This window comes from Salvia splendens, chromosome 9, assembly GCF_004379255.2.
Source record: "Salvia splendens isolate huo1 chromosome 9, SspV2, whole genome shotgun sequence".
NCBI classification, from domain to species: domain Eukaryota; kingdom Viridiplantae; phylum Streptophyta; class Magnoliopsida; order Lamiales; family Lamiaceae; genus Salvia; species Salvia splendens.
The window spans coordinates 15859706-15930415 of NC_056040.1; the positions used below are offsets into that span (position 1 = coordinate 15859706).

The 70710-nt window shown below is 38.9% G+C and overlaps 7 protein-coding genes and 1 pseudogene across 11 annotated transcripts in view; 5 read left to right on the top strand and 3 right to left on the bottom strand.

Moving 5' to 3' along the window:
- Positions 1 to 1752: 1752 nt before the first annotated feature.
- LOC121747368 (indole-3-acetic acid-induced protein ARG7-like) lies at positions 1753 to 2450 on the bottom strand. Its single transcript, XM_042141401.1, has one exon. It carries the CDS (start codon positions 2381 to 2383, stop codon positions 1985 to 1987), a length of 399 nt encoding a protein of 132 aa, XP_041997335.1. The 5' UTR covers positions 2384 to 2450; the 3' UTR covers positions 1753 to 1984.
- A 9646-nt stretch (positions 2451 to 12096) lies between these two features.
- On the top strand, positions 12097 to 14303 carry LOC121746981 (probable ribosome-binding factor A, chloroplastic). The gene is made up of 4 exons (XM_042140953.1): positions 12097 to 12493; positions 13180 to 13353; positions 13860 to 14080; positions 14163 to 14303. The coding sequence occupies exons 1-3, from the start codon at positions 12137 to 12139 to the stop codon at positions 14013 to 14015; spliced, it is 687 nt and encodes a 228-aa protein (XP_041996887.1). The 5' UTR covers positions 12097 to 12136; the 3' UTR covers positions 14016 to 14080; positions 14163 to 14303.
- Positions 14304 to 17859: 3556 nt separating this feature from the next.
- Positions 17860 to 20245, top strand: LOC121749648 (peptidyl-prolyl cis-trans isomerase Pin1-like). Its single transcript, XM_042144231.1, has 2 exons — positions 17860 to 18175; positions 19832 to 20245. The coding sequence occupies exons 1-2, from the start codon at positions 17941 to 17943 to the stop codon at positions 19954 to 19956; spliced, it is 360 nt and encodes a 119-aa protein (XP_042000165.1). The 5' UTR covers positions 17860 to 17940; the 3' UTR covers positions 19957 to 20245.
- Positions 20246 to 28918: 8673 nt separating this feature from the next.
- Positions 28919 to 30977, top strand: LOC121747973 (amidophosphoribosyltransferase, chloroplastic-like). The gene has a single exon (XM_042142166.1). The coding sequence runs from the start codon at positions 29099 to 29101 to the stop codon at positions 30812 to 30814; it is 1716 nt and encodes a 571-aa protein (XP_041998100.1). The 5' UTR covers positions 28919 to 29098; the 3' UTR covers positions 30815 to 30977.
- A 63-nt stretch (positions 30978 to 31040) lies between these two features.
- Positions 31041 to 34736, bottom strand: LOC121747972 (tRNA-dihydrouridine(47) synthase [NAD(P)(+)]-like). 2 transcript variants are annotated; one of them, XM_042142165.1, is made up of 10 exons: positions 34321 to 34736; positions 34127 to 34243; positions 33794 to 34036; positions 33485 to 33686; positions 33145 to 33401; positions 32449 to 32721; positions 32014 to 32295; positions 31775 to 31895; positions 31437 to 31606; positions 31041 to 31291 (listed from the first exon to the last, which is right to left on the bottom strand). In XM_042142165.1, the coding sequence occupies exons 1-10, from the start codon at positions 34594 to 34596 to the stop codon at positions 31193 to 31195; spliced, it is 2040 nt and encodes a 679-aa protein (XP_041998099.1). In that variant the 5' UTR covers positions 34597 to 34736; the 3' UTR covers positions 31041 to 31192. The 2 variants fall into 2 exon arrangements, with proteins under 2 accessions (XP_041998099.1, XP_041998098.1); XM_042142164.1 differs by having other exon boundaries at positions 33485 to 33692; positions 34321 to 34733.
- A 14292-nt stretch (positions 34737 to 49028) lies between these two features.
- Positions 49029 to 50935, top strand: LOC121749211 (annotated as a pseudogene).
- Positions 50936 to 51616: 681 nt separating this feature from the next.
- On the bottom strand, positions 51617 to 54750 carry LOC121748923 (bZIP transcription factor 29-like). Of its 3 annotated transcripts, none has more exons than XM_042143504.1 (5): positions 54542 to 54750; positions 53001 to 54335; positions 52792 to 52924; positions 52618 to 52702; positions 51617 to 52167 (listed from the first exon to the last, which is right to left on the bottom strand). In XM_042143504.1, exons 2-5 carry the CDS (start codon positions 54269 to 54271, stop codon positions 51944 to 51946), a joined length of 1713 nt encoding a protein of 570 aa, XP_041999438.1. In that variant the 5' UTR covers positions 54272 to 54335; positions 54542 to 54750; the 3' UTR covers positions 51617 to 51943. The 3 variants fall into 3 exon arrangements, with proteins under 3 accessions (XP_041999438.1, XP_041999436.1, XP_041999437.1); XM_042143502.1 differs by having other exon boundaries at positions 54530 to 54750; XM_042143503.1 differs by having other exon boundaries at positions 54443 to 54750.
- A 9914-nt stretch (positions 54751 to 64664) lies between these two features.
- LOC121747315 overlaps positions 64665 to 70710 on the top strand; it is a 14928-nt gene continuing 8882 nt past the window's right edge. Inside the window, exons 1-15 of one of the 2 annotated variants that reach the window (XM_042141332.1) lie at positions 64665 to 64987; positions 65118 to 65291; positions 65441 to 65536; positions 66071 to 66140; positions 66795 to 66928; positions 67013 to 67153; positions 67231 to 67388; positions 67732 to 67900; positions 67999 to 68097; positions 68229 to 68306; positions 68384 to 68443; positions 68524 to 68681; positions 68998 to 69199; positions 69636 to 69755; positions 70560 to 70642. In XM_042141332.1, coding sequence (XP_041997266.1) covers positions 64862 to 64987; positions 65118 to 65291; positions 65441 to 65536; positions 66071 to 66140; positions 66795 to 66928; positions 67013 to 67153; positions 67231 to 67388; positions 67732 to 67900; positions 67999 to 68097; positions 68229 to 68306; positions 68384 to 68443; positions 68524 to 68681; positions 68998 to 69199; positions 69636 to 69755; positions 70560 to 70642 — 1868 coding nt within the window. In that variant the 5' untranslated portion in view covers positions 64665 to 64861. Of the gene's footprint in view, positions 64988 to 65117; positions 65292 to 65440; positions 65537 to 66070; positions 66141 to 66794; positions 66929 to 67012; positions 67154 to 67230; positions 67389 to 67731; positions 67901 to 67998; positions 68098 to 68228; positions 68307 to 68383; positions 68444 to 68523; positions 68682 to 68997; positions 69200 to 69635; positions 69756 to 70559; positions 70643 to 70710 lie in introns of those variants that run through there. The other variant, XM_042141333.1, reaches the window with a different exon arrangement.

Here is a 70710-nt window from a genome sequence, read left to right on the forward strand (position 1 = left end):
CGGGTCATTTCAGAAAGTTGTCCTTGAGCAATGTTTGCTACTGTATATCTGGCCTTTCTTCCTTTCCAGTCCAGAGAGTATCTCTGTGGAGGTACTCCTCGTGTACTTCTGGGCGGTAATTCATATGATTGCCCTGTGTTTCCGTCTCCATTACTGGTTTGGTTGTCATCTCCGTCGTCCCTGTCATCATTAGTACTTTCTAACCATATATTATCCGGATCAGGATTGTTTACCTCTGGATTCAAAGACGGGGTTGACGGCTGAGCAATGTCACCTAACTCCTCGTCCTGTTCAATGGGATTCGACTGCCCGGCGGTACCACTACTTTCCCTTGTTAGACCGACTTCTGTGACAGGACTTGACTTAGGCTCGTCCTCTGCCCCTGACTGGCTTCTCCCCTGGTTAGGCATAGGTGTAGGAAGCCAATTTAGTAGGTCACTAGCAGGACTATTATCAGGTTCAATCTCCCCCTGACTACTAGATTGGCTATAGAAGTATTCTCCTTCAACAAAGTCACAATTCATAGTTGTGTGCATACGACTTGTGGCCGGATCATAGCACCTATAACCTTTTTTATTTTTTCCATACCCTAAGAAAACACATTTGAGGGCACAAGGTGAAAACTTATTACGCTCATGTTTCGGAATATGGACAAAGATTGAGCAGCCGAAAACTCTAGGTTCAAGTGACAGTGAAGAAGGTAATTCAAAATGTTTGGAGAAAGTGTCTAGGGCTAGGGGAGTTTTGAATTGTAGGATTCCAGTAGGTAGGCGGTTCATGAGATAGACAGTGGTGGCTATGGCTTCGGGCCAGAAAGTTTTAGGTATTTTGGACTCGATTAAGAGAGCTCTGGTGACTTCAAGGATGTATCTGTTTTTTCGTTCTGCTACCCCATTTTGTTCTAGAGTATTTGCACAAGAAGTTTGGTGGACTAAACCCTTTGTAGGATTCAAAATGTAATTCAAAATGTTTGGAGAAAGTGTCTAAGGGAGTTTTGAATTGTAGGATTCCAGTAGGTAGGCGGTTCATGAGATAGACAGCGGTGGCTACGGCTTCGGGCCAGAAAGTTTTAGGTATTTTGGACTCGATTAAGAGAGCTCTGGTGACTTCAAGGATGTATCTGTTTTTTCGTTCTGCTACCCCATTTTGTTCTAGAGTATATGCACAAGAAGTTTGATGGACTAAACCCTTTTCTCGAAAAAGTCTTGCATTTTTCCATTCACAAATTCTCCCTCATTATCTGACCTAAGGATTTCTTCTTCATTTTGGTTTATTTCCATATCTAATATTTTACGTATTAAGTGGAGTAAAAGTTAAAAATGATTTTCTTAACACGGTCTCTAACTTTACATTTTGTTATCTATTCCGAATGAATCGGATCCTATACTATGCTAGAATGTGATCAAATGCAAACTCTAAATATTGGTTGATGCTGGGTTGACATTGTGTTGATACTATGTTGAAAAGTTTGAATTTTATACAATAAATGAGTTTGCATTTTATTACTACTCATACTAGGCATAAAAAATGTATGTAACCGCAACCATACATTTAAAAATATGTAAAATGGTGAGATACAACATTTTAATGGTCACATATTGGAATATGACAGATCAAAGAAATTCCATTGTTAAGGCAAAGATATGTTTTCGTTTATTTGAATGATTTCCAAATTTCATATACACTACTAGTCACAATGAAATATAGCAAATTAAACCACATAATAATTTAAAATTTTCAAAAACATCTCCGTAAATAATATTTCAGATATAATTATTCATTGCTACTAATAACATTTCGCAATTTTCAAAATATATCTTATCTAGAAAAAGACATTTATAATATCAGTCTTTTGTCAATCGATCAACTAAAGGGGATGGCACAATTTTGCCCCTCTCCACCTTCCTAGCAAACAATATTCCCCCAAAAAAGTGGGAAATTCTAAAAAAAATCAAGGTTAAAATCGTCCAGTTGAGTGTAAATCTCAGTTGCTGAAACCGTACAGCAACGGCCGAGTTTCGCCGGCGAGAAAATCGGATCCCTCATTCCGGCATCTCTTCAAATCCGAGTCGCCGGGCGACACAAACCGCAGGATCTCCTCGAACAGCGTCTCGTCGCACGGAATCGCCAACGGCCCCGAGTAATTGGCGAAGCCGTACTCCTCCTCGGCCTGGCTGAGCAGGCGTTGGAAGATCGGGTGGTTAAGGTGTGTTGCGCGGACTACGAATCTCCGGCAGCTGGCGCCGACGGAGAGCGCTAGGTGCCCCGCCGGAACATCCGGTGGCAGGCGGTGTACAGGAGCTGGAGATGTTGCCTTCTTCTTCCACGACCTTAGCATTTGACGAATTCTCACAATGTGTCGGATTTTGTTGCATTTCGCCATAGATGCGGTGCGGTGGTGAGAGAGAAAGTGACGAGAGAGAATCGGTGTTAGCTGTTTGAAGATTTGAAGTTTCGCATAACGGTGTGATTTTATAGGATTTTATTAGGTTTTGCGAGACGGAAATACCCCTTGATTTTTCAACTATTTACGAGATTTAGGGTTATCTTAGGGTGAGGCGGACACGCCCAATAGCCCTGCCCCAGTTTTTGTCCATAGCCCAATTTTGTTGTCCATAGCCCTAAAATTCTATTTCCGTCACTATAGTGGACACCTCCAATAGCCCTCAAATTTTATAATCAATTTTCATTTTTAAATATTTTTTAGTTTCAATCAAGTGTAATTTAAATAATCGCTGTGTAAATAACTAGAATACGAGGTAATTAGGGCCGAATATTGGTTGTATTGCAAACCGGTAAAATTATACAACGAATAATTAAAATAAAATACAACTATAAAACTCCGCCACCGTCTACTCGGTGTCGGAGTCGGCTTCCTCGTCTTCCTCTTCTTCTTCTATAGTGGTTTGATGGATTGTTGCGAAGGATAGCCCGAGGGGTTTGATGGATTGCTGCCATATCCCGATTCCTGAGAGTCGGGTGATTCGTCGTCTCCTCGGTGCATTTTTTAAAGAGTGGTTGTGTAGATAGTGAGTGGATGGATTTTGTGAAAAATAGGTGGTGGAGAGTGGTATTTATAGAGGAAAAAAACAAAAAAATTAAAATTAAAATCACGCCGCAGCGGATATTCACACTATAGTCGCCGCGCCATAGGCGCGGCTATGTCCCACCCCCGCCGCGTCCTCGCCCCTCACACGGCGATCGCCCGTCCGCCCCCCCGCCCACGTCCGCCGCGTCCGCCCCCGGGGCGGACAACTCCCCCACTATAATTCGCCCGCCTACCACCCCAACCCGCGGTTATAGCCGCGGGCGTCCCATAGTGGACACTCTTAGAGCATTAGCAATGGGGCGCCCTTAGGCGCGCCCTATGCACCGCCACATCATCTTTTTTATCCTCCTACTCTTTCACCTGCAGTGGGGCGCCTTATGGGACGCCCTAAGGGGCGCCCTATAGGTTTTACTATTGTTTAATTAATTAATTTAAATGTTTTCAAAATATATAATGCAAACTAATTAAAAAACGCAACGATTAAATAAAAACCGGCGAAGACTGCATTGATTAAACAAAAGTTACACTATTCAAGTTGGCTAATATACGAAATTCCCAACTTCCAGCGCAGCTCATCGATCAACCCCCCAGAGGTATTCGGCTTTGGCGGGGTCCGTACACTTCTCGAGGGCCTTGTGCGTCTGCAACAACGTCCGCGCCATCGAGGTTGTTGCCAACTCCACATACGCGGTGGCCGACGGGCTCGGGGTCGGGATCGGGACCGGGATCGGCGATGGGGCGGCGGCGGTCGAGGATGATGTCGACATCGCCTTCCCCTTGTTCTTCGCAGCCTTGACGCCTATGGGACGCCGGGAGGACATCGGTGTGCCGGAACTCTCATCCTCCGCGTACGTCCGGTTGAGGTCCACCGGACGAGTTCCGCTTTCGCTGCTCGTGTAACCACCAGTTTCGGTGGTCTTCGTCCTCTTTGTCGCACCGGTGTGCAGAATCCCGCCTTGGAATTTCTGCTTGTCCCTCAAGAGCGCCCAGATGTTGAAATGCTTGAAGTCGCCGTACATGGACTGGTACGACAACAGCACTCTACCGCGCACATCGCTCAAGCTCTCGCCGCTTCCCTGCTCCCTAGAACACTTCTCGTACTCCGCCGCGAACAGGTTGACTTGCTTTTTCACCTGGTCCCAGTACTTGCGGAATAGCTCCATATGACGCTTGTACGCGCTCGACGGCTTCGCCTCATTATAGCGCTCGGCGATGCGCTCCCAGTACGCAAGTTGCTTCTGGTTGTTACCGCGTCCTCCGAAATATCCACCCAACACCTCGCAAAGACGAGGGTTTCATCCGGTTGGTAGTTCGTCCTCCCGGGGGCGTACTCTTCATTCGTTTCCGAAGGTGGCACCTTGTACGCCCGGTGCCGGATCCGCTTCTTTATGGCGGCGGCGGGAGGGGGCGACGGGTCGGGTTGGAGACGGCTCCATGTCAGACAAACCGTACGAATCCGTACTGAATTCGGGATTGTACTGTGCGTTGGCGTCGAACGACCGATATTCGTCGGGTTCTGTACCCGGCCAACGCGCATCACCCCTAAACATCGGACTATTGGGACTTCTTCATGGCCGTAACCGAAGTGTGAGCTCAAATGGCCTTGTTGCACTCCATAGACATCACATTCACATGTCTCCCACATCTCACACTTTCATATCTCTGGATGCCTACAAAAATAGAACATCTCTGCAAACTAGAACACAATCCAAGCAGAAAAATACCAAGCACAACACAACAATATAAATTAAAGCAAGTAAGGGGTTAAGTTGGCACGATGTCACCCATCTACCGAAAGCGAGAACTTCAACAACTCCGGGATTAGTCCTAATAATCGTGTGTGAGGTAAAGAAAGTGTTCTAGCCTAAAATCCTAAAAGTGGGAGTCAAGCCATCAATTACCAAACCGTTGAGAAACAGACAACCTCTTCAGGACTTGATGACCACTAATCACACGCTTTCCACACAAGTTCCGTCCTCCTTCCAAAATATAATATATGCACAAGAAACACATAGATTACGGGCACCCTGAGGAAAACAAAATAAAAACTAAAGAAATTAACTAAGCTAAACTACCTATAAAGTACACAAAACAAGTAATAAATCCCTAAAAATACTACCTTTGTAAGTATACAGACATGCAATGCAGTATAAAAGGTGTCGAACCCACATGGAGGAGATTAATTGCTAAAATTAGTAAACCTAACTAAAACGTAGTAAAATAGTTTAATTTTGGATTTTTGATCAATGGGCGAGTGAAGGACGAAACGAGGAGGAAAAATACAAGGGAATCACGATAAAGAGGGAAGAATACTCCTAGCTTGTTTCGGGTTGCTTGTTCACATGAATCCTAAAGTCTAATTACTTTCTAATATTTATCGGGATCGTGTGGATTTTACGCTCTCACGCAGCTGATCACTGATAGTGGAATTTTACACCTAGGATAAGCTGATCACGTCTCCTAGACTCTATTCACCAACACTTCACTCCTACAGTCACATAGTAAGCTCGGGATTGGCTTCTACGAACGTTCAACACATAAGATCCACCCCGGACTATCCCCTGATCAGTTTTAGCCTATGGTTTCTTATCTATGTTAGCTCCATACTCCAAGTTAAAGAGACATTGAAGTTAAGGCCTTTACCGGATTAAGTTTGCTAGCAAAACCCAATACGGATAGAAATAAACACATAGACAAGAACCAAAAGACGGAAATCAATCAAAACACAATCATAGATTCATATTTACAAGCTTCCCTAACTAACTAGGAGTAATCCCTAAAATCTAACCACTCATAGTGGGCAACAATACAAGAAAACAAGTAAATGCTACCATATGGGCAAGATTAGGGAAGAATTAGCCTCAAGCTTCTTCTTCTTCCTCCCAAAAATGGACTCCAAGCCTCTTTCTCTCTTTAAAAATCGCCTCCAGCCGCCAAAAAATGTCTTGGAATTCGTGCCCTAACTATTTAAATAGTTAGGGCTTAAAAAACAGGCCCGGTACCATTTTCCCGGTCGGGCGATCTGCGCAGTGAAAAAGGCCCGGTCGGGCATTTTGTCTAATTCTCGAACAGATCGGGCGTTTTGAACGTCTGGTCGCGCGTTTTGCACTGCATTGCGCAGTCTTCGTAAAACAGCCGTATCTTCTTCTACTGGGCTCTGATTGAAGCGGGCGAGGTATCCAAGCGAAGCTATTTCGAAGGTGAATGCAATGGTGGACTTGTAGAAGCATTTTAAATTAATCTTGAAGGGTTGATTACTGATCAGATTCAGACCTTTTTCCTTTCTCCTCTCTCTCTCTCTCTCTCTCTCTCTTTTAGCTTGATCTTTTGTCCTACAGTATATCAAAATGTGTCCATTTTTCACCTAAAAATATGAGTTAAAATAATACAATAAAGGGCTACAATTTGATTCACACCAGACATCTTGAATGAGACTGGCCGGGGGAGTAGAAATTCAAAGTTTGCGTCATAATGAGTTTGAATCGAAGACCTTTAGCTTCAAACATTAATGTACTCTATTATGGACTCCTACCTTACATTCAAAATGTCTACATTCTTGAATGACACAAGATTTTAGATGGAGTAATTGAGTATGATAAAGTAGAGTGAAAAATGTGATTGAATATTTTAATGAGGAGATAGTAGAGATGAATTTATTTCCAAATATAAAAAATGGACATCTTAAATAGAACAAACTAAAAAGGAAGGTGAACATTTTGAGTGAAACGGATGGAGTATTAAATTACTACCCATTCCCCTATGTCCACCAATAAGTGTCTCATTTTGTCATTTTTGTTCGTACACCAATAAATGTCTCATTTGCTTTTTTTACTACTTTTGGTAATGGACTCCATATTCCACTAACTTTATTTCATTCGCAATTCACTATAAAACTAATACAGTAGTACTATGTATAAAAGTAGGACCTACCTCTTTCACTAACATTTTCCACTCACTTTCTAGTTTCTAGTACTACATTTCTTAAAACGCGTGTCCGGTTAAATTGGCCTCGTGTTGGTGGACGGAGAAAGTATATATTCCAACACACATTCTGATATATTGTGTAAATTTTGATGTTAAGATGTTAAAGATTTTCTTGGTATAACGAAATGTAATGAAGGTAAAATAAAATTATGGTACAAGTGGAATGAAATGAGAACGAGATAATAACTCATCCATTCCATCATGTGAGTATTCCGTTTTATTACCGAGCAAAGAATTATAGTAGTACTCCCCAATTAATTAGTACTCCTAACCTACAATCTCATTAGCCATTATACTGTCTTGACTTTTGATCCATAATACTTATTTGAGTGTCAACTATTAGAAATACATTATTAAACGTATCGTGAGATTACAGCTCATTCATTCAATCTTTTGTAAATGTAAAAAGACGAAGTATCATAAATTTTACCTTAAGTGGAGTACTACGTAACCAACTAGTGTCACACCCGTGTGATGCACGGACTATTATTTTAGTTTGGGATATTGGCACCTAATATCATGAAACTTTCAAAAAATTGGATTTTTTTTCCATGAACTTTTAAATTGGCAAATAATATCACGAACTTTACCCCGAATTTGTTATTTCCCCGAGTTTGTTATTTTGACGAAGTTAGTGACGAATGTGCAAACATTAGCTTTAATTAGTACAATATTATATTATAGATAGTAGCTTTCATAATTTATTTATTTGTAAAGACGAAAAAACTAAAGAAAATAAAATAAACTAACATTATAAATATGAACCCTTGTTTTAGTTCATTGTTTATTGGTCGTGAATAAATAATATTTCTGCATGCATACTGATTAAAGAGAATTATAAGTACTTAAATTAGGGGCCAAATGATAAGATGATACATCTAATTTTAGTAATTAATTTGTTTTTTTAATTGTCATATTCGAGGTATATAAGAAAGCTTATTTTGGAAGTCAGAATTGTCAGCCACTTAAATTGAAATCAAATAAAAACCAGGACTATATGTTAATTCAAAGGTGTTTGTGCAAAACAAACAAAATTTTTGTTTCAAATTGATTATGTTACTATATACAAATAGTGTGATTTTGTTCCCACTTTTTAGAAAATGAAACGATGTCATTCTGATTGCGGTATAAGAAATTTAATTTAAACCAAGTAGATGATTTAACTAAAAAATAGAAGTAGAAACAATGTTAATAAGCAAATAATAATAATAGTAATAAATTATCAAAAAGTGTCACCTATCAACATTTCCAATCTATTTTATTAGCTCAATTGTCTTGAATCACAACATAAATTCCGAGAATGTATGGTCGGTGAGTAGATATTTGTGTCTAGGAGAACATGTTAATTGTAAATTCATGATTTGTAATAAGAGTGAGCTATTGTAAAAAAAAATGAAAATTAATAGTTTTAGATAAATAACTATAAAAATGTAGTAATAATAATAATAATAATAATAATAATAATAATAATAATAATAATAATAATAATAATAATAATAATAATAATAATAATAATAATAATAATAATAATAATAATAATAATAATAATAATAATAATAATAATAATAATAATAATAATAATAATAATAATAATAATAATAATAATAATAATAATAATAATAATAATAATAATAATAATAATAATAATAATAATAATAATAATAATAATAATAATAATAATAATAATAATAATAATAATAATAATAATAATAATAATAATAATAATAATAATAATAATAATAATAATATAATAATAATAATAATAATAATAATAATAATAATAATAATAATAATAATAATAATAATAATAATAATAATAATAATAATAATAATAATAATAATAATAATAATAATAATAATAATAATAATAATAATAATAATAATAATAATAATAATAATAATAATAATAATAATAATAAACAACAACGACATCAGTACCATTCGATAATGGAAAATACATTCCAAGGAATTGACATTTGATTTGTCTCCATACCCAGTCACATATCAGACTCTCGTGACTAATTTAGCATTGTTAGGCTTTAGGTCATTAAGGGATGTGAATTCCATGGTTTGAAATGTTTTCCTGATAAGATCATAATGTTAGGAACATAAGAGCATCCACAACTGTGCTCTTTGGTTGAAATGTTTTTCTGATAAGATCATAATGTTAGGAACATAAGAGCATCCACAACTGTACCATAATGTTTTTCTTATTAAGTAATTACTTAATAAGTAGTGTTTGATTTTATTTTAGTTCATTAATTTTGCTAACGAAAGACTGTATAAATGTAATTAAGGCGTGGCTAAGCTTACACGTGACTTTTGTTCCGTGTCAATCGTAATTTGTGATACAATACTAATAATAGCGATTAATTTTAAATGATGTCATGCATAATCTTAAACATTTCGGAATTAATTGAATTTCGTTTGGATTCTGGCATATTAAGTCAAAATCTGATCCAAAAATTACAATTCAGTGATATTTTCAAAAAAATACGTCTTCAATTATAAATATTATTTTTATAAAAAACACAATATCTTAATTAGGGCCTTAGGATAAAAATTAGCTCATACTTTAATATGAGGGCAAACAAAAGCCGTTTTTTAAAGCATCTTATATTGTGATTTTATTGAAAATAAAACATTTATTAATATTGTGATTAAATGTATATGCCCCAAAAGTTTAAAAATATTAAATTATAATTAATGCACAAACTTTCCCACATCCGCAATTCAAATGTGATTTTGAAAATTTTACATTCATATTATAAGTTAAATTTTGTTTGAAAACATAGTCATACACAATGATCGAAAAATTAGGGACACTACTAATTCATAACGAATTACAAAAGTGTAACATCATTGCAACGTTTTAGTTAGGTTAAAAACTTAAAATGGAGTATAAAATATATAGATCAAAGTTCTAAGTTCTAAAATATCCCCTAAATCAGTGTGGAATATTTCCAAAATAAAATAATGTAATTAATGTGGAATAACTAAATAACTGATTAAGTGCGTTAAGATCGCAGATTTTGCTGCTTCAGTTTTGAATCTTTTGATTCATTGTCTCACCATATCTAATTATGGCAGTAATGTTGATTAAATTAATTAATCTGTGTAAAGATTTGGGGAATATATGCGGGGCCCTGTTTTTCGAACTTAATCACGACTATTAGTGAAAATAGAATTATTTAAGGGGCCCTGTCACATGGCTTTTGAAAATTCCACCATTATCATCTACTACTCCCTTATTTTGCTCCTTTTATGTTAAATCATTTATTTCTCCATTTAATGTGATTACAGTTTTTCAAAAACACCATAATACATTGACGTGGCCAGTATATTAACCTTATTTCCCTCTACTTCTATTATACAATTGACGTGTCCAATATTCTAAGTTCTTAACCTTATTTCCTATACGGTAATATGGAAAATGTCAATTAATATTTCTATATATTAAATTAATTTCGCTAATGATAATAATCCATACTAGGAACCATGTGTTACTCACGTGGACAGCCTCTCTGAAATATCTTATCATTATAGCTATCAAATAAAATAGTTATTGCGGTGGTTTATTTATGCTACCGTTCAATCATTTATTTTTTGTTTTTTAAGTAACAATAGAAATTAATGTGGTATGCTTTCGTTGTACGTCGCTTACTATCTTTAAAAGAGTAATATTAAATCCAAAGTTCAAAACAAATTGTGCTAATTTATAGTACTTGACTTCATTTGAAATAGAAAATTATTATGAGTCGCTTTTACATTCATGATTTAACAGGATCATTAAAGTATCTAATCGAATAAATTCATTAATCACAAATCACGTTGAGATTAACAACATTACGAATAAAATGAAATGTTTATTCCTCTTGAAATTCGAAACGTTGACTAAGATGTATGCATCCATTAAAATTTTTCGTGATCAAATGACTGAAATTAGTTATCTAGATCTACATTCTCACACCAAAAAACTCTGATAAGCTGATTAAACTCGTCCAACTAGATTTATAAATAATACTTATGCAAATGAATAAAAAAAATAGTGGAAACACAAAAAATATTGTTATACACCAACATTAGCGTCTTTGAACGTTACGGTTTTCAAACTTATTGAATCTCAGGCACGTTCATTTACAATATATAATTTGCATATTAATTATTAAATCAAATGTCATGCCGTTGTGCAGCTGAAATTAATATTATTAAATGCTAATAATACCCAATTATTGCACCGCTTTGCTTCATACGTACATATTTTAATATCGATTGAGCCTTCATATTGCAACCTCCAATATTTTATGATTGCAATTTGCAACCTCACCTTTTGTTTTTAATATTACAAAATTTACTTTGTCACGAAAAAGTATAATAATACTGTTTTATAAGATTATTATGATACAAACTTAGTTAAACTTGCACTATTTCAAGGGTTAATTGTTGAATAATATAGTACTACTATTTCAAGGGTGAATTGTGGAATAATACAATTTTCAATCTAATTTCTAATTTTAACTTGACGTTAACATTTAAATACCGTTCTAGTTAAACTTGACATTAACATACTACTATTAAACACCTATGATACATATAGAAAGACATGAAGATTATTGAAAGGTTGGAAAATTAGGTTAAATTAGCAAATTTGATCAAAGGTTGATACTATTTAATAATTTACCAATTTTTTAGTAGAAGAGGACGATCTAATTACCCGTTTGTGGAGAGTCATTTTCTTGCAGATGCTCTAAGGACCCGATTGTGTTGGATCACAATTCAATATAATCACAAATCATAGTTATATTAAATCCTGTATATATACATTACAATAAAGTTTTAATTTCAATTCTTTTCGAGATATTGAAGAATGCAAATGGAAATATAAAAATATTTTTGAAGCAATTACCTTTTATATAAAAAGAACGGCCCAATGGCACCATAGGATTGAGCATATTTTCTTTGGGCTAAAAGCCCATAAATTAAGCCCAACGGTTTGCTCTTCCAAAATTTGTATACCCAAAATACCCTCCACGGTGAGAGATATTATCCGGGAATTTCTGGTTTTCTTCCCTCCCAAATCTCTCATATCGACAATACTCTCAAATGCCGCACCTTCTAGCTCAACCTTCCACAATCTCTCTACCAAATCCAGCATCACATTCGACGCCATCGTCTTGCCCGGTCGCGTACGTCGGTCTCCGCCGTCCCCCGCCGCGCCGGCTGGTTTCCACCGCCAGCTGTAGCGGTGGAGGTAGATGCGGAAAGAGCACAATTGTGTGCATGGCGAACCCTAGGAGGGTGAAAATGGTGGCGAAGCAGATTAGGAGAGAGATCTCCGATATGTTGCTTACCGATAAGGTTTTGCAATACGCGGTGTTGCCGGAAGCTGCTTTGGGGGCGGATAGATATCTTTCGTCGCTGACGACGATCAGTGATGTCGAAGTTTCTGCTGATTTGCAGGTAAATTGGTTTGATTTGGTTGATTTACCACTACTGAGGCGAATTGTACTAGTGCTTCTTTAGCAGTTTAGCTGTAAAATTGGATTTGTGGAGACATAGCGAGGAGTTTTCTGCTATCACATTATATTAGTATATGCAAATCATGATGTGTTTCCTTTTGTTGATTCTAATTTATGTACAGTTTTAGGTTAAAATCTGGGCTAATTTCTGTTGTTTTCGAGCTAAGAGTATCATACATTGCTCGAACTTAAATCGTCTAAACAAAGGAAATAAATCAACTTTGATGCTCAAAGCAAAATCGCTAAGAAGTTGTGGTCTTTGATAGCTATGAATTTTATGTACACATGAGCTAGGGCTCAAAGCACATAGGCATTATAGGTTTTGTGAGTAATTAAATTGTGCAATGTCTCCATCATTTTGCATGCTGATCAACAATTGAGCTGTCTGATCTTGAAAAGTGCGTTGCACCATATGAAAACACAGGATTATTTCTGTATATTTATAATTTTCTAGCACTAGGTTGCCTGTTGTTTCACCTTTGAGGAGGTCCCTAGCTTGCTAGTCTTGATCTCAAACTTTACTAAGAGTGTTAAGTTTGTCTATTTAGACTAGTATCAGTGTATCTCGAGTCGTTGTGTGATCTTTATTTTAAAATGTTTAAGGCATATCATTTTCATCCCGTTTAGGTTGTTAAAGTATATGTATCCGTTTTTGGAGATGAAAGGGGAAAAGAAGTTGCTCTAGCAGGATTGAAGGCAAAAGCAAAATATGTCCGCAGTGAGTTGGGCAAGCGTATGAAGTTGCGGCTTACCCCTGAGGTCCGGTTCCTAGAAGATGAGTCTCTAGAACGTGGAAGCAGGGTAAGATATTCAGTGGTTTTTAACTACCAATTACATGTGTACTCTCATGATGAAACATTACTGCATCGTGTGTTCATTTAGTTCCTCATAATTGATGTGTTCCACACTTACATATAGATACTTCTGATGTTGGTATATTCGACATGGCTTGATCTGTAACCAAAATACCGTTGTCAAAGGCATCCAACTCTGTCGTCCTTAACTTATCACCTATGGCTATCAGCCTATCATGCTACTGTTTTGCAAAATGGAGAACGTAAACGCAATGGTGGTGTATTGAATGACTTACTGAAATAATTATACATGCTGACTTGCATAGAATGAAATTAAAATGTGGCTTCAACTTCAGTTTATTAAGTATATATGAACATGATTGTTTCTGAGGTACTTATTATATACTACATGTGAACCATGCAATGGTGGATCTCATCTATTGCTTTGTTGAATGAGAGACTTTTCTTTTCTCATCTATGAATTCTTAACTGTTCAGTGTTTTCCATTGGCAGGTTATTGCTATATTAGATAAACTGAAGGATGAGAATGAGAAAAAAGGAACTATTGATGAAGATGATGATCGCGAAGAGTTTGCAGGTAGGAAGGATAATGATGTGGAGTGGGAGGGTGATGACATTGATGACGAGGGCATTATTTATGTGAAGTAGTTTATCCGACACATGAAAAAAACAACGGAGTCTCCAATATAGGCAGAGAATTCCTTTCATAACTGGTTAGTTCACTCTACTCTGAAAATCATGTTCAGATAGATTGCTCATAACTAATGAGTCACAACTTTGTTGTTTGTTTTTCAGGGCTCATTTGGTTGTCTAGAATCTGGCTTGGAAAAGTAATTTATTTCCTTATTTCAGGTCTTCGTGTTTGGTTCAATTTTTTGTTGTAATAGATGTGTAAAAAGAACCTTAAGGTAGTAAATACAAAGTATAATTTCTTTATTTGTGCTTTATTTTCTATTTTGTACATTTATTAACAGTATTACACAAGTTCGTACTTTTCAATATAACATTTCATCTGATGGGCAATAGTAAAAACTAATCAATTTCTATTTAAGAAACATTTTATCTGATAGATGTAATAGCCAAGTTATCCATCATGGTGGAATTATATAATGCTATAAACCAAACAATTTATTTTAGTTCGTACTAATTGATCATATTTTGTGGTTAAGTTTTCAGAAGTTTCCAATCTTGCTTTTACCAGCTAATCGTTTTCTAACATTAAATAGTTCAAAAATAAATCCTTAAGATTGTTTGATGATTCAAGATCATAATAAGATTGTTTGCACATAAAATACACATGAAAAAAGATATCAAAACAAGACAGAAGCAAAACCTGTTAATCGTGTTACAATAGTGATCAACCGAATTTCAAGGAAACTTTGAGCACAGAGCACATCCAAAACAAAGAGATTAATGTAAATACTGCTCAAACCATTGTATGCCAACTGACCAATTCAAGTAGAGGTTTATGGTCCTGCACATCAGGCCATAATGAAAAACCGCTTTTTCTCATGACTTATTTTCATTCCGAAAAAAAAGTAAAAATGTAAAAAATCCTCTAGTGATGAGCTTTAGCTTCAGCCTTTTTATGAGACTTAGCCTGCATCTGGCGAAAACATAAAAAAAGAGTAGTAGCTGTGAGTCTTCGAAGGGCTCAATGATCGATGAAGCAAGTAGTGGCAAAATAATGCAGGTTGCCAGAAAATTCATACAAGAGATCACCGTATAAGAGCAATATAAGCAGAGTCGACTATTTCATTGCATTAAATATCTATTACTATTAGGCTGGAGGAGCCTTAGAGCAAGAAGATACCACAGATGTAGATGGGTGCACTGGTATTTATGTGAGAGTTTAGTTACAACGTTAGAAACAGCAGATTAGTTTTGGGGATAGTGGTGGAAAATCAGCAGCAAACCTAAAGAAGCTGGAAACTATTCTCATGCATCAAGAGCACAAAGAATTCCATAATTTTAAATACAAATGCACCCAACTATCCATATAAAAACACTATGATTAAATGACAATTTATAGCATAAATTTGACACTTCTTAAACATAACTAACCCGTCTATGTGCACACAGCCAATTTCAACCAAGCACTAAAGACACTGTTTCTCCTATTGAACACAATGTCACAATTCATGTTCATACAAGATGCACTGGATAGGCAATGGCTAAATATTCCAATTGCAAGGAAATGAGTGGTCACACATAGCAAGTTAGCTTACAAAAAACTCTTCTGAGCTAATATAGAAGTGGCTCGGAACTTCTACAAGAAAAGACTCAGCAAAAGCACAACATTTCATTTCTAGTCATCGTCGTCAAAAAAAAAATCACCACCTATCTTCATAAAATTTTAATTAAATCCAACATAAGAAAACTTAATTCATTTCATCATGCTTAATCTGATTGCCAATTTGAACTCTAAATTGTCTATTCTTCAAACTATCCAATCACAAGTCCAAGTTCAGAAACAATTGCAGAACATTCACAGATCAAGCAATCAAAAGAAGTCTTAGTTACAAAAAAAGTCAAAATAAAAAATGTAGATCTGAATAAAGTCAAGGCAAACCCTGCACCAAGCAGATCATAATTATAAACCATAACATAAAATCGCCACGAAACGCAACCAAGCAAATCAAAGTTCCAAAAAATCTTTCGAAACAAGCATATAAATCAAAATCTCCAGCCACCGCTGTGAGCCAAACGAAATTGAAAACATTTATGAAGGAGACAAACGAGACAATACCTTAAGAACCTTGAGTTTTAAACTGCCGTAGACAAGTCCAAAGGAAAAAGCAGAAACCCTAGCCACCTGTGGAATTCCAAATTCAGATAAAACCTCAATTAAATTTATAGATTACAGTGCGTGACTGATAATAGATCAAAGAAAATAAACGAAAATTACCATTGCGAGAGAGCTCTTGCCGGAGTAGGGTCCAGGAAGCGGCGCCATTGTTGCCAAATTTATCAAAGTAAGAGAGGAAACTCGGGAACAAATTCAGGTCGAATTTTCAGTTATCCTCTTCCTTGGTGTATTCCTATTTCTATTTTTATCGTCATATGTATATGGGCCTATTGGGCCTTGGACGAGTTATTTAACACTTTTTTTTCGTAGTAAAAAGAAAACAATGAAATCTAATGAATTTTAAATTTAATAAATGTCAAAATTGGTCCTAAATATATATCCAAAATACGAATTTGGTCCAAAACATTCATTTTTTGAAAATTGTGTCCAGAACATTTGAAATCATTATCGAAGTGGTCATAAACATTTGAAATCGTTATCGAAGTGGTCATTTTCCGTCAAAAACTAACGATCAACGCCTAATTAATGATTTTTTAAACTTAATTAATATACTAATGCATAATTAATTAAACAAAATTAAATATAAAATTAATAAAATGCTAAGAAATTTCAAAAGCGACCACAAATATCTCTACACCTACACGTAAGGCAGCACCACGGCGGAAATTTAAAGGTACAATGCAAACCGGCTTCCGGCACAATGCAAACCGGCCGCCGGGAACGATCGAGCGCAACGAGAGTATGGTGCGTAACTGCATCGGCCGAGCCAACGAAGAAATTGGCAAGTTCAATGGCTATTTCCTCCAGGAGTCGCGGAATGCCGGGAGCGGTCGGAGCGAGGTCGACATCATCACTGCCGCGCTGAGCACCTACCAATCCTTGAACGGTAAGTCGTTCAAGTACCTCAACGTTTGGCAGGAAACGCGGTTCCACCCGAGGTATATGGGAGGCGTAACATCCTCCTCTAGCGGATCCTCCAAACGGTCAAGGTCGGTATCCCTATCCGACTCCGGCTCCGAAGAAGTGGCTAGCCAACTCGCCGGAGCTAACTTGGGTAGCCCCGACGCCGGACCAAGCGGTTCCCAACGCCGACCGCAAGGAAGGAAGAAGGCGGCGGCCGACCGCCGGCGCTCCGCGACTCCATCGGCCCCCGCCCCCGAACCCGCACCCTATGTTCCACCTCCACCCCCGAACAACTCGTTGTGGACCCTTTTGGCCCAACTCAATATGGTCGATAGGTCAACTATGACCCCCACGCAACTTCAAACGCACGAGGACATGATATTGGGTCTCAAAAAACAATTGGGGTTGGTGCCGCCGGATGCGTAGTCTTCCTCTGGTAATATTAGCCAATAATCATGTAATTTTGTATTTTTAGGAGTTTAATTATGTAATTTTAAATTTTTAGGATTTTAATTATGTAATTTTTAATTTTTAGGATTTTAATTATTTCTTTTTTATTTTATTTGTAATTTGTAATATTTATTGTGGTTTTTTAATGAATTTTAGTATTATGAAAATGTTTTTGTATAATTGAATTTTAAATTAATTGTGCTCGTCCTTGCAGAATAGCACAGCTGTGGGTATTGTGCTCTTGTCCAGGTAGAAAAAGTGGGGTAGGGCCCACAACCGTGCCGCCGGCAAGAGCACGGTTGTGGATGCTCTAAAACCCTAGAGCTTTCACTGCAGTTCCACTATCGATCCATCCACACACACACTCTCTCATTCTCATATCGATCGCCACCACCGCGTAATCCGGCGGAGATGTCATCGAGCGAGCAGGTTCGCGCATCGCACATACTGATAAAGCACGAAGGATCTCGCCGGAAGTCCTCCTGGAGTGACCCCGAGGGCCGCCGCATTTCCGCTACCAAAAGAGACAGCGCCGTCGCTCAGCTTAAGACCATCCGAGACGATATCATCGCCGGAAAAACCAGATTCGATGATGTTGCATCCCGCCTTTCTGACTGCAGCTCCGCCAAGCGTGGCGGCGATCTCGGTATGAAATTTGATTTTGTTCTATTTCAATTCTTTCGAATAGTATATTTGGATTTAATCAGAATTTTCACTACTGCGGCCTTTGAGGTTCAAATTAGGTATTGTTTGAGGAAATTCGCTGAATTGATCGTGAGAGATCGTACGATTTGACAATTGTTTGCTGTAATGGTTTGGATTTTGTGATTTTGAAGATTATTTTGGATTGTGAAGTTCAGGATAATTGTCTAGATAATTTACATTTCAATTCTCATTTGTTAATTTGACTAATAAATTGTTTGCGCTTCAGCCAAGTCTTACTATTCATTTTCAGGTTACAATCAATACCGTATATAATCATTACGATGCTCTTACATAGAGAGTATATTAAACGTATTGCATCTTTTCAAATTAAAGGAGTTTTAAATTTGCAATTATAGGAAAGTATTTTGCAGAGCCATTATGAACGATATAAAGTTCAGAGTAATTTTGTGGAGTTTATCAACTGTAGGTTGTTTTCTGTAAGTTGAAAATTTGCTCTAGTGGGCGGCCGGACTCGTGTGCTAGGAGCCTAGGATGTTCTTGATCCTGGATTATATGATTTTCTTATGTTATGTTATGGACTCGTGTGCTAGGAGCCTAGGATGTTATGTTATGTTATTGACTGGAACTGAACGATGTAGATAAGAAAATACTTGGAAAATATTGATGTAAACAAGGATACATGAACAAGATACACTCTTACTTGTGAACCCGTCGGAGTTCTACAAATGCCGTCCAACTCTCAGAATGCAAAGATATTAAAATATACATTTACAAATTTTACACAGATAACCTAAGCTGTTTATCCTTCCTGCTTGAGTAGTTTCCACCGCAACTGCTCTCAACTGACCCAGCTAACATAATCGCTCGCAAACTGTAGTAACTGCTTCTTCTTTCTCTGTTCCGCCTTGCTTCCTTTCTTCTTTCTTTGTTCCTCCCTGCTTACTTTCTTCTTCTTTCACCTTTCATCTTCACTTCACCTATTGTGTGTGATAGTAAATGTTAGTATTTATTTGTATGAATAAACTCAATTTGAAGATGCTTGTTTCCTTGTAATGTACTCCTAGTTATGCATTCTATCCAGCTTTAGAAGTTTCTTATTCGGGGTTTGAACATATGAGATATGCTATCTTTTGTGAGGTCTCATTCTCCCTGCTACAATCTAGGTGTTTCTTAGCTGCCCAAAACCTATATGCTTATCCTTTTCACTCTCCTCGATTTTTTAAAGTTGCTTTGCTGAGTGCTTTGTTTCGAACAAGCTTAACATTGTGCTATTTATTATGAATCTTTTGCTGGGGTGGGCAAAATTATTATCATCTTTGTAGCTTAGTAATTGGTCATGTGGTTATCAACAACGAAGCAATAAGAAGCTGTTTCACCTCTGTAATGAATGAAATGAAGGTTGACCTCTTCTCAGCTATTATGATTGGTGATATGTTATTTTGGTTGCTGCAACCATTTCTTATTGTTAATATTTCTCTTATCTTGAACTGCGATACTCTGTTAACATCTTCAGTTCTTCCAGCTTTCAGCTACTACTAATATTACATGTTCCTTGAAGGATGCGAGTCCTTTGATGATGTTGTATAACATAATAACAATTACCATAACTATAACCTGTGCCATATACTCTTTGTAGGTCCCTTTGGCCGAGGTCAGATGCAGAAACCTTTTGAAGATGTCACATTCAGTTTGAAGGTTGGGGAAATCAGTGAAATTGTTGACACTGATAGCGGCTCCCACATAATAATGAGAACGGGTTGATGCTGGCTCGTGGAAAAGGAAGCGCTGTTGCATATGCCACAACTACAACATGCTGAGTCAACACTAAAAATTATCATGCTATTAATCTCTCTTCCGGTCTTCTTCCCCATACCTATTACATAAACTTCGTGTATTTGGCAAGCTGTACGTTGTTTTCGGTGTGCACTATCATCAATAAGCTCCTTTTGTGAACCAAATTGCAAGACTCTAGATTGCTATATTCTGTTATGATCTTGGATTATTGATATTTTCTGTCGTGATAATTGCATGAAGATTAAGTTTGGGGTTATCTATCTTGTTTGTTAAGTATAGATTACTAGCAATTATCCAGTTGTGTGATTGTTTTCTCGTCGATCTAAATAAGTGAAACTGAAGGCCCTCGGTTGTTTTTGGTAATATGATTCATCTTTTTCCTTTTATGCCTTAAGAATAATTACTAATTTACTCTGTGTTTTTCAAAATGCAAAAAGAGAGATCTAAAAAATCGTACTATGTTAAAATATGGGCTAAGAAACCCCCATGGATTAAGAAAAGAGCCCACATTCTTCAGGGACCCTGGGAGTAGTGTTGCCCACGGTTCGGAACCGACGGTTCCGGTTTGGTCGAAGGTGGAACCGGAACCGGACCGTGAGGCTATTTCACGATTCCGGTTCTGGTTCGAAAACCGGCGGTTCCGGTTCCGGTTCGGAACCGGCGGTTTCGCGGTTCGATTATTTTATTTTTTTTAATTGAAATTTGGATTTATACAACAAATTGGAACAAGACAATGTATAATTCAAATAGAAATACGACGAATAAGGAGAAAATGATATCAATTTTATTGAGTTTGAGTTGTAAGTTGTAAGTTGTAACGGACAACGATACATTACAATTTACAATACATATACATCTACAACTACAACTACAAGTATACAACATACAACAATGTAATATAATTTACAAGTGTCGTCGGACTCGGAACTTAAATAAAAAAAAACATGAAATGGGGGGAAAAAAATTGAAAAGGGCTTGAGCTCAACTTAAACTTTCAAAGTTAAACTTTTCAAATTTAATTTGAGTTGCCTACGTATCCACAATTTTATTGAGGAATCAAAGCTCACGTAGTTCTCTTACCTTGCTTACCTATTTGGTCGGTCGTGCTCGCCGTTCACCGCCCCCCGTCATTGCTATTGTTGAGTGCTCTCGCTTCTGACCTCGTCATCGCCATCGGAGGAAAATTCTTCACCATCACTCTCTACACGGAAGTCGAAATCCGGCTCTTGTGCTCTCATGTCCGCCTTTGCCCAATCATCAAGTAGCATAGTGGCTTCCATGTTCTTGGCGGAGAGATTACTTCTTTTGTCGTCTAGGACACAACTGCCGACACTAAAAGCTTGCTCAACGGCGATCGGTGGAAGCGGGAACAGCGAAAATCTCCTTAGCCATGATGGATAGTATCGGAAACTCTTTGTCATGTGTTCCCCACCAATTAAGGACGACAATTTGTTGAGTAGGAGGACCTGCATCTTGAAAAATAGAGCGTGATTCCAAATATATATCTAACTCACTAGTCGCTCTAGTCCTATTGGTTGTAGTACCGTATAGATCTTGCAATTGTGATACTACGTCTGGATCAATCATGACATTGCTAAACTCCCCGCCACCAAAATCAAACGTGGAAGGACTAGGAGGAGCACGTCTGGATCAATCATGACATTGCTAAACTCCCCATATACGAATTTTTGCAAAAACAATCAGTCCACACATCAGAGCAAATAGAAACTTTATGCCCTAAGTTAATAATAAACGTACCTAATTGCGCCTTCTTTTCCATGCATTGTCGAACAACGTCTCGAGTCATTGAAGTTCGACTCAATTTTCTTGCAGCGGCATTATAAACTTGCCGCATACTCGACTCAAAAGCATCGTTATCAAAAGCATTGAATGGAAAATGTTTCATAACGGCAAATCTAGACATCACATTAAGAGCATTTTTGTTATCATATTTCAAAAGAGTATTGCTACACATACCTGATGTTTGGGATGAACCCGTCCCACTACAGGTCCCGACTCCATGTTGAAAGTTGAGTTGAGTTTGGGTTGGAGCGATACCAAACTCGACCGGATGCGCTTTCTCCATGTGACGGGTAAATGTACCGTATCCTCCACCCCTTCGGAATGTGTATACGTTTTCGCAATAGTTGCAATACACATTATAAGTGTCAGGATCGTTACCATCTTGTACCTTCTTGAAATGTTTCACCATGATGTTTGAGGTTAAAGCCCTTTCAGCTGGTCTAGGAGATTGAGGAGGGTGTCCACGACCACTACAACGGCCACGGCGACTCCTTGGTGGTGGTGGGGGTGGCATTTCTTGAACCTCTTCTACCTGGCATTTCTTGAACCTCTTCTACCTCCACCCCTCCTCCTCGTCGTCATCATCATCATCGTCGTCTTCATCAACATTCACAGGGGTTGGAATTTGTTGAGAATAGGCACCGCGACCGGGAGCACCACTACCGGTACCAACATAAGCATCGCCTTGGGATTGAGAGCGAGAGAGAGCAATAGCATGTGCCACATCTTGCTCTTCTCGAGTCTACAAAATAATATTTGTATTGTAAATTTCAAATAAAATTATGAACAATAATGTAATGTAATTCAAAATTAATTAAATTAGTAGATAATAAATATTAACCTGCCACGCATCCATGTTCATTTGAGAAATTTCATCAATAACGGATCGCCGAGATGGCCTCTTGGACTTTCCCTTTCCCTTATCAACACGACCTTCTCGGGATGAAGACATATTGCTATGTAGAAATGTAGAAATATGGAATAATATATATATTTTTTTGTTTTAGCAATTGAGAAAGAAAGACAACTTATAGAATTACGGGAACAAGTATAAGTATATAACAATGCGTAATAATAAGAGTAGCACTTGAGTAATTAAATGGAAGCACAATAGCACAAATGAGAAATTAGAGACAAAGAGAGAGAATTGAGAGATTGAAGAGAGAAACTCTTATTAACACAAGAGTGAGGTGAATGTAAATGAGGATAGAGCCGGTATTTATAGATAAAAATGGGGGGGAATGGAAGAATTCGAATTTGAAATTTGAAATTAAAAAAAAATTGAATTTTCAGAAAACCGGCGGTTTTGGCAGAAAACCGGCGGTTTTGGCGGAAAACCGCCGGAACCGCCGGTTTCTGGGACAAAACCACCGGTTCGGTCGACAAACCGTCTGCAAAAGCTGCGCCATGTCTCCTCGTTTCTCGCGCCGCCACCGAAAGCCACTGAACCGGCGGTTAACCGCCGGTTTTTACGGTTAACCGCCGGTTTTGCAGCTGAAAAGCTGCCACCGTCGGCTCCATCCCTAATGCCTTGATAAACGTGCCCGAACCGGCCGTTCCGCCGGTTAACCGGCCGTTCCGAACCGTCCCGAACCGCCGGTTCGGCGACGGTTCCGGTTCGAAATATCTTGAACCTGAACCGGACCGCGACCCGAATTGCGACGGTTCCGGTTCGGGAAAATTGCCACAGTTCCGGTTCGGAACCGGTGGGCATCTCTACCTGGGAGAGCCGCCAACTGCAACTACTGTCCATGTATGATCCATACTAGATCTAACCATCCATGTATGATCCATACTAGATCTGACCAACTGCCCATCCTACCTCCTCTACGTTCTTGACAGCCCATCTTTGTCTCAGTAGAGTCTTTCAAACCATTTCTATTAGCTCTTTTCAAATTTGATAATGTTGGTTTATCCTATATTTCATTATAGTTTTATGACTCACAGTATCCTTATGCCAAAAATTAGGATATATTTTGGGGAAAATCAAACTAGCAAATGAAAGGCTTTTATAAATATTCATGTAGAATCGAGAATGAAGTTTTCATTTTGTACATACTAGATCATGAATTAGTAACACCATTCAATTTCCAAAAAAAAATCTCAATTGTGTCGAACTTTCCATTTTTGGAATGGAATATGATCTCATGCACATAAATTTTTTTTATACAAGAGGGTGTTTTTTGATTGAAAAAGGAGATAGGAGATGTTATCAATTTTGAAAAAGAAGACCATATAATTCTCAGGAAAGACCCAGAGGATCAATTGAAACCCTTAAGTGGTTTTGCTAGACCAACATGTTTCTCATAGAACCAGTAAATACCTTAGGCAATTAACAATTGTTTATTTTCCTTCAAACTTAGAATTTTTTTTCTAGAAAAACGAATATTTTGTTGAGCTGCTCCAATACTATTAAATTATGATTTATTCAGAGGAAAAATAATTTCGTTAATCCTTCACATTTGAATATTCTATACAGTAAATTTTTATCCCGAATTTACAAATACTCAAAATAACCAAAGCCCTGGAGATGACATATGAGGTCAATTTCCATAATTGTTATTAATTGGCACAATAGCATTAATCTATGTAACGTAAGTCTAAATGATACTGTAAATTCTATATTTTGCTTCCGAATTAGTATTACTATTTTTAACAAAAGCTTCTCGCATGCCTAGAAGATAAGCATAAATTATGACGCTGATTTTTTTTGTAAGTTAAAGATCTCAATGTCTTAATATAAATATAGTAAATAGTACTAACTCCGTCCAAAAAAAATAAGTTTAATGGTAAACAATATGAATTTCAATACAAAATTGGTAAAATAGGATATAGAGATTAATTTAAGTGAACGGTCCTAAATGGAAAACAGGACTAATTTTTGTTAGCGTTTATGTAAAATTATTATCTTTATCCATCATGTATTGACCAATTTTGCTAGTATTATTTTATAGTAGCAAAACTAACTTATTTTCGTATTCTACTTTAACCATACCCTTGTTTAATTCACATAATGTTAACTCTCAATATCAACTTTAATTTATCATTATTGAGTACACACACAGTTATTATTACGAAATAAAAATAGAATATTTCTCACTTTCTTATTCATCCAAAGTAATACAGTAAATTGAGAGAATATTACAACAAACTCAAAATATTACAGTAACATAATGTTTAAAATGTATTGGATGAAGGAAGCATGTCAGTTGCGGGGATAGCTCAGTTGGGAGATCTGAAGGTCACGTGTTCGATCCACGTTCACCGCATTTGTTTTCTCTGTTAAATTTCCATTTTTAAATCTCTCTCTTCAAAATCAGGCCCATTTAATATCAGGCTCATTCACTATTTCTCTAAACCATTCTTACTTTTAGGCCAATTTTATTGCTGATTTATTATGATAAATTTAGTAAACATAATCACCGGCTTTTAGAAAAAATAATTAAATCGTTAATCCTTCACATTTCATAAATTTTAACCACTAAATTTGCTTCCTCATATTACAAATACTCAAAACAAACAAAGTCGTATTTTCGATATTTTTTAGATAAAAAAATAGCCAAAATCAAATGATATTTTTTTTTTCAAAGAAAATATGTGGATTAAGGTTGAGTTTAGTTAAGGTATGAAATTGGAGATTGATAGATGGTAACAGAATGGGTGTGGGATATTCATGATTCCCAATATCCATATGTTTGTTACCCAATTCCCTTGGCCCCTATCAACTCCCATCTCACCATCATAATTTTGCAACTGGGATTCTCAATTTCTCATCACTCTCGTCTTTTATCATATTTTATTCCTACAACTTGTTTTTAATTCTACATGTATTTCCTCATAGCTTCCTAAATTAAATCAGACTTTGGTATGTTTGATTATATGGTTTGCTCAAAAGAATTATCCGCCGGAAAGTCTGAGGAATTTACCATAACTCCCTAGTGAAGAAGAAGAAGATGAAATATTATTTGAGTGAACTAAAAAAATGTTTTTGGTCAATGTAGAATGAATTTTGGTGATACTTGTAAAGTGATTAATACACCTATCAATAAAGGCTATGGACAATGACTTTACTTGATCAATTGATCTGATTAATTTTTTCGCTTTTGGCCCAATTTTAGTCTCATTTTTGTTCTCTTGATCTTCAAGAGCAGTTCCATCAAATTCAAATGCAGCCACTTACCATTTAATTTTTCATATTGATCATTTAAGAGTAGTTCCATTAAGATAATAAGTACAAAATACAGATTATTATTATTTTATTCTTTTAATAGGTTTTAAACTTTTTTTACTATTTTACTATGTCACATTTTAATCTTAGCCTTGATAATGAGGCCATAAATTACCCTTCCACCTCCCTCCATTTTGAATTTATCACCTTAAAACTATATGGAATACTAGCTCATTTTAAAATGAGGCCATAATTTCCCAAACTATGCTAGCTCATTTTTTTTTCTGAAAGAATATTAAAATGAGGTAATGACAATATGGAATACTCCATTCGTCAACTGATATAGTGTAATTGCAAAACCCCCATTTTAATTATGTTACATTATTCCAAAAATCAATTATATTCTCGTATATTTTGAAATGGTGTTGCTTATACATTTTAATGCTCCGTAATATATTAGTGGAGAGTAGATAATAACTTAAGACTACTAATTAAATTTATTTAGATTCAGATACCATTATTATTATCACTAAGCTCAATAAAAATACAAATAAACTTGTGTATGGAATTCTTTCACTGTTCCCTAGTATTGTTAAAAGTTAGTTGAATTATTTACTAAATTAGAAGTGTATAACGAACAATTATATTTTCATGGAACCAAGATTAATTCAAATAAGAAATAATGGATGAGATAAGTTTAGATGTAAAATTAAACTCTTATTTATAATTTATAGTAATACAAAATCTCCCATACTCGTCGATATATTGAGCAATCAATTTTTATTTTGTATTTAGGTATTAATAATTTATTATTCTTCAATTATTTGTTAGTAGTTGTTTCGGCGTTATAAAATTTAATTATTTTATACTAATCTCTATTTATTATTCTTTTCACTTAGAAATTATTTCAGTAGAAAAAATTGGTCGCTAGTTAAGAACATCTCAAATAAAATAAAGTCTTTATCCATAAATTTATAGTGACACTAATTTTTGTGATATACCTACCGTAAACGTGCATCATGCAATGTTTACATACTCCAAGCATGGTTCGTTGCTGTGAAAATCATATTCTAAGGGGAACTGGATAATTTTACTTTTTTAATCCCTAATTATTAGTATTACCTTCGTTCATAGTTTGATAGTGGATGAAATAGATTCGTTGAAGTAATGTTAATGAAAATTAAACTCACTACATTAGAAAAAAAAACTTACAATAAATAAATGGAGAGTACTACTCCTCTTGAAAAAATAAGGTTATTTTTCCAGAGGTAGTGTTAAATAATCGAAAAGTAAAATAAATTGCAATGGAGACTTGATTTAGAAAATATAAGTAAGCCCCCGACAAGAGGGTTTGACTGATGTCGATGGTTAGGAATTTAGGATGGCTAGGATATTAGGGAAGCACTTTTTGATTAATAAAATTACAAAAAAAACGTATTCCACCCTTTTTTTCATGGAATTTTAGAGCATTTGGTCAAGTCGTATAAAATGAATAAAGCTTATGCTTTATCAATAAGCATTGAGCCCACAAAAACCTCAGCTGAAAATCAAACAGATTCCACTCACGTCTTATAATGTTGAATTCTACTTTTCTTATTCCTTTTGAATTCCGCTAAAAGCATTAGAATATGGACTACATTTTGAAGTGATCATCTCACCACTAAAAAACACAAAAATATTGGAATGGAATAATATAATCAACATGTTATAAAATTTTTGTTATACATTCTTTTACTGTATTGGATAATGCTCAATATGTCGTTTTTTATTTCAAAAAGAAAAAAAAAATACTCATGCAACTGTAATTGTGATAAATCTAAGAGTCCTCAATTCCAAAGCTAAAGCGATTACGATTTTTGATAGCTTTCAATAATTTTGATTGGATTTCATCATTGTCAAAACCACACATATGAAACACGTCAAATGAATCTGATTCATTTTATCATTGTCATAATCAAAGATATGAAACACATCAAAGTATTGATTCTGCCGTACTCAACGGAACAACTAAACTAACTTCTTCATCAGAAGTAAAAAAAAAAACAAAACCAAAAGTTACTACTAATAATTTTCTTAATCACCCACCAAATTGGGGTTACATTACAAATTTGTAGATTAATAAAATATTGGTATGCAAAATCTAGTCCTATTTTATAAATTTTATTTAATCAAGGATTTTTTTTCTAAGTAGGCAAGACTTTTCAAGTGATCTTACTTTTAAATTTTAACAATATACACAAAGATATGGGATAAACGAGCTCTGTGATTTTATATTAGTATGTTAGACCCAAAAAAGGAGCATTGTATTTGTAACTTCTTTTAACAATATACCAAAACAAAGATGATATAAATAAATTTAAAAAATTTATCTGATTCATTGAATGTGCTCAAGAAAAAAAATTCAAAACAAAAGGGAAAGAACATAACAAAACAAAATAGGAAAAAAAAACGGGCGAACCAAAATTATAGAAAACGATATAAGGAAACAAAAACACAAAATATAATGTAAAGTATTATGTATATACATCCTGTTGAAATTGATTCACTTTAAACTAATACTAGAATCAAGAAGATAATCTTTACGTAGCCTAAGATGATTACAAAATATTGTTGGTAATTTAAATATTTTGAGCCTAAAAATACGCAAATCTTTTTCATTCACTTTAAACTCTCAGAATCAAGAAGATTATCTTTACGTAGACTGAGATAATTACCAAATATTATTGGTAATTGAAACATTCTGAGCCTAAATATAAGAAAATCTTTTTTCAGTGAGAAAAATCTTGGTATTATCTATAATAATATTATTAAAAATAATAGAATACAATTATAAAACAAAAATCGACACAAAATACCAGTATATACATTTGTTAAAGCTGATTCAATCAAAACTTTCAGAATCAAGAAGATTATCTTAAGAGATAATTACAAAATATTATTGGTAATTTAATTATTCTGAACCTAAAAATAAGTAATCTTTTTTCTGTGTGAAAAATCTTGGTATTTTCTATAGTAATAGAATTAAAAATGTTAAGAATACAATTATAAAACAAAAATCGACTCAATAAAATCCCCTAAACCTATTCCACCACAGTTGGCTATTCAGCATAGCCACTCCCAATCTCCCGTGCTCCTCTCATGGCCGCCACCGCAGCTTCCGCTGCCACGCGGTCCTACTCCGCCTTCCCAACCCCCTCCCCCACCCGCCTCTCACCATGCTCCACTCCGCTCTTCCTCAAAACCAACCAGAAACCCCTCCACATCACCCACTCCAAGAACCCAATTGCAGATGTAATCTCAACCCACAAAAGTTCCACCGGTTCAGAAAACGTACCGTTTCTCGACGCAGATGACGACGATAAGCCGCGGGAGGAGTGCGGCGTGGTTGGAATCTACGGCGACCCGGAGGCCTCCCGCCTCTCCTACTTGGCCCTGCACGCGCTCCAGCACCGTGGTCAGGAGGGCGCCGGAATCGTCGCGGTTAACAACGGCGTTCTCCAATCCCTCACCGGAGTCGGTCTCGTCTCGGAGGTTTTTAATCAATCGAAACTGGATAAACTTCCCGGCGACATGGCGATAGGCCACGTCAGATACTCGACAGCTGGCTCCTCGATGCTAAAAAACGTTCAGCCGTTCGTCGCCGGCTACAGGTACGGCTCCGTCGGCGTGGCGCACAATGGCAATTTGGTGAATTACCAATCTCTGCGAGCGCAGCTGGAGGAGCACGGCTCAATTTTCAACACCAGCTCGGATACAGAGGCTGTTCTACACCTAATTGCGACTTCGAAGGCGAGGCCGTTTTTTCTGAGGATTGTGGATGCCTGCGAGAAGCTGGAGGGAGCTTACTCGATGGTGTTTGTGACGGAGGACAAATTGGTGGCGGTGCGCGATCCATACGGCTTCCGGCCGCTGGTCATGGGGCGGCGGAGCAACGGCGCGGTGGTTTTCGCCTCCGAAACGTGCGCGCTTGACCTGATCGACGCGACTTACGAGAGAGAGGTCTTCCCCGGCGAGGTTGTCGTCGTGGATAAGGACGGCGTGCAGTCGCTCTGCCTGATGCCGCATCCGCAGCCGAAATCGTGCATCTTCGAGCACATCTACTTCGCGCTCCCCAATTCCTTCGTATTCGGCCGATCGGTGTACGAATCGCGCCGCGCTTTCGGCGAGATCCTGGCGACGGAGGCGCCTGTCGATTGTGACGTCGTGATCGCGGTGCCTGATTCCGGCGTCGTGGCGGCGCTCGGATACGCGGAGAAGGCTGGAGTTCCGTTCCAGCAAGGGCTGATACGGTCACACTACGTCGGCCGGACGTTCATCGAGCCGTCGCAGAAAATTAGGGATTTCGGTGTGAAATTGAAGCTCTCGCCAGTGAGAGCAGTGCTGGAGGGAAAGCGTGTGGTGGTGGTGGACGATTCGATCGTGAGAGGTACCACCTCCTCTAAAATCGTGAGATTGCTGAAGGAGTCGGGGGCGAAGGAGGTGCACATGAGGATCGCCAGCCCTCCGATCATCGCTTCGTGCTATTACGGCGTCGACACGCCGAGCTCCGAGGAACTGATCTCGAATAGGATGGACGTGGAGGAGATCAGGCAGTTCATCGGATCGGATTCACTGGCGTTTCTACCGATGGAGAAATTGCAGAAGCAGATGGGAGGCGATGCGCCGTCGTACTGCTACGCGTGCTTCTCCGGCAATTATCCGGTGCAGCCGACGGGGAAGGTGAAGAGAGTTGGGGATTTCGTCGAGGATGGACTGAGCGGCAGCGTGAATGGCGGCTGGTTAAAGGAGAGTAGAACGGCGGCCGGAGTGGATGTATCGAAATTGGAGTGGAAGAAGGAGATCTTCAATTCCTAGAATACGGATTAGAAATCATAATCCTTCAATTCGTCACGAACAATACTTACCAACTGCTTTTTCCTTCTTTTTTACTTTACTACTACTATTTTTGAGTATTTGATATTGTTTAGATCATGTTTTGATTTATAATTAATTTTTGGATATGGGACTTCAGTTTGAACCAATATGCGAAAAGCAACTTCATTTATTCAGGGGCAACTTACTGAATTAATAAATGTGATTATTTAAAAAAACACATGTTTTACTATAAAACAATATTTTAAGTCGTATTTAATTCAACAGTTCACAACATGAGAGAAAACCAATTACTATAAAAACAGTAGACAACATGAGAAGAAACTGAAGCAATTCAGTGTCAAGGGAGCTCAGCTCGTATCAACCATTTTCTGCTTTATCATACGCATTGGATTTGTGTTTTGGAGCAAAAGTGAAGCCAGGAGGCACCTTGCCAAGCAACATCTCCGTTAACCTAATCTGCACAATAAATGTTGCTTACAAGTTATAATCCATCAAAAAACCCTAACATTCACATCCAAATTCGTGTTTAGATCCGAATCTTGACGTGACTCACTCAAATTTTGGAGTTAGAAGAAGATTAAGCCGGGTTGAAATAACGTACCCAGTCAGCAGCTGAATCGGAGCCCATTAATGTCTCAAGATCATCACGTCCGAAATATGATGGTGCCCGCCAGTTTATCTTTGGGGGGATAACATCTAAGAGACCGACTGGTATATATCTGCAAGTGTAGCTCAGCCACTCCAGCAAGAAATGCCTCGTTGTCTCCACTCCTGCCATTTCCAATGCCAAGGATGTTAATTCAAACCTATTCTTGAATAACGTCTCCAGGTTTTGTTGAAATGTTTTGGCATTATTGAGAAAATGGTAAAAAGTCTGAGATACTGGTCCAATGGAGTCGGTATTTGGCTTGGCTCGTTTACAGCCCCATTTGCACGTACCTTTTGAGTCAGAACCCCAATGTTCAAGGCCGAAACGTACATAATCCTTCAAAATGTTGAGCCGCTCTCCGGATGTAATGTCCCAGTGCCTCTGTTCCTTGATTTCGGTGAATATCCAAGGCTGTAGATATAGGGAGGCATTATTGAGAACAATTGAACAAAATATAAGCATAAGATTCTGAAACATGATGCTGAGATCTTAGATTGTGGGGATATAAAAAGAAAAGCTCACTACAAACCTTAACCAGTGCTCCTCGAGCAATCATACATGTAGACAGCTCAGGACAGTCGGACTTGTGAGCGTTCCAGTCCAAATATGAGAACACATCACCGTTTCCAAGGACTTGCATATTAGAAGGGGCTGCTCGTGCACACTGGTAGATGTATTCCCAATCAGCAAGCTTGTAGTAGCGCTGTTGCCGTGTCCGACCATGCACTGTTACTGCAGTGGTTCCCCAGTTTCCCATGTCTGCTATCAGAGAGTCAATACGATTCTTACCCTCAAAATAACCCGTCCGGACCTGGAGATTCAGATGTTACCATAGAGATAACCATGTAATCAGTGTTTACTTATATGCATAGATAACGCAAGCATGATAATAGAGACTATTGAGACTTGATTCCTCCAATCTATATCGAACGAAATAAATCTATGAGACCAGTATTGCAAGTACCTTGAGAGTCAGTGCTGTAGAGACTGCTTTAGAGGAAGCCTCTACCACACTTTTCATTCGCATTGGTTTCGTGAGAAGGGCAGATCCAGCACCCTTGTTGACAACAATATCAATTGGACATCCCATGTTAATATCGATGAAGTCCAGTGTGCAATTATCATCTATAAGTTCGACAGTTCTAGCAACAGTATCTGGAAACGCCCCACAGATCTGAACACCAAAGAAATCCTCTGAAGAATGCCGCCTCAGTAAAGCCCATTCCGAAGCTTGGCCCTGTATAATTTCCAAAATCACACTGTCAAAATGAGTATCAACTTCATCAGGTGTGCAAGAGTTCACCCCCACTGTCAATAATGCATCATAATAACGTAGTATCTCACAAAAACAACAAAACTTTTATATACTGAGAATTCGATTAAACGTGAAGCAGAACAAATTTCAAGTAATTTTACAAGAATTCAAGCTATGAATACTTACAAGTAAAATAAATTTTAAGAGAAACATGTAGGATAGAAACAAAGGGTATCACATGCGATCAAGTTCTGTATAGCACAGCACATAAAACATATTCCACACTAAAAGTAGCTCCCTGATAGGAACAAATTAGCTTATCAAAAGTGGATTAAAAAGGAGATGAAATTCTCCTATAATAGGAATAAATTAGCTTATCAGAAGTGAAACATAGCTATAACCAACCTGCAAAAGACTGGTGCACATTGCCATCTCGCCACATGTAATATCAACACCCAGGCCCTTGCAAACCCGGCGAAACGGCAGATTTCCAACTGTAGTCAGCGGAGCAAGATAAAGCTTATCCCTAAAGTCAATTATTTTCTTTTCCCGTGGGTGTAACTTTAGGCATTTATCATTGTCTTCCACTATGTTTTCGACAACGCTTTCAGGTTCACTCTGCTTGCAGCTCTCGCCCACATCTTTCTCGTGGATAATCACCCCTACCACAGCAAACCAAATAAACTAAAACATCTGAAACACAACACATAAAATAGGGAGCAGCATAAATCATTCTGTGACTAACCACCATCAGTTAGTGCATCACAAGCCTCATCAGTTGAGCATTTTGTCTTCTTCGACCTCCTAACCTCATCAGTCACGTCGGCCTTGTCGACAATATCTTCCAAAACTTCTGCAGAATCTTCTCTGCAACAACCATTTCCATTTACATTAGAGCCATTGGTTTCATCATCATTATCATTGCCACTGGGCTTTGCCTTTTTTCCCTGCACCTACAGTCAAAATTTCAAAATCAATCCATAAGCAAACATAGTGAAAACTGGAACACCAAAAACATCCACATTCATTCAGAGCAATAAAGTATTTTCCTCACCTGAAGGCCAAGAAGCTTGAGCGCAGCATCTGCCTTGGGAAATTTCATCCTATTTTTCCACAAAAGCCTCTGAACATCCTTGGTCAATACATTCATTTCACTGTTTTTCTTATCTACATTAGCAGAGGTGGCAACTTCGCCATTATCAGCCTTATGTGTGCCACCAAATCTACATGCCAGGCCGTAAGGGCACGGCCCGGTGTTGCTCAGGAAAGGGCAAACACCTTCCAAATCAGCAGGTTTCTGCATTCATAGCAATAAAATTTACTCCAATTACTATCCGCACACAGAAGCAAATATCGATATTAGCTCAATACAGATTCATCAATCCACCTGAGATTTGAATGCTTCCAAATCATGGCTGAAGCGGCAGTTTTCACCATACACGCACGAACTAACATTCCCGCTCTTGGCTACAGTAGGGCATATATGCAACACCGATTTTTGCTCCTACAATTCCATCAAACTTAGTTTGAATCAAACAAATTGAAGCAATTTCGTTTCATATAACCGAGTGATTAACTGACCTGACGGCGGTCACGTTTCATTTGGCGCTTCGATTTCTTGTCCTTGAGTATTGGAGGTGTGGCGGCCGCTTGCGGTGCTTCTTTATCGTCGGAATTATCATCGGCGCTCTTGTCGCAGTTTCTAACGGGAGGCGGGCGGAGGAATTCTCTCTTGACTGGAGCTATGGATTTAGCCACCAGCTCCGCGGCGGTCAATTGACAATGCGGCAGCGTCGGCGGGGCCTCAGTGGGCACGACGTCGTTTGACGTATCATCGCGAGGTGACGGGTCTTCCATATTGGAGTCGGGTTTGATGAGGAAAGAGTAGGGTTTTGGTGGTGGAGGTTTATGGACTATGGTTGGTTAACTTGAGCTTCCCCAATTCGTCAATCGTCAGTACCAATACGACGTCGTTGGGGCTTTACGTTATTTATTTGGGCGGGTTGGGATGGGAAGATAGCCCATTATTGTATATTCATATTCTCAGGGAGAGCCCGGAATTCTACCTGGGAGGGGCAAATGAATTACTTAGGTGGGGCAAATTTATAATACATGGAAAAATTAGAGTTATTGAGAGGGCACGTTTATAAGAAATATGTCATCAAACAAATTATAGTCATGTAAACGTTTGAGATGGGTTTGACACGGAGACCATGTGGTTCTACCATTGCATATTTCACCAACTCATTGTACTTCTATTTTATTTAAAATTGAAACTCTCTTTGTCTAAAAAAATATGCACTTTGGGTTTGACACGAATTTTAATGCAAAATTGATAAATTAAGAAAGAGGTAGAGAAAAAAATAATTAAAATATTTTTAATGGAGAATGAGTTCTCATTTAAGATAAAAGAGTTTTCAAAATTACAAAGTGCATATTCATGTGGGACGGACTGAAAATGAAAGAGTGCATATTCTTATCGAGAGAGGCAGTAATATATAAGTGAGTTTCTGAGGTGTGATCTGTTACTAACTTTCTTAAGTTGTTAATTCATCAACGCAATATATTGAAAATGTCAACACAATAACATTGAAATGTCAACACAAATTTACTAACCGTAGTGTATTAAAAATGTCAACACGATTTTTTTATCACCTATTTTCCTTTTAATATTTCTTTGAATATGTGCTACATAGATTGGGAATCCTAATGCTAGATGGAGGGAGTATGTTAACATTTCTTACTCACAATGTGCTTCCTTAGTTGCTCAACATTTATATAGTTTAGGATTAAATGTAAAGAAATACAGATGAAAAATTTAATCGAACTTGAATATTGAATATAGTAAAAATAGAATAAAATATGTAAAATAAGACATTTATTGGTTTAGGACTCAGGGCACCCACAATGGGGCGCCCGATAGCGTCCATCGTCCTCGGGCGCGGACGATGGCACCATTGTGGGTGCCTGCCATCGGGCATGCCCAATGCTCACGGCCGATACATCGTCCGCGGCGTATAGCGCGGACGATAGCCTATCGTCCGCGCCAATGTGGGAGCGGCGGACGATGTCGCGGACGATAGGCTATCGTCCGCCCCATTGTGGGCTCCGCGGACGATGACACGCGGTTTGTTTTTTTTATAAATATCCTTCATTTGTAACATTTCATTTCGCGATTCCACTCTCGAAACTCACATTTTTTATTACTACGAAATGGATTCATCAAGTCCCAATAGTCCGATGTTCAGTGGTGAGGCGAGTTGGCCGGGTACAGAACCCAACGAATATTGATCATTCGCCGCCAACACGCAGTACGATCCCGAATTCAGCACGGAATCGTACGATTTGTCTGACATGGAGCCATCACCAAACCGACCCGTCGCCCCCTCCCGCCGAGGCCTCCCCATCCGCCGCCCCCGCCAAAAGAAGCGGAACCGGCAGCGCGCGTACAAGTTGCCACCTCCGGAAGTATGTGAAGAGTACGCCCCCGGCCGTACAAACTACGCGCCAGATAAAACCCTCATATTGGCGAGGTGTTGGGTGGATATATCGGAGGACCCGATATTCGCGAACAACCAGAGGCAGATTGCGTACTGGGAGCGCATTGCCGAGCGCTATAATGAGGCAAAGCCGCCGAGAGCGTACAAGCGCCAACGGGAGCAGCTCCGCAAGCACTGGGACCAGTTGAAGAAGCAAATCAACATGTTCTCGGCGGAGTACGAGAAGTGCGCGCGGGGGCAGGGGAGCGGCGAGAGCTTGAGCGACGTACGCTCCAAAGCGTTGTTGTCGTACCAGTCCCTGTACGGCGAGTTCAAGCACGAGGCCATCTGGGCGCTCTTGAGGGACAAGCAAAAGTTCCAAGGCGGGATTGTGCACACCGGGGCGGTAAAGAGGACGAAGACCACCGAATCTGGTGGTTACACGAGCAGCGACAGCGGTAATCGTCCGGTTGACCTCAACCGGACGTACATGGAGGAAGAGAGTTCCGGCACACCGATGTCCTCCCGGCGTCCCATAGGCGTCAAGCCTGCGAAGGCCAAGGGGAAGGCGCCGGCGACATCATCCTCGACCGCCGCAACCCCATCGCCGTTCCCGGTCCCGACCCCGACCCCGACCCCGACGGCCGCCGCGTACGACCAGTTGGCAACAGCCTCGATGGCGAGAACGATGTTGCAGACGCACAAGGCCCGTAAGAAGTGTACGGACCCCAAAGAAGCCGAATATCTCCGGGCGTTGATCGATGACCTACGTCGGAAGTTGGGAATTGCGTAGATTATCCTGTTTTTTGTGTAAACTTGAATCGTGTAACTTGTTTTTTAATCAATCTTCGCCGGTTTTTAGTTACTTGTTCTTTTTTTTGTTAATTTTCGTTTGGACACTATATTTGAAAACATTTAAATTAATTAAACAAAACAATAGTACAATTGATGACGTGGCACGCCATAGGGCGCCCCACTGCAGGTGGGGGTAGGAGGATAAAACTGATGACGTGGCGCGCCATAGTGCGCTCCACTGCTAATGCTCTCAGGAGAGAGCAGTTAAGTTGGTTAGGGGTGGGTTTTCTACTTTTCTTACTGTATTCAAGGTGGGTTGTCCTACTGTATTCAGTTTTCAGCTGATACTATAGTTTTCTCTCCCGAAGCTAGCCAATCCAAGTATAAGTATGCATTCATAAAGATTATATCAGTGTCTCCCACCATTTCTTACTGTCATGGTGGAGATAGTGGAGTTGATGTGCTTGGAGAAAAGTCTGTCATCTATATTAACAATACTACTGCACTTGAGAGGGTTTACCATCGAAATATGAAGTTGGGGACTGCCTCGTTTGGCCATGATATGTTTGGGATATGGGCATCGATTCTTCAAGGAAATGGAAACAAGGCTAGTGATCTCGTTTGGAGCGTGTCAGTTGATGTGGGATTTAGGTATTTGGTCAGGGTTCATTTGTCTGAGATAGGAATTAAAATGGACTTTGTGGTTATGATTGAAAACATGGTTGCCTTGACTAGTGTTGATATGCTTCAACAATCGGGGAATCAAAGTGTTCTTTGGTATAACTATATAGTGATGGTGCAAGGGAAGAAAAGTGAGTCTAAGCATGGAATCTCGATTTCTCTGCATTCTCAACATGAATTAGTGGATAGACAAGACAATGCCCAATTGAAGGATTTGAAGTCTTCAAGTTAAGCAACCCTGACCTCAGTCTTGCTAGTCCCAGTCCTCTGCTTCCACCTGGAGACTCACCATCATACTCTATCCCTACTCTACTCAACTCTCTTCTTGGTCGAAAAAATGCTATTGCAACTGTGGTCTTTACTAAGATTTCTCTGGTAATCATCATTGTCCACCTGCTCCAAAAAATGTGGGCAACTGACTTTTTGGAAGAGGAAAACGAGCCATCTGCTGGGGCAAAGCAACCATGACGTCGTTTTTCACTAGCCGAGATTCAATCGGCAACAGACAACTTCCACAGCAGAAATTTCATTGGAAGGGGTAGATTTGGGAATGTCCACAAAGGGCTCTTAGATAATCGGCGAGAGATTGTAGCTGTAAAGCGATTAAAACAACACTCCAGTATTGGAGAGCAACAATTTTGGACAGAGGTTGAAATGCATGTGAATTTAGTTTCTCTCATCGGATACTGCAGTGAGCAAAAGGAAATGATTCTTGTTTATGAGTATATGCCCAACGGGACACTTGCTGACCATCTATACAAACTAGCCAAGAAAAACAATAAATTTTATCACCTCTCTTGGAAGCAACGACTTAAGATCTGCATTGGAGCTGGTCGAGCTCTAGATTAACTTCACACAGGCCATGGGATCATACACCGAGATGTGAAATCTTCAAACATTCTGCTTGATGAGAAGTTTGTTGCTAAAATATCAGATTTTGGCTTGGCTAAGACTAGATTTGGCAATATCCCACACACACAAGAAAGGGAGATTTTAATAAGAACTCACTTCCCAATTGGTAATCCCACCCCCCATTCACTCACCAATGTCACTCGGAACAAGGCTTAGAATATAGTGAGGGTTAGGTTCACTCACTCTCAATATCCAACTTCCTAAATGCAAGTGCTAAGACAAATCAATCAAGGTATACACATAGGCAATATAACCAAGTAAGTAAAGCCAATCAAGCATGTGAAAGTAAGGTTTAATGCCTAAGGAAGCTAACAAACAAACTTAGTTGAGCTGAAAATTTATGTAACTCTTGGCTGATTTTTAAGATTTTTTTTGATATGGCTACCCAACCCCAAAATTGATGAAACTTGGTATATAACAAGATTAAAGGGTTTAGAATGAGGGAAAAATATCCCCAATATAGCAGGTTTTCGAGAAGACCCTCGATTTTACGTTTTCCCCAAATCTGTCAAACTAGGGCACAAAACAGGGCAGCAACTTCACATATTAATTTGACCTATCAAATGATGGAATTTTTGGCTGAGATTTTTCAGGAAAATAGTTCATATATCAAGGTTCATGCACACCAAAATTCAGCTCAATCCTACAACAATTGACCAATAAACAAGCAAAGGCTAAAACAAAAGAAATAAAGAAAAACAAGGAAAACAAGGAAAAAGAAATTTCATAGAGGTTTAGAATCAAACCCTTGGTAGGCACCTAGGCTCTAGATACCAAATGATAAGGTTTCTTGTGAGGGAATCCTTCCATGTGCCCAAGAAATACCTAAAATAGTGTTTGATTTCAATTTTTAGTTTTTAAAGATAAAGATAAAGATAAAGATAAAGAGCCTAGCCTCAAAAACTAGACTCAAAATGGATTTTGATGGAGAGAAAAGGGATGAGAAGAAAGTGTAATGAAGGAGGAATCCTCTTTGGAGACCTATGACCTCCCACAAGAAGATGTGGGCAACCCAGGCTACTTTCACATAAAGCAAATACTCCATTGACTCCACATTCATAACTACACCACCATAAATGCATACATATACTTGATCTAGTCTAATGAACATAAACCAAGCAACCTACATGTAGGAATCTGGATAAAAATCTCACAAGGGAGATGCTCTCAAAGGAGTCTTCAAAATATCATTCATCAAATTCTGCAAATAAATGTCTCACAAATGGTATTTATAGCTAGGGTTGGAAACCCAAGAAAAGGGCCCAAAATAAGTGAAAATCGTCTAAAACAATAAAGTCACCCGGTGGGGTGTTTTCGCGAAGTTAATTCACCCGGCCGGGTGAACCTCCTCGACTCCAATTGTGCTCAGCATGAAAACATCCGGTCGGGTGTTTTGCACCTCAAAATCACCCGGTCGGGTGTTTTCTCTGGACTCGCTATCTCTTCTGCGCGGCTTTTGTAAATCGGCCATAACTCTCTCCACCGGACTCCGATCGAGGCGTGCAATATACTCACGCGACCCTCTTTCGAAGATGAACACATTGGTGGCCTTTGAAGATCGTTTAGACGTCATTTCAATAGGTCGAGTACCCTTGGAATCCCGCTGCGGCTGAAATGTTTGATGCACGACTCCCATGATCGTATCACTTGAGCTTGCACTTGAGCAGCAGGAGAAGGCAGAATCTCTTGATTCAAATGAGAGGACTGGCATTGAAAATTTGTTTTCATCAACTGATAAATATCACGAGGACAATGTGAATTTCATGGCCCCAAATAAGAAAACTAATATTGTTGATGTCGGGCCTCAGATGGAGAATGTGACATCCTCGGCTCCCAATGCCACGCCACATTCAGATAATGATGGAACTATTTTATCAAGTAGTCGGATACCAACAACGAATGTGAAAACTGTTACATTTCTCCCCAATGAACAAATTAACAGCACTATGATCAATTCTGGAAGACAGGGAGGAAGAAAATCCATGATGCTTCGGATATCAAGAAAACTTTGGCCGTGGGATGCATTTTGGAAGACCAAGAAACCCTCAAACAAAATGGACTTAGCAGGCACCTCAGTATCAGGTATGTTTTGGTACCTTGATGGATGTTTCTTTTTGGTTCCAATATGGACTTATTCGCTGGTATAACTGGATTGCTTGCCATGCATTTTTCTGACCAGCACCGATATCACGTAGGACCAGCACCATTACAATGGATGGCAATACTGAGAGAAGTGATAGGGTGAATTCAAGTCCAGCAGTGGAGTATTCAAATGTGTAGGAAAGAAATCAGTAGATTGGTATATAATTGATATGCAATATTAGCTTACCATAGATAGATTGATATGCAATGAATGTAAATTAGGGTTACCTTAAGTTGTGAGTTTGTAGCCTATATAAAGGCATATGGTCTTGTACATTGATCGATGAATAAGAATGAAAGATAGAACCCAATTCTTCATGGTACCAGAGCAGCAAAGCCGATCCTAGGCTCAGAAAACTTTCATCACAGCCCAATACCAATCCCGACCCTGTTTTTTAGCCAAGATCAAATCCAGAAATCAAACCCGACCATGTCAGAAACAGATACAGAGGACGAAAAGAAAATCACCCCAGACGAAACCAAAAGCTTGAGGAACAGTAAGAGTATCACAGTGGCGTTCAAATTAAACGGGAGGAACTACCCACTGTGGTCTCTGCTGATGAAGGTTAAGATAGGCGGCAGAGGAGCCTATACTTACATCCGGAATGAACCTCCAAACCCCGGGAGTAAGGGGTTCGAGGAGTGGGAAGAAAACGATCTCATCGTATTCTCGTGGATCGTAGACAAGGAGAGCCTCGCCGTGACATACGAAAACAAGGCAGATAAGTACTTGATTTATGATTTGGAAGAGAAAGTTATTTCAATCAGACAAGGAGATATGGATTTAGAAACGTATTACCGAAGGATCCACGGATTGTGGATCAACATCGACAGATGCCAGAAGCAACCCGTAACATGCTGCGACAAAGGGATCGACCAGTACAGAGTGCACTCAAACGAGAAGCGCTTAATAAAATTCTTGACGGGATTGAATCAAGAATACGACCCAATCAGGCGAGAGATACTAAAGGAGGAGCCCTACCCATCAGTGGAAGCGGCCTACGGGTGGGTGAAGACGGAGGCGGCTCAACGCCGGGTCATGCCACCAAAATCCGGCATACCCACCGTAGATGCTGACGGCGACAAAGCCGATTCATCATTTGGGGAAATCGGCCACAGATTGGCCGCACAGAGCAGCCGACCGCCGCATCGGAATGGGCCACCACACCGCACAGACTGGAGCGGGCCACCGCAACGCCCCGCAGCCACCTCAGCCACCGGCCGACCAGGGAACCACCGACCGGACACCTCCAAACTATGGTGCTCCCACTGTGGAAGACAAAAACACACATGGGAAACTTGTTTCAAACGATTGGGGTATCCGGAGTGGTGGGAGGAGAGGCAAAAGGCGAGGGCGGCTCAGGTGAAATTCGCCGCTGGAGTAAGCGGAGAGAGCCATCACCGACAGACAGATGTCGGGGCTCAGAGGGAAACAACCGGCGGTGTTGGAGGGAACCGCCAAGAGGGCCAATCCGGTGGCGGCGGCGTACGAGGCGCCGGGAACCTCGCTGAACGAACTGGGAGCGAAACGATGGTGGCGGCGAATCAAGGAGGTAAAGGGTTCGGTGGTTTAAAACTAAACCCTAACATCTCTTTACTCTCATATTTTCATCCCCAAAGTTTTGGTATATTAGAAAACAGACCCCACCATATTAAATATCGCCCCCCAGATTTGCTGAATTATAAAACTGACCCCATAAACTCCCAGAAATTTCGAATGCACCCTAATACTTGTGACTATGTGTCAAAAAACCCCTTTGCACCTTTACAGAATATTTCCGCTGCATTTCATGTTGAAAAATTGGCTGATACACATACAAAGGGATGGATTTTTGATTGTGGGGCGACAGATACGATGACTCCAGAAAAAACTGATTTTATTGATCTTAGGTGTGAAGTTGATAAATCCTATATTAGAACTGCTAATGGAGAACTAATTACAGTCGTAGGATCTGGAACTATTGAGATATCTCCAACTCTTCGTCTTACGAACTGCTTATATGTCCCGACCCTGTCTCAAAGGCTGATGTCTATTAGTCATGTCACCAAGGAATTAAACTGCACACTCCTAATGCACCCTGATTTTTGCATCTTGCAGGATATTCAGACGAGGAGGATTCTTGGGCGTGGCACTGAGAAGCAAGGACTCTATTACGTGGATGAGATAGCTCAACATGGTAGTGCGATGCTGGCTCACGGGTCCACGAAACAAGAAACTTGGCTATGGCACCGAAGACTAGGGCACCCCTCCCCTGGTTATTTTAAACTCCTTTATCCGAACCTCTCTATTTCTGCTGATTTTTATTGTGAAACTTGTGTTTTGGCCAAGAGCCACAGACAATCTTTTAAACCAACAAACACTCGAATGAATTCCATGTTTTCTTTAGTACATTCTGATGTATGGGGCCCGGCTCCAATTGTGGGTGGGAATGGTTTTCGGTATTTTGTGATTTTTATTGATGATTGCACTAGGATGACATGGGTTTATTTCTTGAAACATAAATCAGAAGTGTTTGATAAATTTGTCTCCTTCCTCAAACTTATCCAAACACAGTATCAAACTACCATTAAAATCCTTAGATCTGACAATGGGAGGGAATTCGTGAACCATGCCGTCACCCAATTCTGCAAAGAAAAGGGTGTCATCCATCAGACTTCTTGCCCATATACACCCGAGCAAAATGGGGTAGCAGAATGAAAAAATAGGACGATCCTAGAAATGACCCGAGCCTTGATGATTGAATCCAAAGTCCCTAAGTCGTTTTGGCCAGAAGCAGTAGCTACTTCCATCTTCCTCATGAACCGTCTCCCAACTAAGATTCTTCACATGAAAACCCCCCTTGACACCTTGTCCAAAACCGCCAAAATTTCCGACTACCTAAACCTTTCCCCAAAAGTCTTCGGTTGTACCGTCTACGTCCATGTCCCAAAACACGAACAAACCAAATTATCCCCGTGTGCAACTAAATGTGTCTTCATAGGGTATGGGCGAAACCAAAAAGGGTATCGATGCTTTGATCCTCACACCAAAAAGTTTATCACCACAATGAACTGCAATTTTTTGGAAACCGAATTCTTTTACCAAACCCACCTTGATAGTCAGGGGGGGGAGTGATCCAGGTAGTCCTATCGACTATCTAAGTTGGGTTGTGCCATCATCAAGCTCTTCGATTGAGGATCCAACAGAACCAGTTGTCACTACCGCCGAGCAGGTCTTACCACACGAGTCATCTCAACCGCTAACCCAAGGTTCTCCTCCGACGATATCCGAGGTAATTTCCGACTCAGATACCTTTTCTACCCCTATTTCCAATGACCGTGTTGAAACAGTACTAGTGGCGGAGGAAAATACCATTGATGGAGATACAGGACGATATGTGCTTCCACCTCGGAGTACGAGGGGTATACCGCCAAAGAGGTACTCCCCAGAGAAGATAGGAAAGAAGAGCCGGTATGGAGTGGCAAACTTTGTGCAAGGAAACCTGACAAAAATGGCTAGAGCCTTTGCCGCGGCATTATATGAGGAGGAAGAAATTCCACAGACAGCCGAAGAAGCAATGAGACATAAACACTGGAAAGAGGCTATGATTACTGAAATGAAGGCTTTGATGAAGAACAACACGTGGGTGAAGGGCGAACTGCCTAAAGGAGTAAGGACGGTTGGGTGCAGATGGGTGTTCACGATCAAAAGAAGGCCAGACGGTACGGTAGAAAGGTACAAGGCTCGACTCGTGGCAAAAGGATACACTCAGACATATGGCGTGGATTACGCTGAAACCTTCTCCCCCGTGGCCAAGATCAACACCGTAAGGGTACTGTTCTCTATTGCGGCCAACAAGGATTGGCCACTGCATCAGTTTGATGTGACCAATGCCTTCCTCCATGGAGAGTTACCTAAACCTGTCTTTATGGAACCTCCACCTGGGTTTACAGAAGATTTTTGAGATGGTGAAGTCTGTCAATTGAAGAAGACTCTCTACGGATTGAAACAGTCCCCGCGAGCATGGTTTGGAAGGTTCACAGAAGTAATGAAAAAGTATGGGTACATCCAAAGCAATTCAAACCACATTTTATTCCTCAAGAAAAGGGATGGGAAGATCACGTGTCTTATCATATATGTAGATGATATGATCATTACAGGAGATGACGAAGATGAAATTAGCGAGTTGAGGAAGAACCTGTTCAGAGAATTTGAGATGAAAGACTTGGGACTACTTAAGTATTTTCTGGGAATAGAGGTACTCCGATCAAAAAGGGGAATCTTCATAAATCAGAGGAAGTACGTACTAGACCTATTGGCTGAAATTGGAATGATAGACTGCAAGCCAGCAGATACCCCGATAATTCAGAATCATGGGCTACAATTGAAGGAAGGAGGAAAGTTGACAGATAGGGGGGATATCAGAGATTAGTAGGAAAACTGATCTACTTATCCCATACAAGACCGGACATTGCCTATGCGGTGGGAGTAGTAAGTCAGTTTATGCATGCACCCCAAGAAGAACATTGGGAAACAGCGTTGCGGATAGTACGCTACTTGAAGGGGACAGCTGAACACGGACTTATGTTTGAGAAGCATGGGCATAGGGAGATCCATGGCTTTACTGATGCTGATTGGGCCGGCAACCCGAACGACAGAAAATCGACCGCCGGCTATTTTACCTTCGTAGGAGGTAATCTCGTGACGTGGAGAAGTAAGAAACAGAAGGTGGTTGCACTCTCTAGTGCAGAGGCAGAATTCCGAGGAATCAAAAGTGGGTTGACAGAGATATTATGGCTTAGAAGACTTATGACAGAATTGGACCTTCGTCCTAGTCAATCATGTAGGTTGTTCTGCGATAACAAAGCTGCGATCAGTATATCCGAAAACCCAGTCCAACATGATCGAACCAAACATGTGGAGGTAGATAGGCACTTCATCAAGGAGAACATTGAAGCTAAGGTGGTGGAGATGCTGTAATGTCCGTTTTTTTAATTAAAGGGTGTTTGCTTTTTGTGAATATCTTGTTTAAGATATGGTGTGGTATGTTTTATTTGTTTTACATTATTTATGGGTGTGAATTTTTAGTTTATGGTTTTTGAAAAGCAAATTAATATCCTAATTAATAAATTAAATATCTCTCTCTCTCTCTCTCCCTCTCTCTCTCGGTTCTCTCCCTCACCCCACGATCTTCTCAACCCCCCCCCACTCCCACAAAACCGATATCTTTCCCTTCCCAATCACAATCAATCATCGGTTCTCTCTTCTCCCTCACAATCTCAACACCGGTAAGCTTCCTCCCTTCTCCCTCTCGGTTTTTACCTTCTTCCATTCACTCCCTCTCATCATCTTCTTGGATTCCTCAAGGTGATACCCTCCTTCGTCGTGAATCGGAGTCGTAAGAGGAAGTAAAGCTTTTACACTACGTTGAACTATCCGGGAAAGGTAATACAAGGCCTCAACTCTCGTTTAATTCGAAAAACATGCATGTAGGACGTTTTGGGAAGGTTTAGATGCTGAATAGGTTTTGTGATTATGTGTTGTTGTCGAGCATGTTTTGTTAGTAACTGACAGTGGGTTCCGACCCCGTTTTGACTGAGCAAACGATCTCCTTTTGGTACGAAATTTTAACCGTATAAACTTGGATGTGTCTTCGGTGTGGTGTGTAAATTTCAGCTTCATTGGATGTCGTATGATTTTACTATGATTTTTGCAAGTAAACTGCGCAGTTCTGCGTGTGGTGTGTTCTGGGTGATGTTTTCATGTGCAATGGTTGAGTTTCTGAGTGTTGTGCTTTTGTGATGTATGTGGGTGTGTTTGGCCAAGAGATGGCTCGGAGGAATCAGTGTTTGGTTCGAGAGTTTTCGTGTGTGTTGGCCGAGAGTTGTTGGGTTCAGCCTAGGGCAGATTTGTGGAGAGTCTGGAAGGGATGATCCCAGGTGTTTGGGTGTGTTTTGGGATGTAGAATGCGTGGTGTGTTTGTCGTATAGGGTTTGAGAATCGGGGGTCAGAGGAAAAGGGGTGTAAACTAGGTGCCGAGCAGACGGCCGAGGTGGTCGGCCGAGGTGCCGAGCAGGCGGCCGAGATGGTCGGCCGAGGTGCCGAGCAGGCGGCCGAGACGGTCGGTCGAGGTGCCGAGCCGGACGGCCGAGATGGTCGGCCGAGGTGCCGAACAGGCGGCCGAGACGGTCGGCCGAGGTGCCGAGCCGGACGGCCGAGATGGTCGGCCGAGGTGCCGAGCTGTGCCGAGACAGGTGCCGAGCTGTGCCGAGACAAGTGCCGAGCTGTGCCGAGACAGGTGCCGAGCTGTGCCGAGACAGGTGCCGAGCTGTGCCGAGACATGTGCCGAGCTGTGCCGAGACAAGTGTCGAGCTGTGCCGAGACAGGTGCCGAGCTGTGCCGAGCTGTGCCGAGACAGGCGGCCGAGGTGCCGAGCCAGGCGGCCGAGACGGTCGGCCGAGGTGCCGAGCCAGGCGGCCGAGGCGCCGAGCCAGGCGGCCGAGACGGTCGGCCGAGGTGCCGAGCCAGGCGGCCGAGACGGTCGGCCGAGGTGCCGAGCCAGGCGGCCGAGACACCGAGCCAGGCCGAGACGCCGATCCTTTTTCCGAGCTTTTTCCGAACCTTTTCCGAGCCAAGTGAGCCGTTGCACAGTAAGGGTATGCCAGGAGTTTGAGTGTTGTGTGTGTGTCGTGTGCGCGTTTTGAGTACGTCGTATGCGTGTCGGGTGCGTGCGGGGTGTGTTTTCGGGCGTGTCTTTGTGTGTTTGGCTTATGAGATGTTGTTAAGTGTGTGTTCGTGTAACGTGCTAGATGTTGAAGTCGTCCACGTAGGAATCATGCATTGTCGTTTAAACATCGTCTACCCTGACTCTAATCATGATTTATTTATCTTTCAAAAGGGTGATCTTTTTCGAGGAAAGTGTGGTTGAAGGGAACTGTTTTAAAAGCTAAGCAATCGAGGTGGGCTTTTCTACCCTACTTTTATGTGGGTTATCTTTAAATACGGACTTTGTTCCGGAAATGTTTATGGAGGTGAACTGTTTGTCTTGCCAATTGTTTTGTTTTGAAACCTATCTGAAGTGGTTTACCACATATGTTTAATCGAATTCGGGTCTGTTGGGCTGCGAACCCTCAGGCTAGTGTACACGAGACCGGGAGCCATCTGAGAGCAAGTTGGCCGGTCTAGTTGACCTGGGGTGTGGCCACGCCCCTTGTCATGGTTGGATCAGATAGTGTATGATAGTGGGAATAAGGGTGGCAATATCTGAAAATGACTGCGCAGTCGAATTTATGAAATATATTTTGTGTACTTGGGTTACTTTCTTACACTTAAAACCCCAAGGTTACACTGATGTGGCATGACAAACTATGATTTTGGCGTGTGTCCACTGAGTGCAATAAGTACTCAGCCCTGCATGTTGTTTTCTTAATGTGCAGGTTGAGCGGCGATGGGGATGACGGACGTTGAGCAGTGAAAGCCAAATGAGTGTTTTTACTTGGTCTTTTGGATGGTGTCGTGTCGTCATACCCGGCATCATCTGTCTTTTGGTCTTTTCCGCTGCTTTGTAATCCGATACATTGTTTTTCTTTAACTCTGTTTACATTAACTTTAGAAATGTCTTCTTAGTACAATGTTTGAAGTGAACTTCTTTTAATAAATGCTTTTGGGTCAAATATTCCTGTTCTCCCCTTTCTTCCCCGCTTCTTTTTTTCCTCCCCTAGTCGCGGTCCACCGTACTTCCTATCCTTAGGAAATGCGGGCGTGACAGATGCCATATGTCAAATCTGAAGATCAACTGGCCGACATTCTGACGAAGGCGGTAAACTCAAAGTCATTCCGAGAAGTACTAGACAAGTTAAGTATCGGTAGTCCCGTCACTTAACTTGAGGGGGAGTGTAGGAAAGAAATCAGTAGATTGGTATATAATTGATATGCAATATTAGCTTACCATAGATAGATTGATATGCAATGAATGTAAATTAGGGTTACCTTAAGTTGTGAGTTTGTAGCCTATATAAAGGCATATGGTCTTGTACATTGATCGATGAATAAGAATGAAAGATAGAACCCAATTCTTCAAAATGAAATAGAAGAGCATATGCAGGTTATGGATAACATTAGTAAGGGACAAGTTGGTTATATTGTGGCTCCAACTCTGAGAGGGGAAATCTCACCAGATAGCCTGAGGACGTTTGTCAACAGTGCAGAAAGATGGCTCCATGATGAACCAAAAGACTGGCCAACAACCATACACATTGTAACAAAAATTGAGCTTGCACTTCAACAGAAGGAGATGGCAGATGGCAGACTCTTCGCCACCGAAAGGCAAAACTAGTGTCGAGGGTAGCTCTTCATCCACTGGTACATCTCAGAAGGCGAACACAAAACTTTTTGGACCAAATGATAAAATAAATGTTACCAATGATCTCAGTCCAAGTCCAGCAGGACAGGTGTCTTCAGCTACTGGTACATCTCAGAAGATGAACGTGGAATTTAAGAAAATAAGTATTGACGATGATGCATGTCCCTGTACCGTAGGGAAACTGTCTTCATCCAATGGTGCATCTCAGAAGGCCAACGTGGACCTTTTTGGATCAAATAAGAAAATAAATGTTGCTGATGATGTAAATCCCAGTCCGGCAGGGCAGGTGCCTTCATCTACTGGGACGAACAAGAAACTTCTCGGACGAAATAAGAAAATAAATGTTTCCGATGATGGGAGTTTTAGTGCGGACGGGAAGATGCTGGGACAGACCAATTTGAAGATTTTCAGCTTCCGAGAACTCAAAGTCGCAACTCGCAATTTCAGAGGTGATACAGTGCTGGGAGTAGGAGGTTTTGGCACGGTTTACAAGGGGTGGCTGGGTGACAAAGCCACTGCAGAAGTTGTTGCTGTCAAGAAGTTGAATTCTGAAAGCATGCAAGGGTTTCAAGAGTGGCCGGTACTAACAACAGAATTGTTTTCACCTCCTCTTCTTTGCTCAACTTAACTTGCAAGGAGGCCACGGTCTAAATACCGTTCTATCTCTAATCTTTTCCCATGACACACTCTTCTCATCTTTGAGTTCTATTTATAATTATGATCCTATATCAACTAAACTTGGAAATAAATAATACTAGTAACAAATCAAATCTAATCAAGTAAATCAATAAATCTAAACAAATCTTAACTAATGTAGTATGAGACTGAGAATGGATGTTGTGTACCTTAACTTGCAGTCTGAGGTGAACTTCCTTGGAAGACTCTCTCATCCCAATCTGGTGAAGCTGTTGGGCTATTGCCATGAGGATAATCAACTACTTCTTGTCTATGAATTCATGATCAAAGGCAGCCTGGAGAACCATCTCTTTAAAAGTAAGGGATTAATTCATTTCATTTGCTACAATCATACCTTGTCATCTTTATTCACTCAAACATACACATTCTCTTATGCAACTAGTGCTAGATAGTTTACATACAGAGTTTTTCTTGGTTAGGGCGGGGTGCGCCTGTTTAGACGCTTCCATGGGACATTAGGCTTAAGATAATGATTGGAGTAGCTCGTGGCATGGCGTACTTGCATGCATCAGAAGAAAAAGCAGCTATATATAGGGACTTCAAGACATCTAACATATTGCTTGACGGAGTGAGTTATTTCATTCACTTTCCAGTTTAAAACCAATAGATTGCTCTGATGTTTTGAATCGTTTATCTGCAGTCATACAAAGCTAAGATATCTGACTTTGGGCTAGCGAGGTTGGGTCCAACAATTGGTTATTCCCATGTAACGACACAGGTTATGGGAACGTATGGTTATGCTGCTCCCGAATATATTGCCACAGGTAAATATGGCCAACTCGCATATACCAGCAGAGCTTGTGATCACATTAAAATGAGCTGGTTACTTCTGCAGGGCACTTGTATGTGAAGAGTGCTGTATATGGGTTTGGTGTAGTGTTACTGGAAATGATGACAGGGCTGCAAGCACACGACAATAGTCGTCCATCTGGACAACACAGTCTGGTTGAGTGGATAAAACCATATTTATTCAAGTGGGGTAATTTAAAAGAAATTATTAGTGTCCGTTTAGCTACGGTTGCCTTTGGTTGCCTTGAAGCAGATCCCAGAAGAAGACCCTGTATGGAAGAGGTAGTCCACACACTGGAAAGAATTGATTCTGCCAAAGACACACCTACACAAACTAGTAAGAATCGCTTCTTCTGGTGAGAGAGCTTATAGTATATTAGTATACTTTGAGTTGGTCGGTGTTGAAACTCGTTATTGTGACAGTAATTAGTGTAGAATACTAGTCGAGAGTTTGAACTTTCAAGCATAAACTCCACATATCTTTTTTTGAAAAAAGTTTATATTTTAGCTCTTCCTATAGAATTTATTCTGCCAACGAGACGCCTGCACAAACCGGTAAGAATCGGTTCTTCTCATGAGAGAGCCTAGAGTAAAATAACTTGGTCAGTTGGTCGGTGTTGAAACTTGTTTGTATTTTAAAGCATGAACTGTGCCAATTTGGGGGTTGGTTGTTCATGTCAGGGAAAATTTGACACAATCTGCCTCCTTTTACCCGATCCCAGTTCCCTTTTATTTTTTTCAAGTGTGATCCTGTATATACATAAGTCATAACCATGTTTAATAGTAAGATTCAGAATTAGTGTGCATTATTGAACAAAGGAATAGTTCAAGAACACATTTTAAGTTGCAGTAGTGGCCGAACAAAAAGCGGACATATATTAAATGTAAAGCATACATAGTATCATAGGTGTTGTGTTACTAGAAATGGAGACACTATTAATCCAACTGGAGGAAATCCCTTGCACCATCTCTTACCCACGGTGAAGAGAGTGAAGCTTGAATGCTTGACCAAATAACAAAAGAAGGGGGGGGGGGCGAGAATAAAATAAAAAAATATGTATAATTTAAACAAATTTGAACCAAGAAAACCCAAATCCTACATCTGAAGAAACAGTATTGGTTGGTGCTTAAAACCACGATGCAAGCTCGAGTACGGCTAACAACACATGGGACAAAAAAAGACAACTGGGGCACGCAATGCAATGCGATATGATCCCCGACCTAACAAAACAAATGCAATTTTCACTAGAAAAAATGCTGATGAATATATAGAGATAGTAGTAGTAGTAGTAGCAAAGGCTGATGCACCATCAAAAGCTGATGTTTTTCAGTTGAGCTCTGCAGTGCAGATTGTGTTGTGATGTTCATCTACTGGTTTGAATCGCTATTTGCTGGTGTGTTTCCACTCAATTGCTGCTGTTGTTGTTGGTGCTGCATTTGATGCATGTTGAGTTGAGTTTGCTGTTGCAGTTGCTGCTGGCGAAGCTGAAACATCTGGGGGTTGATTGAGAGCTGCTGAAACTTTTCTCCACTCAATTCAGCAGTTGCAAGCTTCAGACGCTGCACCTCCGCTGTCAGAGCTTCGTTCAGTGCTGCAAGAGTGAGAGCGAGTGAGCCAGTTTCACCTCAACTTCTAGAGCCAAATGCACAATTAAGTGAAACGGGAGTGTGGTAGAGGGAGAAGTAATAACATGTGAAACAAATACATGCAAAAATTACTTAAATCTCGAATCACTAGTGAAAGACATTCATATACTACTTGGAGCAGTGCAATGAAGGTGTCCTATCTGTTTACGCCATCCATATCCGACCCAAAAACCAAAAAGTGAGTTCTACGAGTGCAGTGAGTGAATTTGAAAAATGGGGGCGGATGAAGTGTAATACATGGTAAAGGTTTTGTAAGGCAAACAGGGCATACACCATGATTAGATAGATTTCTTGTTAGTAGCAAGAGTTGGATCAACAAAAGTGTTGCATGCTAAGAAGAAAAGATGCATTTAGAAGAGGGACAGAAACTATTAACAGAACTAAAAAAGGGGTACCATCTCGGAGTTGAGCCTGTTGTTCCATGGCCTGCAAGCGAAACTTGAGCTCGCTGTTCTGGCTAGTTAGTCCAGAAGAGTCTCTCTGCATTGCAAAGAAACAAGGCGTTCGGGGATTAAACAACAAAGAAGATAACCATTCACGTAAACAGGCAATTAAAAGCGAACTCTCACTTGAAGCAGAGTGAGTTGGGCAGACAAAGTGGTTGCTTCAGTTTGTAAGGTCTGGACCTTATGCTCCAATTCCGATATATACCTCATCTTTCGCTCCTTTGATCGAGCAGCAGACTGCCGGTTAGCTAAGATCCTAAACCCATAACAAGTTCATATTTTAGAAAGAACAAATATATCTGTTTAAAAATATATATAGATATGTATGCTACCTTTTGGCCCGTTTGGGATCACTGGATGCTATCTCAGTAAGTTTCTCATTTGCCATAATCTTCTTCAGTTCAGCACCAGTGAACTCGCCATTACCAAACTCCAAGCTAAAAGCATTTGAATTCCCATCCATAGAATCGGTGGGCGACAGCTGAAGGTTTCCTGGTGAGGGGGGCATTTTGGGATACTCGTCACCAAAATTCATATTTTCCATAAAACTATCCATTGAGACACTCCGATAGTGACGAGAGGTGGGAGCAAGATCTCCCCCAGCATTCCTTTTAAGCCCTTCCCTCTTCTGAGGCAATGAAGAGGTTCCCTGCTTCTGTACACTGCTCCCACTCTCATTCACACTGCTACTAGTCGCTTCATTATCGCTGCTGTCACCTCCATTCGTCTTTGTGCCACTGGCTCGACTGTCTAAATCCTCCCGATTATCATTCCCCAGCTTCTCATCAGTACCCGATGAGTTGAACGCATCAATGTTCTCCAAATTCATATACGCTGAGAAAAGATCATCCACAACATCCCCCTCGGATTTCCTCTCCCCAATCCCTTCACTGCGACTTGTCACGGGTTTCTCCCAACATGACTCTTTCTTGATCAACGTCGCTGGCTGCTGCTGAGCCCCTTGATTCTCTCCAGCAGAGCTTCTGAATGGCATGAGTGGAGCCGAGGACTGCAAAACGGACGTAAACCCAAACGGGATATCACTATTAGACCGCCTGTGAGCCTTTCTCGGAGGAAGACACTCACCAATTCTCATCGAGTTACCCCTCACAAAAGGCGAGGGTGGCAACAACGAGTGCGAGCTCCCATCCCTTTCCTCCATAGACACATCAGCTGAAACATGGTCAGCTATAGAATTCGAATGCAGCTCCCGGTAAGGCGATGGGCTCAAAGGTGGCAACGAATCAAGGGCGAAAAATGAGGGCTGCGACAATGAACGGCTGTGTGATGGCCCCGGACTAGTGCTGAAATTCTGCATTCCCGTTTGGCGATTAACGGGGATCTGCGAGTAAGGGGAAATTGGAGGGATTTGGGGGTGGGGGTGAGAGGGCGGAATGCCAACTCTTTTTCCATTGTTTTCAGTCCCTAAATTAGGCGAATTCTGCCGAATCTGACCACGAAATTGCGGCATGGTTAACTGAGGAATATCCATTTGCTTCATCAAAAACGACTGATGCTGCTGTTGTTTAGGAAATGAAGATGATGATGTTCCAAACGAAGATTGAAGCCTTTGCGTATTAGCTTCTTCATTATCACCAGCCATTTTCCTCAAATATTCAAATTCCGATCAATCACACAATGTTTCCACAGAATTCAATACAAGTAACCTGAAATTCAAATAGATAGACAGATACAAAAATCAATCATCACAACCAAAACCGCAGTAAAATTGTAGCCATAAATAAACTAATCAATCAACGAGAAAACAACCTACCGCATACCTCCCCTAGAAAATGCAGAATAAAGAACCAAAAAACTCAATAACAAAATGCAAATCCAAACAAAAAAGTAAAAAAGTTACACGGTGTTTCACATGAGCTGATTTTAGGTAGAGCTGAACCGCCGCATTCGGCGTTTCGAAGCGCGGCGACTGCGTGTTCGACAACGATGTATGTGAGTGTATGTGTAGCCCTCTCTCTCTCTCTCTCTCTCTCTAGAGCGGGTTTTATCTGTCTAGAAATTTTTGGGGACGACGACTGGTATGACTATTTACACGGACTTCGTGACTGCTGCTTGCGCTACTGTTTTGCCTTTACTCGCGAGAACGCGTGAATTTAATACAAATTTGAATTTCATTTGGATCGCATTTCGCATTTCATGTGCATCTCAATTTCATTCCGACCGCATTTCGGTTTCCTCCTCTATCACCGCAGCATATATTGCAATAAATCTCTCTCCGTAAAAATAATTCCTTTTTCCAAAAAAGGGGCTCGAACTCGCTTCACCGGCGCGTCTATCCCAACCGCTTTTCTTTTCTTTATTAAAGTTTTATTTTTTCAGAATAAGAGGGAAATTGGGGATAAGTTAACAAAAATATTGCAACTGTAAATAAATACTCAATTTCAACTCTCCCAAATATTGTTGTGCAATCACCACTACTTATAACTAAAAGTCATGTAACTTTATGAGCTAAATAGAAAAATAATAAACTTATATGGAGTATAAATCCAAATATGAAATATCCTATTACTAAGTACGTTCCAATCATATGTTTTTTTAATGTCCTAAACATATACACTTGTTTCTATAAAATAAAATGTTTTCGTTTGCCAATAGTACTTAGATTCAACTCTTTGATTTTCCCTACAAAAATTCTTTGATTAATTCTTTATCATTATTTCATTACCACAAAAAATATACGCATATCGTAAATTTTATTGACTATTGTTTTCGTAATCCATAATTACATATAAAATTTCAATCAGTACATTTAAGAAAATTGGGAGAATAGAAAATAATCAAATATGTTGCCCACGTTAAGAAAATTGACTAATTGAGGCGATAAAATTTAAAATAAACATTTAGAAAAATGTAAAAAAAGCATACTAGTATACTTACTTTGAAGTTGAATCTCGAATATCTCACACCGTGATTGGCGTATAACAATTCAATCATCATTCGTTTTTGGAATAAAAAAAAAAAACTTATTTGGAACTCTATGTAAACTCACTCAACCTCTCCCTTATATAGTGTGATTTTTATCTGTTAAATTTGTGAAAAAATAGAAGATTGAAAAGTTGTGGGCAGTTTGTTATAAATAAAAACGAGATTTGTATAAAGGGATAAGGACACTGTAATTACAACTTTTTATTTAGATTCTAATTATGGCCAAAGGCCACACCCCACTCTTCATCTTAATCATTATTATTAGTTGATGATGATGATTAGGTGTATTACTTAATTTACTCGATTACTGATTTGGACAAATTAAATTAGATTCCCTGCGTAATAATTAGGTCTACCAATTTTCTCTTTGACGTAATGATTCAAAGTTAATCAAGAAAAATGGTTTTTTTTTGGGTTATGATAGTTTGTTATTGCTTCGTACTATATAAATTTTGTAGTACTACTAAATTTTTTATTCGTATTCATTAAACTTTATGTGAGAGGGCTGAGATTATGATTCAAACCTATAATTTTGTGGTATCTTAATCTCGTTTGCTTTTTCGATTTATATATACTTAATTATACTCCACAAAAAAATATGCAAGACGATCCAATATTCAGAAATGTACTCATATTTGGGTGATATCTTTATGACATGTTGCTATTTGTAATTATAAATATCATTGAATATGAATTTAAACACAAATATTGTACCGTTTCTTAGTAAAATAGCACTGTCGTTCAAGGCTTAATTGGTCGTTAAAATTTCAATGATATAAATGTTCAATTTAACATTTAGGAATGAAATTTAATCACAGCAGATATAAATAGAATCACGATTTTTGGAAGTTAGGGATAATGTGTTCATAGAATTATAGTAATCCACACAATCATATGAATGTATTCAAAAAATAACTACTTCATTTTTTATATGCTAACTAGTAACTGCGCAATTTGAAGATCTAACATTTATAAAATGGATATATGGCATCCCATGTTTTTTAAAGTGGATCTGTATTAGTTGAAACTTTTTTTTTGCATATATTGCAAAAATATATAATATGTATAAATCTGTAATCATTGTGGAAAAAAAATAATGAATCAATATGAAGAATTTGTATTTTACAGTTCAACATAAATCTTACAGTCAATATTTGATTTGTTAGAATTTAAGGAGGTTGGTTAGCACAATGTGCCCTGCAAGGCTGCAATCATATCATCATAAATTTGTTTAAATGTGTTGAGTTTCTTGTTACACGTGGCCGTGAAACAACGACACACCATTTATATTGCATTTGCATTTTAAAAGTACCACTAATTTCCTCCGTCCCTAAAGAATACGAACATTTGATTCAATACGAGTTTTAATACTTGATTGAAAAAGTAAGAGAAATAGAAAGAAAATTTATATAAAGTATTGTTAGTGGAGAACGGGTTTCACCTCGTTAGAGAGAGGGATTTCCAAACTAGAAAGTTCATACCACTTTTTCATAAACAGACTAAAAAGGAAATATTTCATATTTTTCATGGACGGAGAGAGTATTAGTGAGGACTAATATAGTAGTAACACCTTATAAGAATAAAAATATGGAGTGAATATAGCATGATAGTATCATGTGGAATAAAATTTTCAGGATCGGATATAGTATAGCAACGGCGGATCTAGCATGGTTAAAGGTGGGTCGGTCAAATACCCCTCCTCACTCGTTCTTCACCTTTATACATTTATTGCAAATTTTGAATATATATATAAAATTATACTAATTTCTCCTATTCAAATATATAAGCAATATCCTATATTATAATTTTGTCCCTCTTACAATAAAATTCTAGCTCTGCCCCCATAGTATAATGTCTGAATAAGTTTTTTAATGATATCCTAGCTCCACCCCTATAGTATAAAATCTGGATAAGTTTTTTAATGATGTTATTTTGTAGATTGAACAAATTTTCAGATAATTATATATAGGATGTAAAATGTTATAATTATCCTTCTTGCAAATCAATACACATCTATTGGTAGGTAGCAGTCTCAAACGTTTTTATTCATATGAAGACTTTTTTGATGATGGATCAGGCAAGCAAGATTATACTGGATTGAACACCATGGTTGGAAACACAATTTCCGCACACTTTTGTTAGCATAAATCGAACAACAAACTATTGGGAACAATTAGCACATTTGGCCAAAAATCAATTATACACCAAATAGACCCAAATCAAAGAGGCTCAGAGCCTAGATATGGCATGCCTTATTTCACGTTGTTAGATTGAACAATGACATCAGTGCTTTGAACCAATTACCTCAATTCTATAGTCATTTCACTTCAAGCGCGCACATCATTGAATAGAGGTAATTTGTTTAAAGCGTTGATGTCATTGTTCAATCTAACAACACGAAATATGCTGAGATCGACCATGAGTCCGACTGCCCCAGATAGGGCATTGTTTGCTCAAAATCAGAAGGCGCCTAGGAAAGGCATGGAACAACCTGCGGCGTACTCTAAACACACTGGGTGATAGTAAAATGTCCAGTGTTTATAGTATTGATTGTACATCACCGACGTCATGTATATATGTGATGTTTCTTCTCTTGTTTCATGCTTGTTACCTGCCTTAGTCTGGTGGCTCTTGGTTGATGTCCGTGGTTGTTGGTTGTGTGGTTTCTACTGGTTAGCTTTTGGTTCGTTTCTATTCGGCTTAGACTTTTGTTGCCTCCTTTTTTTTGCCCAGCTTCGTGGTTGATGTGTTGTGGTTTTTTTCTTTTTTCTTTTTCTTCTTCTTGTAGTTGGTCTTTTGCTATTTCGCACTCTCCTTATGTGGTTTCGAATTTTTAGATTAACAAAGCATACAAAATATACATTTTTAGCCAACACAAAAGTACTACCCCAGCATATTGTGTTGCGCGTGTTGTGGGATATTAGGAGTGGAAAATGGTAAAATAAAAAGGAATATATACTAGATCCATATCCACGCCGTAATAGTTAGTACTATATACTCCATCAGTCCCATAAAAATATGAACAATTTCTTTTTTCGTTCGTCCCATAAAAATAGTTAATTTCCATTTATGAAAAATTCTCCCAAACTCATTGTCCACATACTTCAATTTATTTACAACTTATATTAATTAGGTCCACATTAAACACTAAGAATAATGGGGGTTTTACTATCCAATAACACTATTTTAGCTATATTTCTTCTCTTCTTTCTTACTTACCAATTATGCATTAATTTTCGTGTCATCTCAAATGTCTCTATTTTTATGGAATCGGGGACTATATTAAACTAAAGAAAATGTTGACAAAATGCAAGCATTTTGCATTAACTTGTGATTCAGACAACTCTTCCATTTTCTTCATCCTAACATACTCACGTGTTTTTTGTCCTAGTTTTTTTTGGGCAAATTTTAGATAGTGGCGGCATGTCAAATAGGGTCACCTCGTTTGCATGTCTAGTTTTTGGGGGATTTTTAACAACTTTTATGAACAAAACCATTAGGACAAACTCGTGCAGATATGTGTCCTCACGTAATTGCACGTGAAATGATATCATGTTTTCTCTATTTTGTAACCCTTACAATTATGACCGATCAATTTTTCAGCTAGCTAGAAGGTTTTATTAGGCCATCCACAATAGCGCCTAGCGCACCGCTTAGCCGAGCGTCGGCACTAGGCGGTGCGCTAGGCGATCTATTGCAACCGCCCAGCCATATCCGGAATTAAAAACCGCCTAGCGCTCGGCGGTTCCGTGGCGCTAGGCGGTACGCTAGGCGATCCGCTCGACGCTATTGCAGCGCCCGGATCGCCTAGCGCACCGCCTAGCGCGATTTTTTTTCCCGAAACACTATATATACGCGCCTTGCACGTCATTTTCATTCGCACCACTTGTTTTAACGAGTACTCTCTCTATCTAAATTTCTGTACAAGATCAACACCTAGAAATGAGTAACGCCGGTGGTAGTAGTGGTGGGGATGCTGAGGAGTACGAGCGTATAATGAACGAAGCGCTAGAGGCCTATACGAACCGTGAGATTGATCAATGGATGCAGAGGGCCCTGCAGCCGGCGGTACCTCGACCTCGCCTAGTGGTACACCGCCGAGCGGTGATTGATCGTGATCACGTAGCTGCACATCAGTGCCTGTACGAAGACTACTTCGCACAGGAGCCGCGGTTCAACGCCAACCTTTTCAGGCGCCGTTTTAGGATGAGCAAGTCCATGTTTATGCATATTGTTAACGCGTTGGAGCAACGATATCTGTATTTCCGCTTCAGGCACGATGCGTCTGGCAGACCCGGCCACACACCTATTCAAAAGTGCACAGCGGCAATCCGGCAGTTGGCCTACGGAGGCGCGGCAGACATGTGGGACGAGTACCTCCACATCGGTGAGACGACTGCACTGGAATGTATGAAGTATTTCTGTCAGGGCGTGATTGAAATATTCAGTGATTAGTACCTTCGAAGCCCTACCCCCGAAGACTGCCGGGATCTTTTGCGGATGCACGGGGAACAACATGGGTTCCCGGGGATGTTAGGCAGCATAGATTGTATGCATTGGGAGTGGAATAACTGTCCCGCTTCCTGGAAGGGGTTCTACACTACCGGCTACAAGGGAAAGAATCCCACGATGATCCTCGAGGCCGTAGTTGATTACCGGCTGTGGATTTGGCATGCGTATTTTGGGATAGTCGGTTCGAACAACGACCTCAACGTCCTCAACTCGTCGCCACTTTTCAACGAGCAGTGTCAGGGTGTCAGTCCGGCCATCAGTTTTGTCGCCAACAACAACCGGCATGATATGGGCTACTACTTGGCGGATGGGATATACCCTAGGTGGCCCGTCTTTGTGAAGACGATCCGATGCGCATCAGATGAGAGGAAGGCCTACTTTGCGGCATGGCAGGAGTCGGCGCGCAAGGATGTGGAGCGCGCATTTGGTGTGCTCCAGTCTCGATGGGCGGCAGTTAAGGGGCCAACGCGTTTGTGGCATGTCGACTGCATTGCTGATATAATGTACGCCTGTATTATCATGCACAACATGATTGTCGAAGATGAAGGTGTACAACTGACTGATTGGGCCAACGATGATAATGAAGCCGGTCCAAGCCACGGCGTGGCCCCCCCAACATACGGAGTGGGGTACCTCACGATGAAGACGGCCGCCTCCAAGCACATACCGACATGCACCAAACGGAGGCTCATATTCGACTCCAAAAGGATTTAATTGAATAGTTATGGGCACGGAGGACTGCATGGCAGTGGTTTTTTTTGTTAATTATGTAATTTTTTTTAATTAATGTACTTTTTAAATTTTAATAATATTATTGAATTTTCTCGTATATGTCTCGTAAATTAAATTGTGTATTTTGTGTGATTGCTAATTATTTGTTTTATATAATTTTGAGTGATGTGGTTATTGATGTGGCTGAGCTATTTATGATGTGGCTAGGCTATGACTGAGCTATTTATGATGTGGTAGGAGGATTTTTAGTGTTGATGATATGGCATGAGGAGTTTGTGGCTAGGCTATGGCTGGACTATTGCTGGGCTATTCCTATTGTGGATGGCCTTAGGACCCTTTTCGCAATTATTGTAGCTCGTGAGTAGGGGCGGACACAGTAAAGGAGAGGATAGTGCAAAAATGATCAATTTACTCTAAATAATATTGGGAGGAAAAGTGGAACTCTGCATCTTTACAGTAATCCATCTCATATTTTCACGTTCTGCATCAACATCCATCTCACCAGTTCAATTTAGATCTCCACAAACTGATTTTCAAGCAGTGCTTGCATGACCTTTTCACTGGATTGAAACTCGTGTGCTGTCCAGTTCATATGGTCAAAGGAAATGATGGTACGAAACAGAGGAAAAAGTAAACAATTTTTCTTTTGTTTCAAAAATTGTAATCCCTTCGTTCCAAAATAGGAGAAATGAAATGAGACTTTTATTTTGGAACCTACCAAACAAAAATTGATTCTTATTATGAGATGGATGAAGTACTAGTTAATAGTTAAGCTTTTTTTACACACATAAAATATATTCAAATGATCGATAATGGTTCCTTGTATAATCCTTGAATCAAACCTCTAAAAACGTTGTACCAATAAAATCAGGTTTCATTGCCCACACATGTATTGGTTGAGCATTATTGTGTTTGGCTTTTTTCTATTTTGTGGCAAACATAAAATATAGCTTTCAAAAATGGGAAAGTTTTTTTTCTTCTTACAAGTACTATAAAAAATATACAGTATTAACATCATAAACTTTCTAAATTGGTCATAAAATAAAACATATAATCATGCAAAAAAAATTTGAATGGTTGTTACTATCATATTGAATTAACTAAGTGAGTGATCTTGAAAAGTTCATAAGTTAAAATTATCGATAGAATTATATTTAAATACAATAAAATTATGGCATTTTACAAGATTGTATTGTAAATGATCCCATCTTGCAAAATATCACGTGAACTTTACATAATACAATCTTCAAGAATATAATAATAAAATTATCACATTGTATACTATAATGAAAATCTTGTATAAACAATTTATGAATTTTGCAAGATTAATTGCATCGGATAATTCATGGGTATAGAATTATTTTGAATAACTTGCAAGTCAATAAGCGAAAAGTTATAATATACTTCCCTAGGGGAGTGATCAATTGCTAACTAAACTTTTAATTGCTAACTATAACTAATTTAAAGATATGTAGAGATCTAGTGGTCTCAAAGTTGTCACGTGTAATTTTATTTTATTATTATTATTTAATTTTAAAAAGATTAGAAAACTACCAAAATTAGGGTTTTGGATCAAAATGTCAATATAGTGTATTAAACATATCAATATGATTCATTGAATATGTGAACATAATTTAGCATCGACATTTTATGATAGCTATATTAACATAAAACTAATACTTGAAAAATACGAAATTCAAACAAAAATTCAAATTTTGACATCAGAACATATGCAAGTGAGATCTCGTTAGAATCCTTATAAAATTATCATTAATTTGATGTATGTTGTGTAAAAAAATAATTTAAATTGAGATAGCTATACTAATATAAAGTTTTGAATATTTTTTAAAAGTTAGTTATATAACTAACTTTTTGTTAATTGACATTAATACCCATAATTGATTTTTTTACACTGGATTGATATCTATAGCTAAATGATCTTGTGCCTTAATGATCTAATGCATATCATTTAGTTGTAGTTAGCAATTTAAGAATTAGATTACAACATAACACTCCCCATACTTCCGAATACACAATTTAACATTACAATAATTTTGAATATTGAATTTTTAACTCCACTGAAAGAATGACAATTTACACCTCACAATCTAATGATAATATTCTACTCCATAATGCATTAAATAATTTATGCGCTTATCCAATAATAATGAGCAAGAGTCTCGTTTTCACATTTTAGTTTGTTCGCGAATAGGAGTATGGATTCACTTTTACCATAAATGGTAATAGGATCTCACATTCCATCAACCCATTCCACTCACATTTCATTTAAAAGTAATACTCCCTTCGTCCCTCTGCAGTAGAGACGTTTCATTTTCAGCACTTGTTTTGAAAAAATGGTAATAAATAATTAAAGTAGAGAAAAAGTAAACAAGTGAGAGAATAATATAGAGAATACTCTTCTTTATATTATTCTCTCTTACTTTGTTTTTTCTCTCAACTTTAACTATTTATTATCATTTTTTTTAAAACGAGTGCTCAAAATGAAACGCCTCTACTACAGAGGGACATAGGGAGTACTACTCTATACAAGTGAGACCATATTCCACTAAATTTTGTCCATCCACCTTTTTAACATTTCTTAAAACCTATGCCGCCAAGGAATAAGACTCGTAATGGCGGACATGGGGAGTATATTTTCTATTCCATTTAAGATAATTATATTTTTGTATTACGCAAAAATTTAGATTGAATAGTTAAGTAGAAATGGGAAAAAATATTTTAATAAGTAGAAATAATAGAAAATTTTATTTCTAAATATAAAATATGAACATTTAAATGAAACAGAATGAGTATATTTTTAAGTTAGAAAATTAATATAGTAGTACCCCGTTAATAAAAAAGAGATATTGCTCCCTAAAACTATAAACTATGGTCAGATTCTGATATTTATCACGAACTTTAAAACGAATCTAAAATTTCACAAATTTTATACTTCCGTTTGTTATTTTTTACAGCAGTTCAATCACCATATCCGGCTAACACGTACTCCCTCTGTCCTACGTTACTTGAAGCACTTCTTTTCGGGGGAGGGTTGGTATGTACAAACTCATCCCACATCGAGAGTCTGAGGAAAGTTGAAAGGTGTATATAATCCTGTCCAACCCCTAATCAGTTTGTAGCATTTTGGGAGTGACCCAAAAATAAATCCGTGAGGGCTTGACCCAAAGCGGATAATATCAAACGCATGTTGCAATCGACAATCCGAACACTAATAAATAGTCTAAGTGGAAAAGAGTAAAATAAAAATAATGTAGAACAGTTTTAAAGTTCATGGATCTCACTATTCTCTCTTTTACTTTATTTTTCTCCACATTAACTATTTATTAGTGTCATTTTTTCAAAACGACTAGGAAAAAGAAGTGCTTCAAGTAATGTGCGACCAAGGGAGTATGACTTTTTATCCTACTTCACACAACTAATCAATGCGGCTTTTTACGTGATTTTTTATCCTACTTGTCACGAACTTAAAAAATGATCTAAATTATCAACAACGTTTCATAATTGCCCACGTAAAATAAATTTTTGCTGAAAATATCTTACTTGAATCAATTTGGAAAAAAACAAACGAAATGTAAAATTTATGATAGCTTTAAACCAATTTTATAGTATATGGAAAATATCAAAATATGATCAAAATTTATGATTTTAAAACTAATTTCTTAATAAAGATAATCACAAATTATATTATTTGAAAAAAGACAAAAATAAAGTAAGAACACACAAATTAAAGGGAATAAAATTACGAACAGAAGAAAGAAATGAAAAAAATAAACTCTATTCAGAATTTAGAATTAAACACCGTCGTTTAACTCCAATTCACCCGCAGATGAACCACTCCCAGTTCTTGGCCAAATTAAAACAGCTTCTAAAACCCGTCCTAACCCCTTTCTTCTTCACCTCTTCCATCACTTCCAAATTTAAGAAGCGCGCGCAGTTTTTCAATTTCTAGGGTTTTCGGATTTTGATTGTTCCGGCGTCGGAAATGGCGTCAACCGCGCCTGCAACCACCGCAAAAATTGTCGACGCCTCACTCTGGTGGGATCCTTTCAGTGCACTTCTCACCGAGCTTGAAACCGCCACCGTGTCATCCGAAACCCCTCCAGTTTTGGTAAGAAAACTGTGAATCACGTTGCAATTACTTCAACTCACCTCAATCGTAAATATTTTGTATGGTAATGCGGAATGTGTGGTTTTTCGTTGTTGATTTTTGAGAATTTGTGCGATTGGCCGTGTTTTAGGATAGGAAGTTGAAGGACAATCACGCTTGGTTTTTGGACACTGTGTCGCAATTCAAGCCGCCCAATCAGAAATCGAGAGAAGCACTGGATTCACCACGTGTGAAAGTTGGCCCGTACGAGTTGAATATACAGCCGAAATTGAAAGACGCTGCACTGAAGATTAGTAGTATCTTGGTAAAGTTTACCTATTTTCTTTGACATCATTTTTGATAATTTGGTTATATATCAGAGTCTTACAGCTTCCATGTGATTCCAAGTGCTGTTTGGATTAGTTGGTACTGTTATCATTACTGAGACACAAATATCACTTGTGTACATGTCAGTGTTTAGATGAGGTGCAATCATATATCATTTCCAAAAGATCGCTGGAGCGCCATAATGCAACAACCCATGATTTGCATACAGATATTATAAATTTGGTTAGTTGATATCATTCTCCTTCTGATAATTGTGCAACCCATTTGACTTTCTGCAACTGGTGCAGTATGTGATTGAAAAACTGGAAGCATGTAATGCTATCTTTAGCTGCTGCCTGTTCTCAACTCGTGAATGCCATAAGACGAACAACACTTATGCAGTTACTTAGTGTTTTTTGGACTCTGAGTAATGCATCTAGATGTGGTTATCAAAATTTCACAATAATAATCACATCAAGATGAAATACATTTATTTGGTGCACGTGTTTATCAAACTTTGTGCTTTGTTTTGATTTTACAACCACAAATCTTTTATTTGTATATAATATATATGGTCTTTTAGGTATTGATCATGTTAGCTACTTATTAATTATATATTGTCAACAATGAACTTGAGGTTTTCAAAGGCGAATCATATTTATCACTTATTTCTCTTAGCTTCATCTCAAAATACTTGAAGGACTTTGTCTCTGATACTTTACAAATATCTTCATGGCATGTCCTTGGTGTATGCCATTTTTGCCTTTTGTTAATAAGGTCATGCTTGAGTACTACATTGAACGGCAATGCTTGTTGAAGTGCACAAGACAGATCTTTATGCATGCCTGTAAGTATATCTCTCTGGTTCCGCATTATTTTGATGTCAATTATAATACACCGCCCGCCCCTGCCATGGATATTATTACAATTTTTAGAAAGTTTTATGCTATTTCAACATGACTGGATTTCTTGCTTGAGGTTGGGCGATGAATGTAGTCTATCGTATATTTCCTGTCAAATTTAAAAAGTGATATATCAGCTCAATAATGTTGGTAACTTATGTTAATGAGTGAAGATAGGTTTTCATGAATAAAAGAAAATGTTCCATAGCTGTCATCATGCATCTCTGAAACTCAGCTTGCTTAATTAAATGCACTTCAATTGTACTTGCTAGGTTACTTCCGAGAATGTAAAATCTCTGGAGGAGATTCTGTTCCCACCTTCTTTCCAGTTGTAATGAATGGATGAGTGACAGAGATAGATCAGACTTTCGGCAATAATAAGCTAAACTAATAAGTATTTATAGTAGCAGATATACAGACTCTATTTGGTAATTGGTGGGTTCAAATTGACAAACTCTCTCTTTGTATGAAATCACGAATTAAAGAAACATAGCAGCTATTCCTTATGGTGTCTGGCTTTCACATTTACATTAAAAAATTGTGCGGTTGTTTCAGTATTTAGCTTATCCTCCTCCTAATGCAAACCCTTTTTGGTGCAGTGTATTTTGAAACTGAGTCGGAAGGAGTTTCTACTGTACTGGAGGTGGCAAAACGGTTAATTTCTGGTGGACTCGAATGTAAATTACTTTCTATCTTTGAGGACCTGCTATCATCTAAATACCCGGATCAGATGGTATATTTCATTGTAATAACTATGCATTTTTTCTAATTTGTCTTCTACATTACATGGACACATATTTGACAGTGTTTCTTGCAGGATTTTGATCTCTACACTTTATGGGCAGAGGAAACACTCATAGAGGACAACTTAATCCTTGACATTCTTTTCCTTGTTTATTGCGAGTCGTTTTGTGCTTGTGACGCTGAATGCTGGAAAAGATTATGTGCGCTATATGAGGTGAGATTTTCTTCTTGTTGATGTACCTGTGAGCGTTTTATTTACTGATTTATCATGTTGTTCTTTGTGTCATGCAGGGTATTGTAACTGGATCTTACAACTTCCAGAAGCTGGCGATATCACCAGATGCTATTCGTGCTATATATCATGCCAAAGTGCAGCTGATGCTCATTCTCATTCAGTCTTTAAACCTTGAAAGTCTCCTTCAGATGATCCATGATAACATTTCTTTCAGGTTTTGTTGCATGTCTTTTTACTCTTCTCTTTCCCCCTCCCCCCTGGTCCTTTTTAAAAATTTTTTTTATTCCATTTTCTGTTTTGCATTCTGTTTTTTGTAATTGTAAAAGTCATTTCAAATAATCGAAACCTTTGACTGGTGAGTGCAACTATGCATGGCTGTTATGCCCGCAACATAGGTTAAAAGTAATGGCAGATGTAATTTGATGTAACTGACAACATTTATGTATTGGTGGTATTTTCATAAGTGCAATCTTCTATATGGATTTTGATGCTATTTTCGTAGTTGTATGCTTACTGTCTGACTCAAGTAACTGAAGTGCTTGCTATTTCTTGCTCAGGCAGGGATCACTTAGATTTTCAGAGATGGAAGTTCAACAAATTGATTCAATGATTTCTAGCTTCAATGCATTTGAGTCCAAAGAATTAGGCCCTCTGATCTTAGCATGGGCTCTGTTTCTTTGTCTCGTTTCTTCTCTGCCAGAAAAAGAGGAAAATAATATGTTGATGGTACATATTTCTGTTATTCCGAGCATATCTTATCATTATGATGCCTGTAATTTGATTTTCGGATCTATGTTTTCTTTTAAATGTGTTACTCTTTGCAGGAGATAGATCATATTGGTTATGTTCGTCAAGCTATGGAGGCTTCATCTTTGGGATATTTTCTTGATATTCTAGAAAGTGATACATTTAAATATTCAGATGTGAGTAACTTCCTTGGGTACCTTTCTATGACAGTGAGTTGTTGCGGGCATGCATTTCCCAGTAATTCCTTGGGTTTCTTAATGTACTTATTCTGTACCATGCCTTATTTTTCTATCTACCTTCTTTCTAGGGTCCTCTAGCTGGTTACCGAAGAGTTATAAGAACGTTTGTTTCTGCATTTATTGCATCTTATGAACTCAATATCCAGGTATCTTCTAAATAGATGTGCATATTACCCTCACTCTTCATTAGTTGCTCAGACATCATGTCTTCCATGCCGTGCAGTTTGAGGATGAGAACCTGAAATTGATATTGGACATACTTTGCAAAATATACCACGGGGAGGTATGCCTGCTAAATACTTTTTTGATGATTAAGTATCATATTCCAACTATAATATATTTAAGAAAATTAATTTCTTGCAGGAGTCCCTATGTGATCAGTTTTGGGATAGGGACAGCTTTATTGACGGTCCTGTCAGGTGTCTTCTTTTCAACCTAGAGGGCGAATTTCCATTTAGAACTATTGAGATTCTTCGCTTGTTATCAGCCCTGAGTGAAGGTGCATGGCCGTCTGAATGCGTGTAAGTGGAACTTGGCACAGGATGGCATATTTGAATATTTATTCATAAGCTATTAGTTTGGGTTCTTGGTTCCAAAACAAGGCCTGCTCTTTTTCCTCTCATAAGGTAGATATTAAAGGAATCCGTAGTTAACTCTCCGAACTTGTTGGTTAACTTAAGAATAGGTCCCTACCACTTAAGATATTTTTGTTCAACATAGATCCAGTAACTGTGTTTTGAGATAACTTTAATGTGTCTTTCATTATTTGACTGCCACCTAAAACTTATGAGCACCTTTACTAAACCCAAGTTAATACAACCTATGACTTTTGAGCAGATTCAATTTCCTAGACAAGTCCACTGGACTGTCGACACCATTTGAGATTATGAATGGCTCAGTAGTGGATGCTCTTTCAAAGATCGTTGAAACACATTCTCCCTTGCATGTTGCTGGGGTTGAAGGCTTGATAATTCCTGGAAAATCTAGGGGTCAAGTATTGAGAATGCTCGACGACAATTGTGCTCTGGTCAGGTGGGAGGTAAATGTTTAACGCATAAAATTGTAAACTTGAATAGTGTCATTCAGTTAACTTAATTTGAAACTTGAGATTCTCTGTACAATTATTCCACATCCTCTATTTCTTTGATGTCTATGCTGTGACTAGAAGTCTGTTTCACATTTTAATTCGGATAATTATCAACATTCCTTCAACCCATTATGCACAGAAGAAACTACCTTCTTCCCTGAGCACTATACAGCTTATAGTCTTGTTATTGCTATCTGCTACCTCCTAAGAATCATCTTTGTTAACATTTTAAAGGGATTTTGAATGTGGACTTTGATGCTTTTTATTACTTGGTCTGTTACTTGTTTTCTTGTTTCTCTCTTCATATGTATCTCTGACTCTGTCTATCGATCTTTCTGTTCCTTTCAAGCTTAGCCTCTGCCTTGCTCTCTACTTGTCTTCTCTGCAGCATACAGTGTCTGGAGTTCTTGTTTTGCTTTTGCGGTTGGCTAAAGAGTTGTATATGCAAAACCCAGAGGAAGTAATTGTTATTCTTGACTTGCTCAGTCGATTGGCGAGTTTTAACACGGTATTCTAACTCTAAATTGATTACTCTTGTAAGCTTAATTTACTGCTGATGGTTTTACATATTAAATTTGCATGCCTTCTAATTACACATGCTCGACCGTTATGCTTAGATTGGATCTGTGTTCATGTTCATTATTTTATCTTTGGTTGCTTGATTTTGACATCCTGTCATTAGTATGAAGCTTAACTTTGCCTTCGGTTTTTTGATATGGGGGAGGTAGGGTGTGAAAGAATAATCTACAAAGCTATTATAGTTAGTTTTATTGTACTCTTTGCATGCGACACTTTTATCTCATCATACTTTTGTCTAACTAAAACAAGGTCGATTCCGATAAACGTCTTTTGTGCTGAGAATTGCAGATTACTATGACTAATATGACCGTGCCTTTGTAATTTTCTTCTAGGAGGTCAAAATGTCTTAGAACTAGTTAGCTTTTAACACCTGCCTAAATTCCTAATTTGCTACACAATAATTTTTGAGTGAGTAACTGGATTCTTGATGTAAAAAATGTATGCGACAGAGGTTGATACTTGATTCTTTTGTCTTTGGTGTGCATCTGAATGACTTTATCACCTAGTGAAGTTGATGATTCCGAATAGTTAAATAAATTTATGTTACTTTTATGGAAATTACAGTTGCGAACTGCTACACACTCCTGAAATTATCTGTTTAACTTTTGTGGTGGATTGACGTAATTGTTTTGCTTGGGATATCATGTTGTAATCAGAAAACAATTTTGAAGTATTTCTTATAACTATAGAGTATCTGATGATAATGATATGAAGCCAATTTGTATGTCATTAGGCTATCTGTTGTACTCTCATGAAATCTTGGAATTGCTCCTGTGATGGAGACTATGTTATGGGGAATGAGCAGAGTTATTTGCGGTACGAGAGTTTCATTTTTCATTTTATTAGATACTCGTTCACTTGGTATTTCTATTCTTCAAGTGAGT

Bases quoted from the DNA above. Each gene is read 5' to 3' on its own strand.
- LOC121747368 (XM_042141401.1), bottom strand. From the start codon at position 2,383: ATGGCGAAATGCAACAAAATCCGACACATTGTGAGAATTCGTCAAATG.
- LOC121746981 (XM_042140953.1), top strand. From the start codon at position 12,137: ATGCCGCACCTTCTAGCTCAACCTTCCACAATCTCTCTACCAAATCCA. The intron at 12,494-13,179 runs GTAAATTGGTTT...CATCCCGTTTAG, and splicing joins AAGTTTCTGCTGATTTGCAG to GTTGTTAAAGTATATGTATC. The intron at 13,354-13,859 runs GTAAGATATTCA...TTCCATTGGCAG, and splicing joins CTCTAGAACGTGGAAGCAGG to GTTATTGCTATATTAGATAA.
- LOC121749648 (XM_042144231.1), top strand. From the start codon at position 17,941: ATGTCATCGAGCGAGCAGGTTCGCGCATCGCACATACTGATAAAGCAC. The intron at 18,176-19,831 runs GTATGAAATTTG...TACTCTTTGTAG, and splicing joins CAAGCGTGGCGGCGATCTCG to GTCCCTTTGGCCGAGGTCAG.
- LOC121747973 (XM_042142166.1), top strand. From the start codon at position 29,099: ATGGCCGCCACCGCAGCTTCCGCTGCCACGCGGTCCTACTCCGCCTTC.
- LOC121747972 (XM_042142164.1), bottom strand. From the start codon at position 34,596: ATGGAAGACCCGTCACCTCGCGATGATACGTCAAACGACGTCGTGCCC. The intron at 32,722-33,144 runs GTTGGTTATAGC...GAAATTATACAG, and splicing joins TGTGCACCAGTCTTTTGCAG to GGCCAAGCTTCGGAATGGGC. The intron at 32,296-32,448 runs GTACTTGCAATA...CTGAATCTCCAG, and splicing joins CTACAGCACTGACTCTCAAG to GTCCGGACGGGTTATTTTGA.
- LOC121748923 (XM_042143504.1), bottom strand. From the start codon at position 54,271: ATGGCTGGTGATAATGAAGAAGCTAATACGCAAAGGCTTCAATCTTCG. The intron at 52,925-53,000 runs GTAGCATACATA...TTATGGGTTTAG, and splicing joins GATCCCAAACGGGCCAAAAG to GATCTTAGCTAACCGGCAGT. The intron at 52,703-52,791 runs GTGAGAGTTCGC...TTTGCAATGCAG, and splicing joins CCCAACTCACTCTGCTTCAA to AGAGACTCTTCTGGACTAAC.